Raw genomic sequence first — 72,089 nt, forward strand, 5'->3', positions numbered from 1 at the left:
AGCAATCTTTAGGGTTTTACTTGTGTGCAATTATAATTTAAAAATTTTGTACCCATATTAGCTTGTTTTCATTAAATCGACAGTGAGTCCTTGAGGAGGTTGCTAGTTCGAGTGCCATGTTCTCCTCTCACAGAGTGCAGACCCAAATTTCCTTATTTGTTTTGTGGTAGGCTCCTAACCGGCTGGGAGAATTCTAGGGTTGAAAGGTCATATCCCACAGCCATACTTCTGGACCGTATGCTGTTTACCTGATAATACCGGGTCCACATGGAGTTAGCATGTCATACTTTTTATTGCAGCACCTTCTTCACAACCCACTATGGTTTCCCATCCTGAGAAGTACTAAGGCAGGTCACAGCTGGAGGATAGAAGGTGAGTCATAGAACAAGAAACAATGCAAGATGAGGTAAGTTTGAATAAAAGGAGTCAGTGAGCCTAAAAAGACTATTGGACACCCATGTAACCAATACTCTTTGGCAAGACGTAGAATATTTCCACCACCCTAGAAAGTTTTTCTATGTGCCTTGCTGTCCTGAGGCAACCACCATTCTGATTTCTATTCCCATAAATTAGTTTTGCCTGTTTTTGAACTTCACATAAATGGAATCATGTGATATGTATTCTTTTGTTCCTGGTTTCTTTCAGTTTCAGAAGTGCATTCCTTTTTATTGCTGAGTAGTATTACATTTGTAACTATACCAACATTTATTAATACTTTCTCTTGCTGATGGACCAATTGCTTCCACTTTTTTGCTATTATAATTAAAGCTGCAATAAACATTCTTGTTAATAGAAGACCACTAGGCAGCCTCCATTATCTCAAAGGGCCCTATGTAGTGAGCACCTCCCCCCCACACAAACACACCCCTTTTAGCACAGTAGAGCAATATGTAGTCCTCTGACAGGAATGCACACAAATACCTGCCAGTTTCTCTCCATTCAAGCATATAGAATTGCATTTCTATATCCCTTTGAATTTCAATATGGCCATGTGATTTGCTTAGGCCAATAAAATGTAAGAGGAATTGATATATGTCACTTCTCGGCAGTCTTTAAGAGCCAGGGAGGAATTTTCTGTTTTCCTCTTTCCCTCTGCTTTGGCTGCTCCATTGGTCTTTCTCCCAGAGTAAGGACAGCTTGAAGCAGACCCACAGTGGACATGTAGTATGCCAAAAATCAAATCTTTGTTGTTTTAAGCCAATAGTATATTTGGTACTATTTGTTATAGCAACATAACATAGTACATCCTGACTGATATAAGCTTCAATTTCCTCATTTGTTAAATGGGGATATAAGTAAAATTTACTTCCTTAGGATGTTGTGAAGTTTAAATAAATAATACATGTTTTTTTAAAAACAAAAAATTGGCACTCTGCCAGACACACACTACTTCTAGATCAATGAGAGCTATGAGAATGGAAAATGGCAAAGAATTGCCCAAGATCATCCAGATTTTTAATGACAGAACCAGTTTCTTTCCTTCCAATGAATCACCTGGAGAGTCTATAAAAGAGCGAATTATCTATTCAGATATACAGATTCTGGCTTCTACATACAGTCATTTTCACCAATGTCCTTATTCACACTGGAGTGATCATAATTCCCTCTGATTCGTCTTCTACTTAACTTGCTTGTCATTTCTCAATAACATCTGGTCTAACCAGAGGAAATATAACCTATTGATCTAGGTTTTCCTTTCTCCCAACTGGAGTAGCATTTCTTTATCAAGCATCGTCTAAAATTCTTTGTTCTGCCCCATTTTAACTGATGCAAGAATGTGCAGTTAATGGAAATCACCACTGTGCAGTTAACGGATAGCACCATTGTGCATCGTGGTACACAATGAATAGTACATCATCTTTTGGTTTCTGACATTACGCAATTATTACTACTTACCAAACCAAAAAGAGTGGTTCACAAGTTTAGGGTTGGACAGAACATGAGGAAAACATAATCAACAAATGCAGTATTACTGAGTCCCTGTTGTTCTTAAGGCTTTACGTTTGGTGTTACATTGAATGTTTGAAAGTGGTGTGTTTGTGACCTTTCTCTTTCCATTAAGGTTCCAGTATACCACAAAGTAGGGCAATATCTGTTCACAAGGATCTTATAATTTCATTAGGAGAATAATATATTCATTAGGAGGATTGTTAATTAGGTAAGTTAGCAATACAAGGCAGAAGGTAAACCTCAAATTCAGTATTTTCATGGAATCCCCATTTTCCTAGATTTAATATTACAAAGCAACTTTTGAAAGTCGTAGGGTACCTCAGTCTAGAACAGTACCTGACTCTGTTCTTCAATAAATCTATTTTTGAGTGAATTCATGAGTGATGCTGCCCTCAGCCAATAGTTTCATTCCAGCATTATCCCAACTGAGCAAATGTTTAAATATTTTATCTCATTTTGCCCATCCTATTTTATAAAAAGGAGTGAGAATGAGGTCCCAATGATGAATGTAATTTTTATACTTGTTATACAACAGAATAAAAATGGAAACTGTTTGTATTTTCCAAAACACAGAATCACAAAAGTGGTGTAGCCATAACCTCATCAGGATCACTGGTCTGTGAAGGGGAAAATTTTAAATGTACACAAAATACTTACAAAATGCTGAAAATGTATCACCAAAGTATGTGCCTAAAATGTGAGGTGCAGTTGAATATTTTGAATTTCTCAGCTCTCTAGGAATGAACCTCTTTACCCTTTATAACATGTAAGTGTATTGTTTGACTTTCACCTTCAACTACCATACACATTCGGAGGACTGCAGTATGTTCATGCTAGGGGATGACAGGTGAGTGTCAACAGAAAAGACAAAAGAGGAAGTGCTATGGGCACTCTGAAGAGGCAGAGCACCCTGTGGACGCCAAGGAGACAGACTTGAGCTGAAGCTTGGAGAATGAAGTAAGCATTCGATACACAAAGACGAAGTGGAAGGAGGAGTTGTACCTAAGGAGAAGTGCCTAGAAAGTGTGTAGAGGCAGAATCGACAAAGCTGTGAGCACAGAGGGAGAAGTCTTATAGGTTGGATGGGTGTGAACAAGCACTAACAGATGATCATCTTGGGACAGTAAAACTAGATTTGGTTAGTCTCAGCTTGGACTTTATCCTAAGGGTCATCAGGAACCATTGAAGCTTTCTGGGTCAGTTGGGAAGAGTTCTTTTTGTTTGTTTTTGTTGTGGTTTTTTCAATTGAGATATTTTAGGATTGTAAGGATATGTAGAGAATAAAAGAAACTGTACACAGAGACTCAAGATAGTTAGACAGTTATAGGACTGATGCAAAAGAAATAAGGTTTTTAGCTGTTGAGAGAACAAAGAAAAAGAGAGACAGAGAGCCGGACATGAGCGATGTCAGCAGAGAAGAACTCACAGACATTTGTGCCCTGTTGGATGTGAAGGGTAAGAAATAAACCCAGTATAACTTCAAAGGTTTGAATGTGAGCAGCCCTAGAACAGTACCATTAATGAAATATGAAAATCACAAGTGGAAGCTCAAAGGTGAGAGCATATGATGGAGGAAGTGAAGGGGATAGAAACCACGCGGTATTTCAGTTCAACTCAGTGAACTGAGGCAATAGTGGGATAGTGAGTTAGAGAAAAGTCCACTTTAGAAAGTTAAAGAACAGGCCTATTGTAGTTCAGGGGACCAGATGGAGTTGTCTGTCTTTGGTGCCCCCAGTTACGTTTCTTGAACTCATCCTAGTACGGGGGGCCTAGGATTCTCACCTTCCCATTTCTCCCTGCCCCATGCATCCCCATCTTAGAGGTTTATTTGAGGTACTCCCATAACCTAGCCAGCCTTCTTCCTAGGAGATTAGCCTGCAGCCATTGAATACCAGGCAATTAGAGTGCCCAACCCTCTACAAATAGATCTCCCAGACAGTGTCTCCTGGCCTGGCCTAGTGTCCTGCTCTGCCCACCACCAACAACCACCAATGAGATGAGGGTTTGAACCATGTTCTTACATCATGATCAAAGAGTTCTCAGGATGGTACACCTGTGCTGACCAGCCAAATTTGGCTCTCAAATGAGCCAAATCCCCCTGGCATATCTCACACTTTAGTTCACAGATCAGTGATTAAGCCATCTTCTGCCTAACCCTCTAAACCAGGGGTGTCCAAACTTTTTTCAACGTTTTTCACCAAGGGCCATAGCGGTAAAATACACAAACAGCCGGGCCACTCACTCGAGGTGAAGTACGTTTTGCCTCACCTGGTTTATTTAAGTAAACTAAATATATTTTTGGAATTTGCTGCTGGCCAATTAACAATGGATCACGGGTCGCAGTTGGCCCGCGGGCCGCAGTTTGGACACCCCTGTTCTAAACTGACAGTAGAGACCAAATAAATGCTGTACGCCAATTGTGTCCAACTAAGGGTATCACATAGACTCAATCCAACAGATGGACTGGGGAAATAAAGGTCTACACGAACACCTCTAGATGTGTGTCAGGGATGGGGCAGATTCCCTGGAGCTGCTTCACTCAGTCCTATCAACAACAGCAATTTCTGGAGAAACAAGACATTGGGGGGCAAGGGGGAAGTGATGGTGGTGTGAGTGTCCCCCATGTAAATGCGCATGCACTGAACTAGCAGGCTTTTCATGGCAATCAAGGTGGATAAGGTCCCACATGGGATCACAAGACCAAAGTCAAAATTGGAAACTGAAAAATGTGAAACACTCAGGCAAAAGTGGAAAAACAGAGTCACCAGGAAGGAAGAAACATCCGAGTTCAGGGAAGGCGGGACTCCGCATGGAAACTTCATGTACTAGCACTGCAAGTCCTGTACATCACACCTTCTGTATCGAACGTAGCCTCCCCATTGAGGAAAGCCCTAAATGCTAATAGTTGACTGAGTGATGATTCCATGGCGCCATCTGGATGCTTGTTAGGGTCAGTTGGAGCCAATAATTGTTCAAATGGTTATATGTTTTTTTATTGATATCACTCTCTCCTCCTTTCAATCTAAATTTCCTTCTCCAAGAGTATCTGCACTTTAAGATTGCTAGAAGAGGGCAATATTTAAACCAAGGAATAAAGTGCACGGTGAAAGCACTGGGAGAAGAAACTTTGGGATGATAAATCTTACAGGTCATATTTTGCTGTCCTGAAAAGGCTTTCCTCCCCTTGATATACCACTTATATATCACCAGACTTCTCAAAATACCCCTGGTAAGACTATTGGAGAACTGCATGTTCAGCATTACCTAATTTCCTCATAAATCTCTTGCCTTTTAATCAGCTAAGTGGCTATCTGCTGAATTTCCCTGATTTATTGATATCTTTTGAGGGCTGAGGATATGTCCAAATACTAAGTGATTAAATGTGGATGGAAATGGCACATCACCATAATAATGATAAAAAAGGGAATCGTGACTAAGCATACATAAGGCCTTACAGAGACAAACGTAGACAGCTTCTTAAAAGAGCAGGCTCCAGAGCTGCAAAGAAAACCGCAGTCAAACTAGTTTTTACATGAAAACCTTCCCAGTTTCTCTCACTAGAGATGCTTTCGCATTCGCTCAGCAGTTTCACAAGAACCACAGCCCCCTCAGAATTTACTGTTTCAGAAGCAGTGGGGAACTTCAGGCTGCCAGCTAAACTGGAAGGAATCCTGGATTCCACTTTCACCTTAGCCACCAACTCTATGTGACCTTGCAAAGGATGTTTCCACTTTTCTGAGGCCTCCATTCTTCAACTGTTAATCAAAGACAATCCCTGCTGAGGACAATCGCTGTAATATCCTCGTATAAGACAAAACACTTTAACAGGACATTATGGAAGCGCTCTAAAATGAAAGATTATTGTTTAAGTCACAGGACTTTGTTATAATTGTTAAAGCGCCACCTGCTGGAAACACCACTGATAATACATACCAATTCTCTGAGATGCTGGTATCAGAAAGGTGAGAAACATTAGTTACCTGTCCACAAAAGTGAAACTAGTTTCAAAATGGAAGCCGTGAAAATGGCACCAGCAAAGCCCTCTCTTCTTGCAATGTCACCACAGTCCAATTGCATAATTTATTAGCTCCATACAACACTAGGGAACAATCTAGCAACTATTAAACTATTCAGCAGAGTTGCTTTTTTAATGGCATATCTACAAAAAATATTGAAAAATCAATATTGTTCTAATGGGCTGAAAAATAATTTATAGGAGGTTCTCAATTTAAGAATGTGTTGTGTTTCAAACCCTTATGTATAAGCTAGATGTTTAGAAACACAGTACACAGGCTGGTTAAAGTCCAATCTTCACGAACTTATTTAAACCAGGATGCACAGCCTTGCAGAACGATTATTTAATTGCTGGATGTCATTCGCAGTATTGCTTCTCTGGAACACTGAATTCTGAGTTGTAATTTGAGATGCCCAGATTGGAACGCCTTTGCCCCTCTTCAGAGGGAACAGGCAGGAGAAACCCTGGGATGAAGTGGGGTGGGTGGAAAGAGCAGAGCAGGGCAGGAAATTTACTACCTTTATGTATCTGCATAAAAGGCCCTACTGTAGGTCAATGTCCCCTTAAATGTCCTGAACTGAGACCAAAGACAAAATATATTTAATAAACACCCAACAAATGAGATAAAGGACAAGAAAGATGAAAAAAAGCTGTTGATGACATGGAAGAGCTCAACCTGTGGTGAGGAGGTAAACAGAAGCACTTCGGTAAGTGCTACAAGGAATATATGAACAAGCGCCCCGGGTGTCTCAAGGAGAGGGACTCAGCTGAGCTGGCCCGAGAAAGACCTCATAAAAGAGATGACATGTGAACTCAGCCTTGACAGACATGTGGGATGTTGTCACCTGAGATTCCGTACTCCATCACCATCCCTATATATACAGCTTTATTCTCAAGCAAGGTATTTTAAGAAATAATCAGTGTATTAATCAAACTGGAAGTCTTCCCCAAAATGCCAAACATTTCAACATAACCTTTTTTCACTCGCTGACAATTGTTATTGGTAGGAAGTGAAAAATCAAGCATCTGTTTTAACTGGTATCATACAAATCTCATGGACATAACAAAAATTTGGTAAAAAGTAGTGTACAGAGAATGAAAGGTTATTTCACTCCAAAAAAAGAAAAACATTAAGATAATTCAGAATTTGAAAATGTTTATTCCAGCAAATGATCTGTGAGCTCACTCTGAATTGCCCTCCATTCTGGAGTAGCCCCAAATGGATAGGTTGGTTTCACCTTACAGAAGACATGATTCTGAAAAGCTGGATGTGGAGAAGTCTTGAATATTAAGTCATTTAAAATCCACAAGGGGAACTGGTTAATCAAAGAAAGCACACAGTGGATGCATTCCCATGAAATCAAAATCTTTTAATAATATGAACATTTACCCTCAATTTCTTTATTATATTTTATTAATACCAAAACAAACGAACAAAAAAGTTTACATACAGAGTTTTTGTAAAGTGGCATACTGGTAATTGAAATGATGCTACTCATTAACATTTGGTATTGAAGAAGTATCATAAAAATCTCATGGACATAACAAATATTTGGTAAAAAGTAGTGTAGCAGCCTTTTTTTAACAACAGAGAGAGGGTTCCTACGTTTCCTGCACTCCACTTTAATGCTGCCATGGTACTCACATTTGTATCTCAGGATTTCTCTAGTGCGGCCCCACCCATTTTCCTGACATATGCACTGTCACCAGATCTCACTGGTAGCCTGTGGACAATGACAACTCAGAAGGACCAAACCCAGAAGCCTCCAGCTGAGGAAACCTCCTCTCAGACCACCCTGGACTGCCCCTTCTCCTGGCCACCCCGTCAGGCCTGGACAGCCCATTTTCAGGCTGTTTCAGGCCCTGTCCTGAGGCTGGCTCCTGCCTGGGTATCTGCCCCATCCCGCTTTCCCACCTTTCAGAGGCCCCAGAATGGGGCCCACGCCTTGTCTGTCTGACATTAACAGGTATTGGTCCTCAAACACACAGAAGCACAATCTTAGTATTTGTACTTTTGATACATTATTTTGTATTACTTTGTAAAATCTAACCACTGGATCCAGTCCAATGCTATGGAGTGTTTGCTCCGAGACTGATCATTTTCCAAGGGTCCCCTCAGCAGTCAGCAGGCTCTGCTTTATCCCAGTGACGTTTCCCAGGAAGCTTCAGGTGTGCGTGGGCACTTTCTCCAACTACAAGACCGCAGAATGGGTCTCCTGGAGGTTCTCCTCAAGCTTCAGTCCCAGATTGTCGATTCCAATGCTGGTGACTGGTGGCACGTTGCTCTCGGCCGGCTCTGCCGTACGCATCGGGGTGGAACAGTACAGAATAAACCCCACCATGATGATAGTGAAGGACAGGATGTAGAGTCCCGAAAACTAGGAGAGAACAACTGTGGGTTACACATCTCTGTGCCTGCCTTTTGCCAACTGTGCTTTTAGAGTTACCCTCTCATGACCTTTTTCTGAAAGTTGCCTAAGGAGACACTACCGCCCAAACCCCAACCCTGTGTGTATCCTGCTGAACGCCTGGGCTCTGACAATGTCACCTGGCACATCAGCCTACTGGCTCCTTGCATCTCTAAGAAATGGAACTTTTGCCTTTTTCTGTGATAATCTAGCTGCACCCCACCTTGCACCTAGTCCCACTTAATGAAGAGAATAAGAGGTCAGCAGGGATACCATGAGAGAGCCCAACTCAGGCCCATGGCACAGGTTACAATATTGGTATAAAACAGAGGGACACAGGACCAAGGAAAAAATGTCAGCATACAGATGTGATAACTTGTCAATCCCTCATACATGCTATTCCAATCAAATTCATTTCATTCAAATTTAATAAATTATCTTGTCTCTGTAGGCAAGTGTTACATAGTTTTATGAAAGTGAATCAGGCTCTCCTATTAAATGTTCACTGTTACCTCTGGGAAAATCTATATAACTTAATTTAAAACATGTCTTATTTGGTTTGGTGGCTTTAGAAGGAAAAAAATGTTGTCCCTCTTACAAAGACAGGTGATTAAATTGAGGCACTTTATTAGAAGGGAGAGACTCAGAGAGTGAGGTAAGTATCCTGATTAGAGACTCTCACCTTTTTTCTTTTTTTCAAATTCTACCCTTTGCATCTGGATCTATAAAGGAAGTTTCTGTGGCTACTCTGTTTAATAGGTGTTTATTCAAGATCAATTCCGAAGGAAGCAGAGTCTGACACAGAAGAGTGTAGAAATTTTTAAACCTATTTTTCAAGTGCTTGTTTCAAAAAAGCAGAGCCAAAGTTATTTTAGATACTATAATTTTAAAAATTGGTGATATATTGGACTTAACGATTCTGTCTTTAAAAACTGCTTTTAAAATGCTAGGTACCTTTTTTATGCTCTGATTAGTTTTCTACCTGTTATTTACTTTGAATAAAGATCGCAGCAGACCTTCTTTTTGCTCTATACATCTTGAAATGACCTTTGACCAAAAGCATAAATCTGACATGTTAAGAGAGTGAACTGCTAGATATGGAGGGACAAGGAAACATAAAGCAAAAGAACTAGAAAAGAATTTATAGTTTGTATGCTCCAATTTTAAGAATAGTTTAAAGTCATGTGAACAAAAAATGACACAGAGAAGGGCTTTTTCATATTAAAGTTAGAGCAGTTAAAAAGCAAATATTTACATTAAGGGAGTTTATAATAGTTTGATAGTAACAAGTGTACTTTTGCCTTGAAGTTTTTATTTCTTAACACTTACTTCCTCCTTGGGCGTTATTTTACTTACGAGGGGAAAGTAAAAGTTAAACTACTAAAGCTAAATCAGTATTTTTGGGTTTTGTTTTTTTTTAAAAAAGCACCGGTGAGCGGGGCCATATGTAATTACACTGCTGAGCTCTGGGGCTTTCTTTGGGTACGGTACCTATCAACTGGCCTTGAACTGCAGAGTGGAAACACTGTCATACGCTAGCAGTGGCCATGTGAAATGCAAGCACAGCATCACAGAACAACTGACTTTTAAGGCTGACTTTGTAGCTCTTGGCAATTCTGTTCTCACTGGGGAAAAAAACAAAAACAAAATCTAGCTCTGTCAGGATCACTTCTCTGATTCACTTTGACATTTTTTACTTTTTAATGATGCTACTGAAAAGCTAAAAACATTCCTTCTGTCTTAGTACGAGAATATCTTAACCGGCAAGTTTGTAATCGCTGGTTCCTGTCACATGTAACCTTGCAAGTCAAAATGGTTTACACACCTTAAGCAGAAATTTCTGAGAGCCCACTAAACTAGGCATTGTGAGAGCACGGCCAATTCCTGGGAGTAGTGTAAATCAGTACCAAAGATGTCTGCCTGGACGCAAAATTTCACAAAGACAAAGAAATGTAGTTGCTGTCCCCTCCGAAAACTAAAGTTATCAAGTAACATCCTATTTGTTCAAATGACTGTGGGGAAAAAGAGCAAGCAGGGTAACATGCATTTACTGAAGGTATACTAAGGAAAGACGGATTTCTAAGGCAGCAGTTCTCGAAATGTGGTCCAAAGACCCTTGAGGGTACCCAAGACCTTTCAGGAAGTCTGTAAGGTCAAAAATTTTATAATAACAATACTAAGATGCTATTTGCCTTTTTCACTTCCATTCTCTTACTAGTTCAAAATGGAATGTTCCAGAGGCTACCTGACATGTGATATCACAGGGCAGAATGAAGAACCAGATGTGAAAATCCAGCTGTTTTCCATTAAGCCATATATTAAAGAGATTTTCAAAACCGTAAATCAATGACATTTCACTAATTTTTTAAGTAGTTTTTTCAAAAAATTATTTTATGCTAACATGAGTTTATTTTCTTAATGCATTAATAAATACTTTTTAAATTCTAATATAAGTTCTAATATAATCAGTGACTTGCAGTCCTCCATTTTTAAGCATTCAAAAGGGCCCTGAGATCAAAAAGAACTGCTGTCCTAAGAGTTTTCAAAATAGCTGTGAAGTACAAAAAAAATTCCACTTATTTGGTTCTCTCTAATATATGAGACTTTAACTTGATAAATATATACGCTTGAGATTCTCATCTTAATAATGAAAATGGGAAGAAAGGTGCAGTGGAAAGGAGACTGAACTATAAGACGCATAACTAAGACATAGTGTTGACATTACCACCAACCAGCTGTTGACTAAGGGTAAGTCATTAATTGCACATAACCACCCTGAGTCTTTGTTTATTTCCCCATCTCTAAAATCAGATCTTTCATTCAGCAATTTCAAGGGAAGGTATATCAGACTCTCCGGAGATGCCATATTTGTTCTCTTGCTTCCCTTGGAGACTCTGATCCATTCACCACCACCCCTCTTGTCTTGGGAATTACATATGTAACAAGAGCTGTTTCTGTTTCTAAGGAGAAGGTTCCACTAGTGAATGCTGTGGTGGTGTGGAGATAGAAAAAGTCTGAAAAACCACCAGAATGAATTACCTTTAAGGTCCCTTCCAGATATAAAGTTATTATCAAAGATAGAATAATTCCATCACTGTGTGCATGATAATACAACTATCTCCTTCCCTTCCAGCAGGTACTGCAGACTTTTTATCTGTATAATAGGGCTTTGCAATATATAAGTGTATCATTGTCAAATCAACACATTGTACATCTTAAACTTACACCACGTTGTACGTCAATTATATCTCCGTAAAGCTTAGGGGGAGAAAAGGAAAACTCATCATGCCTTGTTGAGCTTAGATGTTTTCTCAAAGTCAACAGCAGCTCTGGGATTCCTTATCACCAGGCAACATGCATTAGCATTTCCAAGCACTAGTGTTGGTGAACCATACCAAAGAGGAAATCCACTGCATCTCGCCATTTAGAAAAACCCTAGAAGAGCAATTCTCATTTGGGCCTATTTTCTAATTCAGAAGCAGTAACAAAAGGAGTGAGGACTGTCCAATGAAATTTGTGCCAAACGGATGAGAAGGTTTGATTTTGGGATCTAAAATCTTGAAGAAACCTGCTACGTCTTTTGGACTAAGCAAGTGTTCTTATTTGAACATGATTTCTACTTGCTTACCTTATAGCCAAAGAGAAAGAGTCCAAAGAAAAGGCTGTAGAGGTCAGCAGTCAGGATGCCCAGGTTGACAGAAGTAGCACTAGTAACTTTAATTACCAATGGCATGAAGCTGTACAGGCAAAACATACAGAGGGCAAATGCCACAAACAGCAGGACTGTGGAAAAAAAAGGAATATCTATTATTTTAGGAAGAAATCAGAAGGCAAAGGTGCTTAAGGCATGGCTGTTATATAAAATACCCTGATCCTTTAGCATATTATCTATAAAACCCCTTATTAACATCAGCATTGCAAATGAGACATACAAAACTCTCAGAAAAAAATAATAGTGCGATGTAGGTAACCGGGTGTTGGATAGTCAAGCAGACAGCTGCTTCACAAGAAGTCTGAAGACTCGAGATACAAATCCAATTGAGAGCTAGTGTGACCAAGGTCAGTCTTCTTCAGCATTCCTAGTAAAGAAAGCCTATTGCGGAAGGTAAAGATTAAGCATTAACTTCTATGGAGGCTCATTTACAAGTTCTCAGAGAAAACTCAATCTAAGCCACGACAGCTCTCTGTGTATTACTCTGATTTTGCAAAAATGCTTAAGTACTATTGAAATGATGTATTTATTTCTTGATGTGTGTTTTTGTCAGTTAGAGGAAAGGATATTGGCTAAAAAGAATTCTTATTTATGTACATACCAATTTTCCAGTCCCAGCGAATGCTAGCAATATCCTTGTATTCCACAAGCAATCTAAGATTAAAACAAGAGGTCACAGAGAGATCCACATATTAATTTTCAACATTTTATAAGCATTTTAGTTTCTATACTTCAGATAAGGTGAGGAATTATATTGACTTTTGAGTTTTTCTTAAAGTATAAAATTAACTATCTTTTTAATAAAAATTCCAAAGATTAAAACCAAAGGAATCCATAAATATATGTCCGACTCCCTTAGATGCATTCTTCAGTAGTTGTCATCTATAGGAGGAAAACATGACATTATGTTTTCCCTTTGAATAGAAGTTAATATTTTTTGGAAATAATTGTAAAAGAAAGCCTTTACTAGTAATGCCTCTACCACACACGTATAAGAAAATGAGGCATAATTCTTGACATTTCAAAAATCCTTTTTTAATATAAATTTACCAAGTTACTCATTTCAAATGTGAATTTGGGCCAAATAAACAATGAAAATTAGTAGTTAGAAAGTAATCATTTTTTATATATTTGCTTATTTTGTTTTTAAGGAAAAGTTTAGACTTACAGCTGTATGCCGCTGATAATTGTTCCAAATAATCCCACCATTCCTAAAAACTCTTGTCTGCTCAGCTTCTTCACGATGTATTCTTCACATACATTAGAAATGGCATAGAGGGAAGCCCCAAGAAGGACCAAGATGTCACCAATGAGTATATCATTACCTACGGGAAGACAAGCCACAAAAAGGAATACATTGTCAATAGGGAAACCTCTCTAGCTTACTTCAAGGGGTTTATCTGGCTCGAGTTCATTTAAGGTTAAGAGTTTACGGCAGGAGAAACCTGATTTCTAGAAGTTTAAAGATTCTATATCTTCTCACTATCTGGCACAATTCTGCTGTGATTTTTCATATTTTGACTCCTCAAGAGACTAACAGACTGGAAGATGGTCATATATGCCATAATGTAAGGCCTCAGAAAATCATTCTGTGACATGAGAAATTAATGGAATGTTATCGAAGGGAATTGAAAACTATAGGCAAGAAAGCTAGGTAAGCAAGGTAATTTCTCTCTTAAAGCAGATATTGAAGTCACCTGCAAATTGGGTGAATTCATTGACCCTATCAAAATTTGATATATCAATTATCTAAATTTTGATCTAAAGAATATCAAAGTGTTTTCATCTACAGAGTGACTGAAAAAGAGGTCAATCAGCCAGTGGACACAAAGTCTCTGTTTGATTAAAACGAAAAACAAACAAACAAAACAAAACAAAACAAACAAACAAACAAACAAACAAAAACACACAAGAATCTATAGTGGGTTTTCCAGTAACCAATCTAAATGTATGGGCCAAAAGAAAATTATTGCAAATCTATAAAGAAACATCTTTCATGAGACAAAACAAAACTTATGACAAATAGGAACAAGAACTATGGGCAAGTAGGAGCATAAAGAGTGCTTTATAGAAATGGTTACAATACCAGAAGCAAGTAAATCTGAAAATAAAATTGAAAAGATGGTTAACAAGGTCATGTTTTCTGCCTTTTAACTATGTCTTTGAAAAATAAAAGTGAAAACCTAAGCACAAGTTTTTTTCTGTGACTGAACCAGAAACAAGTAACAGTCTTACCTGAATTGTCTTCCCTCCCTGCTAATATGTCGGCACCAACCATAGTTCCTACACCCAACAAACAGACAGCCACAGCAATGAAGTGGATCACTCTGTATCTTGCATAAAGAATAAACCACGAGAGAGCCATCAACACGGGAATCCCAAAGCAATCCAAAAGCTGCATGGAAGAAGAAACAAACAGCTTAAACATCTCTCATTTGCTAAAACCTGCTAATTGTGTAATAACAGAAGTTAGCATTTATTGAGCATTTATATTGCCAGCCCTGTACTAAATGCTTTACCTGGATTAACTCATTTAATCCTCACAGCAATCCTATGAGATCGGAACTGCAAAGCCCATTTTACACATGAGGAAAACAAAGGCACAGTGAGGTTAAATAAGTTACCCAAAGTCACATCGTTAAAAGTGAGACAGACAATTGCTGAACCCAGGAATTCTGCCCAAGGGCCCATGCAATTTACCTCTACACTCCCCCCTCTGTTTATCCCTAAATGCAAAACGCAAACTTTCCTTCCTGCATGTTCCCATTCATTCAGTCAACAAATATTTAAGCACTTGGCATTTGGGAGACACTGAGGAGCTGGAATATAGAGGAGATAAGAGAGACACAAGCCCTGCCCTCAGGAGCATATGAAAGGCTAGCAGGACATAGAATAAACAATCACACAACTAGATATTTAACTGGAATCAGCCTAAGAGCTACAGAAGAATACTGGTTATTATGAGAAAGCGAGCAGACACCATCTCCTTGACGAAGTGTCATCCAACCCCACCCACTGTGTGAGACAGACAATTGCTCATAGCCAATGCTCTTGCTCGTCTTCATTATATGCTCCTCCATCACCTATTGATCCTGGGTCCAGAAAATACTTGCCATACTCCCAGTACTGCCAGTCTGAAAGGCAGGGGGATTAAGGGTGCTGAAACTATAGCAAATCCAAAATCATTTGTAAGATAAAAGAAAAACAGAGATTTCCTTCATTCAATTTGTCTCAAATTTCATAAAGTGCATTCAAGGATAAAATATATTCCTTATATTAATAATACTCCTGAATCTGCTGTTTGATTGCTCACCCTCTTCTTTTTTAAGCCTTGTTCCTGATTCTCTCTGTATCTGTTTAATCTTGGACAAGGCAAGCCCCCAAATCTCCAGCAGCCTGTCTGATACTATCCACAGTTGTTTACCGACTGCCTTTCACTGCAATGTCATTACTAGAGTCCCACACACCGAGTGCAGGAACGGGCACCTTGCCTTATTTATTCCAGCTGCAGAACTCTAATCTCCTAAGTGCTTTATCAAGCCTGCCTGAATAACAAAGCATTAAACAATGCAAATGATAATAGCCTGTCCCGGAAGACACAAACAGGATCCAGCAATAATGACTTAACAAAGTCGAAACTATATTCCTTCAATAAAAAAACGTGGAAAGACTCCCTGTCCTCAAATTGTGTCTTAAAAGGAAATGAAATTTGCTCTCTTTTTTAACGATTTTTGGTGGGCAATGAATGGCCATATAAGAGAGCTGCCTATGTCGTGGTAAGAGTTCCAGAGCCACTGACCAGCTGTGTGGTCTCCGGCCAGTAACCCTGAGTCAAAATATGAAATAAAGAGATCAGACCAAATGATCTCACAAGTCCCTTCCAACTCTAAAATTCTACAACTTCTTATCTGACATCTATCACATTCAGTCATTTATCTATATTGATTCTCCTTTCAAAATGTATTCTTATTGTGTTTCCCCGAAAATAAGGCCTAGCCAGACTATCAGCTCTAATGCATCTTTTGGAGCAAAAATTAATATATGTAAGACCCAGTCTTATTTTACTATAAGACCGGGTTTTACATAACATAACATAACATAACATAACATAACATAACATAACATAACATAACATAACATAACATAAATATAGCATAGCATAGCATAGCAAAGCATAGCATAGCATAACACTGGGTCTTATATTAATTTTTGCTCCAAAAGACGCATTAGAGCTGATTGTCTGGCTAGGTCTTATTTTCGGGGAAACACGGTAGTGACAGACGTCTTTGATGCTTTCAGTCCCAAGAGTCTCCCTATTTAATTTAATCTTTAAAAATTATTGTTGGAGGTTCGTAAATAAAGTAGATATTCAAGGCAGGTTAGACATCTTGGGTAGAAATGGTAGTCAAAGGCAAAACTTATATCACTGTTCTTTTATTAGGTTTATTTTTACGGACTCAAAGAAAAATGTTCCTATAAAGCATTACTTTTCAACTCAGTGGAGTTGAGGAAAGCCGATTCAGTCGTTTTAATGTTAGCCAGCTATGGGATATATCATAACGCTGACTCACCTTTTCTAACAACAAAATGTTTTATAAGTGGAGGTGAAAGTGACATAGACCCCATTGCCAGGTTTAGACTTCACAGTTGAGTGAATAACTTTTCATGCATTGCTTTTCTTACTATATAAAATAGAGATATTCTCATTTAATCTGCAAATTTTAGGAATGTAGAAAAATTTTCTGTAGCACGAAGGTACTTCACATGCCATGTTTGAGCAACACATAAAACAGAACTCTCGTCAACATCACAGCATCAATTGTCAACTAAATATGCTTATTTTGGTAGAAACTGTTCTAATTTGCTATAGCATTTGCAGTTTGGGAACTGATTAACTTGTGTATATTTTCACTAATTCCAGGAAACCTTACTCATTAGCACATATGCTCCACTGGAAAACAGCACCCAGCTGTGTTTAGGTTTTCTTCAAGTGAACAGATTTTCAATAAAATTGGCTTAACACATATGAATTCAGATTCTTCTCTTAAAGCTGTAAAATCCATAATGATCAGAGGGCTCCCTCTTACCTGGACACTGGTGAGAGTCGTGTACTGGTACGCTCTGACAATCAGGTAATTGGCTTCCACGTCTGCTAGTCCCAGCAGGATGTACTTCCACCATTTTCTTTTCAAGATGTAGAAAAGGTTATCACTGCCTGGTTGAAAGAAATCTGGGTTAGTATATGTCACTTGAAAATGATGTTATGCGTGTTAACGTCGGGTTTACTGTGTATTTTGGATGTGGCTCCTCTTGATTTCCATTACTCATAACCCAAATTCCTGCAACAGTTCAGCAGAGTCAGTTAGATTTTTCTAGTATGAGACCCAAGCTAATAATAATACTCACTTGAGTTGTTGGGAGGCTTCAAATGAGTTAATGATCAATCTAAACGAGTTAATAAGCAGTTAAGATGATGCCTGGCGCAAAAATGTTTGTCAGAAGCTAGTTTTTCCCATTTTTATGTAGCTAGTGAGAAATAATCATTTTATTATTCTAAAATAACTTAGCCAGCCAGTGATAAAGACGTTAATTCCTTGCCAATTGCTTGTCTTTCTTTCTCTCACAACACAGACTGGATCTACATGTAATTGATGCCCCATTTAGCGTTCTCCACTTAGCTGGAAATATATGTTTTGGGGAATGAGGTTCTTGACTTTGTTTTTAATAGCGTCTCTTAATTTATCAACCACAGGGGGTAAAAAATAAAACCTAACTTATAATGACATTTACACTTTTTTTTTTGACAACTTCTACTGTTACAGTTTGGTGCTACTTATTTTAATCAACAATTTCAGAGATTATGTGAAAATCTCTAATCACTACTTTCATAGAATTCAGAGGTGTCACACTTTTCTAATAGCTTTTATAAAAACAGCAATAGCTTCCTGTTTTTATTTTTGCCTCATATTTTATGTTTTTAATGTCTAGAAGCCAAAAATTTTTATGAAGATAATTTATTGACAAGGTTAAGTCCCACATTTGACATACCTGATTGAAATGCCAACATTGCTGTATAAATTAGAAACAGCAAGCAATAGTTGATAAAGCTCTGAAGCATGGGGGTGTTCACTTTGTATTTTTCTGCCAGATACTGGCTGGTGATGGCGGTTCCACATATACACAAGGACAACATCTGACCCAGGGCAATTGTTTTCAAAATATTCCTAGAAAATAAAGAAGGAAATCAGAATATTTGCAAGTAATCTATACCTTTGGCACAAATGCACAACACACACTATATTTAGTGCTCAACAAAAAGGGACATACTAATTATTCCAGGTAGTTCTTTATTTCATTGTATTGCTTACTTCATATGCACAATGTCATGCAGTCTCAGCTCCCGCCCCCCACACGAGAACGCAGGATATGGTGAGGCCAAAAAGGAACAACAATGGAGCCGTATATAGGGGAGTCATACCACTACATTCTCGCTGGCGGCTGGGTTGGAGACACAGGCAGCAGGATCCACATGATGTACAATCTGCCATCCGCTTCTCTGCCAACCAACCAACCCCTTGCTAACTACAATCCGTGGTGCTAACTGCAATCTACTGTGCTAACTGCAATCCACCGCTTGCCAGCCACCATCCACTACTAGCGTAGCCACAGCAGTTATATTAGTGGCCAATGGCTCACTGGTTACAGCTGACGGCCAACCAGCCACAGCTGATGGCCATCCAGTCACAGTTGATGGCCACTTACTACCCGAGCCAGCACCTTTCCACGTGAGGCCGAGAGCCTGGAAACTGCACTCCTGGCTCTGTCCCCACACACAAAAATTAAAGTGTTGGATTTCAAGAGACTGCATTTTTATTCTCTTGTACATTCTGATTTCCCCTCATTACGATTTCATTGACTATCCACTGAGAGATCATTGATTACTTAGCTATGTCATATATTATTTGAAGTGAATGTTGTTGTTTTTTTTGTGTGTGTGTGTGTGTGTGTGTGTGGTTTTTAAAAACTCAAATTTAACTTTAGTTTTAAAGTCTTCCTAGTCATTAAGTGTTTAACATGTTCTCATCCTTGCATTCTCCCAGAGTCCTGATTTCTTCAACTAGAAGCAGTGGTTTTCAGAGTTACCTGCATGTCAGAATCACAGAGCTTTTAAAAATGCCAACATCAGGTTGCACCGGGGACCAATGACACCATCGTCTCTGGGGGCAGATCACCAGTCCTCTGTGATGTTGAGAATTCCCAGGTGATTCCAATGTGCAGCCAAGCTTGTGAATCAGTGCTCTAGAAGCTGGCACTTTGTGTCACAGAAGAATAAGACCCAGACTCTGTCCTTTGGCATATTAAAAGAGATGCACCTTAACAACCAACTACAAACTGGCAGACAGCAAACTACAAAACAACAGTCTTGTAACAATGGTGCAAACAAAGTACTGAGAGAGCACACAGGTGCTACTGATTAATTCTGAGTAAGGGAGTAGTTGGGAAAGGCTTCATGGAAAAGGTGATTTTTCAGGCAGGTTTGGAAGTGTATAAAAGATTTCTAGAGGAAGAAGTAACTAGAACCAAATGCAGAGAGGCACACATGCAGGGGTGAGCTCAGGAATCATCAAATAGCCCTGTGTGCCTGGGGCATAAGGGCTATAGCAGAGAGTGGTGGGCAAGAAGCTTGGAATAGTAAGTTGAGGCCACATGGTGAAAAGCTTTGAATGGCACACTGAGAAGTGAGGTCTTTATGCCATAGATGGCTGGGAGCCATGAAGGTTTCTAAACAGAAGGGTTTATAAAAATAAGTCTGATGGTTACAAGAGAAAGGAATAATGAGAAAGGAATCTAGGCAGAGAAGACAGTTTGAAGGCTAACATAATGACCCCGGCCAAAGTGAAATCTGAACTAAAGCCATGCCAGCATGAATGGAAAGTAGAGAATGATGTGAAAGACTCCACAGAGCCTAGTCACCCATTAAATTTCAGGAGGAGGTGTTGAAAATGATCTCTGGGTTTCTAGACTAGGTGAACGAATGGATATGAGGCTGCTGACCAAGACAGGGAATACAGGAAAAGATGCAGGTTTGAGCAAGGGGGTGATTAGTGAGTTCAATTTGAGAGCAGTAAAAATTGAGGTGGCTGAAACATCAAAGGGAAGAACAGTAATAAGTGTGTGATAGATGGACTCTAAGACAGCCCCTAATGAATCTCTGCCTCCTAGTATTTTTATTCCATGTAATCGCCACCTCTTGAATGTGTGGGTAGGATCTGTGACTTGCTTCTAACAATAAGAATACAATAAAAGTAATGGGATGCGTTTCCATGAATATATTACATAAGGTTATAACTTCCGTCTTGCTAGCCAACTCTCTCTATTGAGTCCCTTCCTTGCTGGCTCTGATGAAACAAGCTGCCATATAGAGAGGCCCACATGGCAAGGAACTGAAGGTGGCCTCTGGGCAAAGACCAGCAGGGAACTGAGGACCTCAGTTCAGCAGACCACAAGGAAATGAATCCTGCCAACATCACCATGAGCTTGGAAGCAGATCCCTCCCCAGTCGAGGCTTCAGATGAGATCCCAGTCCTGGCCGACACCCTAAGTTATACCTTGTTAAGAAACCCGGAAGCAAAGGGCAGAGCTAAGCCATGCCCAGATGCCTGATCCATTAAAACTGTGGGATAATATATGTGTGTTGTTTTAAGCCACTAAGTTTGTAGTAATATGTTACATAGTAGTAGATAACAACTACAAGGCTGAAATTCTGAACTTAAGAAAGTTAGACCGTATCTGTTTTGCTATCCACTACATATCCAGTACCTGGTACTTTGCTGTCAATCAATAGATATTTGTTGAATGAATGTAAATGTATAAAGAAATTCCCATATATGCCCAAATATATGGTAAGTCCAAGTATAAAACTCTTCCCCACTTTTCCAATGAAGTGCCATAGTCAGAGAAAGACAAATTATGTGAGTGTCATGAAACAGAAGCTAAGAGTTGAAAAGCATTTTAAGATGGAGGAGATCAAAAACTGCAGAGAAGAAGCGGCATTATAACTAAAGAGACACAGTTGGACTGGCAAGCCAGAAGTTGCTAGGTATCTTTGAAGGAAAGATTTGTGTTAGCGGCAATGCCTAAAGTCCAATTCCAGTGGGCTGAGTGAGTAGAAGATGAGTAAACAAATGAACCAAACATAAATAGCTCTTTTTTAAATGACGAAAGGAGAAGGATGGGGAAAGAGTTTGGAGAGTAAGCAGTAGTATTGAAGAGAGATTTTTTATTATTATTATCTTGTTAAAGCATCAAGGAAACTTAAAGACGTTTGGGAAATGAGCAGAAGGCAGTAAGAGTGAAAACTTGAAGACTGACAGTTCCTGGAAGGTTCAAGGACCAGGACTGAAAACACTGCAACTTTTATTTAAAATGTTCTCTCCATAAATACTTATTTCTAGAGTTGTTCTAAACAAAGTAGAAAATACCAAAACAGGAGAATACCCGGGATATCTAGTTTAAGAGTTTACAATGTACTCTTTTCTCTGGAATATTTGTTTCAGTAATATGCAACTAACCTCAAACGATCCTTTCACAAGGGCAGAAAAAGAAAGGGGAAGTTTGCTGGGTGAGACAACACTAAATACACTCGTAGGGCACCTGCCACGTGCCCAGCTATGAAGAGACAAAAGTGAATAGGCTCTGTGTGCCTCGGAGGCGTAGACACCACTGAGGATGGTAAGTAGTCATGTAAACTAGTAGTTATGGCACAGTTAGGCAAGTGTCAATATGGGCTAACAAAAAAAGAAAAAAAGAAGATTTCAAGAATTCACCTGACAGGCACAGTACAGAAATGCATTCCAAGCACAAGTCATAGCATATACCAAGGCACAGAACCTTTAAACAATACAGCACATTCACATATTTCAAGTGGGTTGGGCTAGCTGCAGCACAGAATATAGATAGGAGAGGAAAACAGGAGCAGATGAGGGTGGAAAAGTCAACAGAAGGCAGATGAAGAAGGGCCTTATATGTCATGTTCTAATGCTGGTACCTTTTCTTGCTGGTAGTAAGATCATTGGTATCTTCTCAATAGGAGGGAGTAAAGTGATTAGAAAGGCAGGAATGGAGCATCTCTGGGTCCCTAGATATGTCATAGCATATACATCAGAGCAAATAGCACCCAAAACTTACCTTTAATTCCTAACATGGACACCAATTAAAGAGGATAGTTGACAGAGTCAGAGGAATCTAGAATAATATTGAGTTTACTGGGTCAAACAACTGGGTAGATAGCAATGTGGTTAATCAAGAAAACAGGAGGAAAAGGCTCATTTTGGAAGGGAAAATAACTCCATTTTGGACATGCTGGATTTTGTTTAATTATGAAACAGTCAAGAGGAAATGTCTAGTACAGAGTCTGAAGCTGGGAAAAAGGGTTGGGTTAGAGAAATAAATTTGTGAATCATAAGCATAAAGGTGGTAGCTGAAGTTGGGATGTAAATGAGATCACTATAACATATGCCTAAAAACTGAAAAGAAAGAGGATTAAAAAAGAAACACTCTGGGAAACAGCAACATTTAAGGGGCTGGAGGAAGGAGAGGAATTACAGACGGAGATGAAGAGGCATGGCACAGAGGCTGGGAGAGAACATGGAAGGAAGAACACTCTAGAAGCAAGAGAAAATGGCCTTCCAAGGAGGAAGGGCTGGGCTCTACAGTTTGGACTGCAGTGAACTCCTCCTCACTGCTCTTCTGCTCTACTCTCACTTTCCACAATTGTCTATATCTATATTGTAGGAAGAGTCGGTGTTCTGAATGTTAATATGATGGGATCATCCCCAAGTCTAAAACCTTTCAGTACTTCCCCTTTGCCCTTAGACGAAAGCCAAACTTTAAAATGGCCTACAAGGCAACTTACTATCTGACCCCTGCCTAGCTCTCCACCTCATCTTGGACTATTCTCTCACAGCTTTAATTTTTAATTTTTTAAATTTCTTATATAATAAAGTATAATGCACAATCAACAGGTATATCCACCAGGCACCTTAAGAAATAAAATATTGGCAACATCAACATGTCTTTATGCTGTGTTTTCCCCAATCTCTTAGCCTTCCTGAGGTAACTACTTTCCAGAACTTGACATGTATCATTCCACGCATTTCCATATATTTTGATATTTATGTAAGTATCCCTAAGCTACAAACAGCATTGTTTTTAAATTTTATATAAACAGTATTATATGTATACTTTTGCAACTGGCTGTTTTCACCAACCTTGTTTGAGACAGTCATCAATATTGATACATTCGTTCTAATTCATTCCTTTCTACTATGCAATTACATCACACTCTATCCACTCTCTTGTTGATATTTAGGTTTTATTCTAATTTATTTTTGCTCTTATAAACAATGCCTCTACAAACATTCTTGATTATGTCACCTGATGTACATATCTAAGAGTTTTTCTGGTTTTTAGCAAACTCATGCAAATGGGTTACTGCTGTGCTAAAATATGCATATAGTCTCTTCAGCACTCAGGATGGCCTGCTGGGGACTACCTAAGGCATCTGCTGGAAGCAGTGAACACAGAGTACCTACAAATACAATGACTTTTTATTTGTGCCATGAAGTTTAAAGGACTCATCTGCTTTGGAGATAGAGTGGAACTGGTGATCTTAGGGCATAAGCATCTTCAACTTTACTTGTTTAGCTAGATGGCTCTTCAAACAGTTCTATCACTTCGTGAAGTTTACTGTTACTCTCAAAAGGAAGAAGTTGAGAACCTCCAACCTTCAAGGGGGAGGAACGATATCAGGAACTGGCCAGAGGCAAAGACATTTTATTAGGCTAGTGAAGGAAATGTTTGCCCAGGTGAGCAGAGTGAAGGACTTGCTCCCACAGAGGCAGTAAGTAGTCGTTAGGGGATACTCTCCCAATCACAGGCTGCTGAGGCAAACTGGATGCAGTGTATTACCTCTTTCTCCTGGGCGTACTCCTGAAGAAGGCACTGATTCTGGATTAGGCTGCCTGATCCTAGACAAAATAAATTCACCACTTGGTCCGATAGACGAGGAGTCTCCAGAGCCAAAGCCAAGGAGTGGAAAAGTACATTCATTTTGGGGGGACAAGTGTCATTGTCCCCAGACACATACTTCCCGTAGGAAATCTGTGGTGAAGGCTGCCTAGCCAAGGACATGGTTCCCAGTTTGCTGTATCTCATTGTTTAATGGCAGCACACATTCTCAACACAATCCTCACAACAACCCTGAGAAAAGTAGTGTTACTATACTCCTGTTACAGATGGGGAACATGAGACTCAGAGTGGCTCCATGATTCACCAACAGTCACAATTAGTAAAAGGCAAAGGAAGTCAGTGCTCTTAGTTATTAAAAGACTAGATCAGGGAGTTCAAATTTGCTTAAAGAAAAGGATCTAGGGAAATTTCTCTTTTTCCTGGAAGAAGGTCTCAGAATTGCAGAACTTTGGCGCCGATGCCCACATTTTTAAGATGAATAAACTGTGGGCCAAAAGAGGGAAGTGTTTTGCCTAAGCTCATACAGAAGCAGAGTTGATGCCCAAATTTTCTGACCATTAAAACATCTTCTGGCTCCCTAATGGGACATGGTCTTAGGATAGTAAGTGAGATCATTCCTCAGAGTTGGTATCTTCTTACCTTCTGTATCTTTCTCCTCATTCTCCTCTCCCCATTGCCCCCTCTCTCTCCCCACTGTACCCTCCTTCGCTTCGCCATTATGATTTTATAACAAAGCTTATATTAAAAAAAACCCTCTTCAGAGGATCCTTGCACCTCAACTTGCTATCAGGAAAGGAGTCTAGCCTGATTTCTCTACTACCAGTATAAACAATTAGAGGGGAGCTGGCTGTCCAGCATATAGGCTGCCAAAAAGCTAATCAAGTGGCCGATAACCTAATCAAATTCAGAACATTTGTCACAGCCCATAATGGACTTGAAAGCAATTATAAATTTGAAACAAGTGAGAATAAGAAGTGAGGAAGCACTAAGCCCTGCTCACAAACTGACAAAATTCCTCCAGTAAACTCACATTTGCATTCTAAAACAACACAATTAAGCAAGCTGTCCTCCAACTATGAAATATAACCATCTTCTAAAAAAAGGAGAGTCACAAATTGAGTATGGAGATTTAAAGTTACAGGAATGCACTTCTCTTGGCTCGAAATCACAATGACCTAATCTATAATGGAAGAGCAAGAAAGAGAGAGAGAGAGAGAGAGAGAGAGAGAGAGAGAGAGAGAGAGAGGCACAGAGGCTGAAGGGGATGGAAGTTGAACAAAAGGAGAGAGAAGATAAAGAGTCAGACCTTGCTAGGCAAAATAAGTCAGAGAGAAAAAGTCAAGAACCATACGATTTCACTGATATCTGGTATAAAAAACTGAAAACAACAAAGGAACAAGCGAAGCAAATGAAGAAACAAAAACTCATAGACACAGACAATAGCTTAGTGGTTACCAGAGGGTAAGGGGGGAGAGGAGATTCTAGATGAGGGAAAAAGGAATTAAATATATGGTGATGAAAGGAGAACTGACTCTGGATAGTGAACACACACTGTGACATATAGATGATGTATTACAGAATTGTATACCTGAAATCTATGTAACTTTACTAACAATTGTCTCCCCAATAAACTTTAATAAAAAAGAAAAGAAAAAGTCAGACCTGTAGGGAGAGATACCAAAGGCCTCTAAAAAATTTTTCTTACTTATGGCTTCACATGTAAGCATTGGCACTTCAACACAAGATCGTAGTTCATATGAATTATAAACTTAACCCATAACAAAATCTGTCCCTCTCTAAAGGAAGCTGCCAGAAGCAATGTGCATCTAACCATGGGATATATCCTGTCATGGTTTTTCAAACGGAACCTCCATTGAAGTGAACTTCAATGACAGGATATGGTCCAACTCCAAGACTTGTTTCCCAAGGCAGCTACACGCTGTGGGAGCCAGGCCACCACAAAGCTGAGCAAACAGAGTTATGGAGCATTTGGGGCAGAAGCAGGAAAATAGGTAGAAGATAAACTAAGGAAGGTCACTGCCTGCTACACAACTATTTGAATATATTGTATGAATTTAAGAATTTAAGGATTGAAAAAAGAGAAGATTTGATTATTGGGGGATTTCTGATCAAGACGGCAGAGTAGAAATGCTGTGCTTGTCTCCTCTCACGACCACATCAAAATTAAAACTAAACTACAGAAAAACCATCACTGAGAACCACCTGACGTCTAGCTGAACAGAATTCCTACAACTATGGACATACAGAAACCACCTCAAGACTGGTAGGAGGGGTGGAGACACAGAACAGGCTGGTCCTACACCTGTGTGTGGAGATTAAAAATCAGGAAGGTTCCCTCAGCTGCGGAGATGCCCCCCTGAAGAGCGAGACATCCCAACCCCACACCAGGTTCCCAAGCTCAGGTTTCCAGTGCAGGGGAGAGAAGTACCCACAATTTCAGGCAGTGAAAACCAGAAGAGATTGTGGCTGAGTAAGAAAGAGGGTGGCTGCATTCCCAGGCACTCCTCTTAAAGGGACCACACACAGACTTACTTGCTGACAGACTCACTCGCTCTGAGCTCCAGCACTGGGGCAGCAGCTCGAGAAGCACCAGGGTCATACGGGGAGAAACTGAATTTTGGGGCTTCAGGATGAGGGCTGGAGGGGCAGCTCTCTGCCAGACAGAAGTGCTGGCAGAAGCCACCGTTCCTTTGTTGAGTCCTTCCCCCTCCCAGGGTTCAGATGCAGGCAGCGGCCATATCTGAGTCTCTAACACTGTTTGCTGGTGATTCCCTGAGATCCCGCCCCACCCAATTTGCGAGACCACCCAAACTGCTTTCAGTGGCTTTACACAAAAACAGCCTGTCATGACTTGTGCTGCAGACTTTCCTAAAATCTCTCAAATGTTCACAAACCACAAAAATGCAGCATCTGGCCTAGGCATGCCACATACCTCTTGTTGAGCAGCCCCAAGACCAGCATTGGTGGCAGCCGGCCTCGGTTTGAGGCCTGGCCTCTCCCAGGCACCTCCAACTCGAGCATGGGTGGCGCCAATCTGAGGATTGCTTTGTGGCTCATTCCAGGTGACTCCGGGCAGGGAACTAGCTGCGGCTGAACTTGGTATGCAGGAGGGCCACTCCCAGGAGGTCACAGGACAGCTCACCTAGTGGCCAGCTTTGGACAGCACTGGAGCACCAATTGGCTGCCTCCAAGGACAACACACTCAAAGAGCAGACTGCGCAGGCACCAAAGTCCTGCCAAAGTGAACCCTGTGTCTTCCCCTGCACAACAGCTCTTCCACTGTAGTCACAGCCAGTCCTCACAACCAATCAACCCACTGATGTGCAAACAGCAACTAAGGCTCAACTACAACAGGAGGGCACACATGAACCACACAATGGACACACCTGCTGCACCTGACTCAGGTGACCAGGGAGACTGCACCACTGGGCCCCACAGGACACCTACTAGATAAGGCCACTCTATGAAGACCAGAAGACATAGCAGCCCTTCTTAATACGGAGAAACAAACTCAGGGAGGCAGCCAAAATGGGGAGACAAAGAAATATTTCCCAAATGAAAGCACAGAACAAAGCTCCCGAAAAAAGAACTAAATAAAATGGAGATAAGCAACCTACCAGATGCAGAGTTCAAAACACTGGTTATAAGGATGCTCAGTGATCTCAGTGAGAACTTCAACAAACAGATAGGAAACATAAGAATGGAGACAGAAAACACAAAAAAAGAACCAATTAGAAATGAAGAATACTATAACTGAAATAAAGACTACATTAGAGGGAATCAATAGATTAGGTGAAGCAGAGGATGGAATCAGTGAGTTAGAAAACAAGAAGCAAAAAGAATAAAGAATATCAAAAAAAAATGAGGATAATTTAAGGGGTCTCTGGTACAACATCCAGAATACCAACATTTGCATCAGAGGGGTACCAAAGGGAGAAGAGACAGAGCAAGGAATTGAAAACCTGTTTGAAAAAATAATGACAGAAAACTCCCTGACCTGGTGAAAAAAATAAACATACAAGCCTGGGAAGCACAGAGAGTCCCAAACAAGATGAACCCAGAGACCCACATCAAGACACATCATAATTAAAATGCTAAAGCTTAAAGACAAAGAGAGAATCTTAAAAGCAGCAAGAGAATAGCAGTTACCTATAAGGGAGCTCCCATAAGGCTGTCAGCTTATTTCTCAACAGAAACTTTACTGGCCAGAAGAGATTGGCACGAAATATTCAAAGTGATGAAAAGCAAGGACCTACAACCAAGATTACTCTGCCCAGCAAAGTTATCATTCAGAATCAAATAGAATTTAGATAGAGTTTCCTGGACAAGAAAAAGCTGACTGAGTTATAACCATCAAACCAGTATTGCAAGAAATGTTAAAGGAATCTCTTTAAGAAAAAGAAGAAAAAATAAAAAATATGAATAGTGAAATGGCAATAACTACATATCTACCAACAATTATTTTCAATGTAAATGGATTAAATGCTCCAATCAAAAGACAGGGTGGCTGAATGGATAAGAAAACAAGATTACTTACTTGCTGCCTACAAGAACTCACATCAATCAAAATACACAAAACAAAGAGATGGAAAAAAATATTTTATGAAAATGGAAACAAAAAATAGAAAGAAAGAAAGCTGGAGTAACAATACTTATACCACACAAAATAGACTTTAAAACAAAGGCTATATCAAGAGATAAAAGAAGGACCCAGTAATTCCACTTCTAGGTATTTATCCGAAGAAACCCAAAACACTACTTCAAAGGGACATATGCATCGATATGTTCATTGCAGTATTATTAACAAGGCTAAGATATGAAAGCAACCTGTGTTTCCATAAGTGGATGAATGGACAAAGAGGCAGTCCATATAAACAGTGGACTATCACTCACCCATAAAAAAGAATGAAATCTTGCCATCTACAACAATATGGATGGTCCTAGAGGTTATAATGCTGAGTGGACTAAGTCAGACAGAGAAAAACAAATGTCATATGATTTCACTTTTATGTGGAATCTAAAGAACAAAATGGACAAACAAAACAGAAACAAACTCAGAGATACAACTTGAGGGTTGCCAATGGGAGGAGTTGGGGGAATGGGTGGAAAATGGGAAGGGATTAAGAAATATAAATTGGTAGTTACAAAATAGTCATGGGAATATAAAGTACAGCATAAGAAATATAGTCACTAATATTGTAATAACTATGTATGGTGTCAGGTGAGTACTAGATTTATTGGGGTGATCACCTCATAAGTTATATAATGTCTAATCACGATTTGTACACCTGAAACTAATATAATATTGTATATATACTGTAATTGAAAAACACTATTTAAAAAAATAAACTATTGGGGAAAAAAAGTAAAGATTTTAAGGCATTTTATTTCACCTCTTCTTTCTTCCAGAAAACCTAAATAAAGTACGTATGTTAACATCCCTTCCATTCCAAAACACATACTCATGCACATGCTTTCTAATGACCCTATATCTTCGCTTATTCATTTATTCAGTTAGTAAGCTATTCAGTCACACATTTACAAAAGTTTGTTGTGTGCCTAATATGTGACAAGCAAAAGAAATTTAGATTTTAAACAACCTCTATATTTCCCAGGTCCTGACCCTCTTCTTCCCTGACCAGTTTAGGGGGCTCATGCTGTGTGCCCTGAAAAAATACCCTATCACTCTCTTCTAGCACCTGCCACACTGCTTGTGGATCTTCTTCCCCCAAGATTCTGAGTTCCAAAAGGAGACAGAGACATTGTATCCTCCATGATTAACACAGTGCCTAGTACATATTAGTGCTTAAAGGATATTTGCCATTGTGGAACATGCTAAGGAGCTTGCTGTCTAGTTGAGGAGATAGACCTCATGACAGAGGACCACAATAAAATGGGAAAGTGTGAAAACAGAATTGTGTATGTGGCCAAAGGGAAGAAAGGCTCAAACTTCCTGGAGAATGTTCACAGAGGATGAGACTCTTGATCACAGACCAGAAATGTGAATAACGTCCAGAAAGATTCAGGAATGAAAGGAAGTCTGTAACATGGGTTTCTGCCTACTTCAAACACTAGTTTTACATAAAATATATATAAGACACAATCATGGGATTGATTCATTTGTTTAGCTCTTTTTCATTTTCAACATCAAATTCGATGGGTAATCCTCTACCTGGGTGTATATTAAAAAGTCATTGGGGGCTTTAAAAACAAATGACACCAAGACTCTAGACCAAACCAGCTGAATCAGATTCTCAAAAGGTGGGGTCCAAATGTCAGGGGGCTATTTTAAAAGCCCCCAAGATAAGCCTAACATGCAATAAGGATGGCAAACAACTGAATTAGTCTCTCCCTTTTATTTGAAGAAAAAGAGTCCCAAATGACCAATAAAATACATCAGCTGAATGCAAATCACACATTTTTCTTCATGTTATATCTCAATAAATCTGTGCTGCTCTTAGATTGTCAGCTAATGGAAGGATTCAGTATTAGAGCTAAAAGGTTTCCATGGAGCATAGCTTCTTTGGGAAGATTTTAAAATCCATTACATCTGCCACTTGTGAATACCTGGTACAGAATAGTAACATCTAGCATTTCTATAAAAATCCTATTACAAATATGAAAAGAAAAAGTGAATTTTTTATGTTATGCAATTTCAATTGAAAGTAAAACAGCCATGTGTGGCTCCAGGTGACTACACACTGGACAGCGTAGCCATGGACCAGCAATGTGCAATCGAAGTTACTGCCATGATGGAAATGTTTCAGAAGTGGCTATTGAGCTCTTGACATGTAGCTAGTAGTGTGAATGAGGAACTAAATTTTTCACTTTATTTCACTGTAATTCAGTTTAATTTAAATAGCCACATGCGGCTGGTGGCTATACTACTAAAGAGCAGAGCTCTAGACCAGTGCTTCCCAAATCTTAATGTGATATGAATCACCCGAGAATCTTCTTAACGTGCACGTTCTGATTCAGTAGGTTTGAAGAGAAGCCTGAGATTCTGCATTTCAGAAAAGCTCTCAGGTGATGCTTGTGCTGCTGGTCCATGGACCACACTTGGAGTAGTAAAGCTCTAAAGCAGTGCTTCCAATTCTTAGGTCTCTCAACTCTAAGAATCCATGCAACTGGTGACAATAATCCATGAGCTGTTCAGGAGCTGCTTTTGACATTTCAGAAAGTTTAACGGTACTTCTGACCATTGCTGGGAAGAATGCAAAATGATGCAATCCTTAGAGGGGGAGGAGGACAATTTCTAAATTTTACTTCTAGGAATCTACCCCAAAGATACGGTTGCAAAAGTACAGAAGGTGTACACGTACATACAGGCTACTCATTGCTGCACTATATATAATAGCAAAAGACGAAAGAAGAAAACCTAAATGTTTAACAACAGGGAGCTAGCTGAATAAACACTAAGGAAGTACTGTGCAGCTATAGAAAGCAAGGCAAATATTTCCATACACTGCTATAAAATGACTGCCAGGATATACTAAAAAAAAGAAAAAAGAAGGAAATGTGGCAGAAAATGGGAGGGGATGCTAACATTTACTATATTTGTTAATATTTTTATATGGAAAGATAAAACAAAAACTTTTTTTAAAGTTGCCTATGGGTCATGAACGAGAGCAAAGTAAAAGGTATATATATACATATATACCTTGTTTTGAATATACCTTGTTTTATAGATTTGTCTAAGGAGCCCTGTAAATATTTTACATAATTATAAAACAAGAATTATAGTTTTAAAAAGCCACATCTAAAATAAAAAAACAAAATTTTGGGGTGGCAGGGTTGCTCAGGCGGTTGGAGCGCCGTGCTCCTAATGCCAAGGTCGCCAGTTGGATTCCCACATGGGCCAGGGAGCTGCGTCCCCCACAACTAGACTGAGAACAACGGCTTGAATGAGAGTTGGGGGAGGGGAAGAAGGAGAGGAGAGGGAGAAAAATTATCTATAAAAAGAAAATTTTTTCATAGACTTAAGGATGTTTTAAGTTAGGGGCAAACCAAATAGAAAGGAATCATTTCAAGTGATTTTAAAACACACTAATTTGACAGTACATTTCTAATAGAATATACCATAGGAACAATAAGAAATGTAAAATATCTCAAATTGTTTGGAGGTGGTGTCAGTATTACTTCAAGACTGTGTATGTATATTGTGAAAAAAAGCAAATAAAAAATTATGTTGATGCATTAATTTTTGGTACAGGAAAAAAATGAAGGTGTAAGATTAAACAGGTTAAGTTAAAACCCTATACTTCTGAACTTTATTGAAAGTTAGAATTAACTCATAAGGCATTAAATATATGTGTGTGTGTGTGTGTATACACACATATATGTGTATTATATATTTCCTACCTCTGTCCACTGAAAAGCCCTGAAACAATGACCAACCAACAGTCATGAACACTCCTAGTGCCTAGAATATGGCAACTAAATAATATTTCATACTAAAAAGAACTAGGGCTCCTTAGAGAGTGGCTGATTTCAGACCTAGGACAAAAAATGCACAAAATAAGGCTGGAACACCAGGTCACACCAAGTGGCACGAAAGCTATCAAAGACTAGAGCTGTCATGACAAAAAGAAAGAAATTCTGAGCATCAATAAGAACAATTGCAATGAAATACCTCCAATATGTTTAAATCCATGACTTAATAGCAATACTTAAATTTAAAAAAAAAAAATAAACTGATTGGTTATCTTTGGAGGATATGAGGGAACCAACCTACAATGGCAAATAAAGGGTGGAAAAGCAAACATTTATCCTGCCCTTCCTATACAAAGTATACCTCAAGGTAATGAGTTTATGACAAGGAGTTTGTCTTTGTAGAAATATATGAATAATAAATAAAAATGAAATGACAGAAATAGATATCATTTTACAACCCTTAATAAAATAATGAATCTAGGATAAACCTCAATGGCTCCTAATGTAACAAAGAGAGAGACAAGCAAACATCATGTAACTTATGGTGGCGGTGTATACTATCTAGCATGAAATACTCTTGCCAAAAAAAAGAAATAAGACCACAGGATTTTTAACAGGGTTCCATGGACCAAGTCCATGAAAATATTCTGGGGAATCTATGAACTTGGATGGGAACAAAATACATCCTGATTTTCAGTAACATTTAACTACAGTCTAACATTCCCTTCAGTTATGAACATAGGCAAAAAACTGTAGCCGTACTAGCAGTACCTGTGAGTTTGCTGCCAAAGAATTCACAGACGTTTTCATATCGTACAACAATTGTTGCTGAAATTTCAAAATAATCATGTACATTCATCACTACTCCAAAATCACAGTAAGCACCCATTGTGAGATCTTGCTATTTCATGAGATATATATTAATATACGTGCTATTTTTCTCTAAAAGTTTTAGTACTTACACATGTTTTTTAGGACCGGTTGTGGGGCAGAGGGAGATGCTGAGAATGACGTAGGCTTTGAGCCTGCATACATGGATGGATAGCGGTATTTCATAGATACTGTGCATTACCATCACAAGGTACATCATGTTTGCTGTCTCTCTCTTTGTTATATTAGGGGGGGAAGCACATATATTAACATATATCACAATGTGTTTTTAATAGTTTAATACCTAAGCAGATGTAATTGGTTTCCATTATAATCCCATGCATTTTACTTTAATAAAATAATAAAAACATATTCTGAGAAGAAAATACTGTAAACCCACCAGAAAGATACAATCAGCAAAGCCCTCTTAGAATGTGGAAAACTCTCCATGACAAATGAACTGTTTCTTCAACAATAAACTACAAGAAAAAGAGAAAGCCCACAGAAGAAAGAGATGTACATGAAACAAACCATTGAAATGTATGGGCCTTACGTGCATCTTGATTTTGTCAACAAAAAATCCAAACCTATAGAAAAACTTAAAGAATGTATCTGAACCAATAACTGAGGACGTGCCTAGAAGCAAGCTCTAAACAGACTGAGAAAATGCTCCTGAGAATGGCAATTTGGCAGTTATTTTTATACATTTAGAATCAAAGGGGAAAATCTAAGGAAGGTTACATGTTATCCACTTGTGGTAGATTAAGGAGGTGGGAGAAAGCAAGGAGAGAAAATCGCTAGGATTGGATAAAAAGTAAAATGGAAAGACACATCTTCTACATTGGTGGGTACAGGATAGTTAACATTTAACACTTACAGTAAGTAGAGATACATGGGGCAACTAGATAACAATGAGAAGTTTTATGGTCTCAAAACTAAGGAAGCTATAAGCCTGGGATGTGACTACCCACCATGATCTGCCCAGTTACGAATTTACGATCAGATCATCCTATGTGATTACTTTCAGTCACTGAGTTGGTCAGGTCTGCCATGGAGCCCCTGAACTTGTCACATTTGCTATGCAGCCCCTTTTTCATTCATAATTTGAGTAAATTAGAAAAAAATGTAATAATTGGAAAAATTTGAACACGGACTAAAGAGTTGATATTAAGGAAGTATTGTTAATTTTTAGATGGAGTAATGGTATTATGACTATGTTTTTTAAGTCCTTATCTTTCAGAGATTAATACTGAAATATCTATGCATGAAATTATATGATGCCTGAGCCTTACTTTAAGATAATCCAGGCCGGCTGAAGTGGAGAGGTATCAAGATGAATTGATAATTATTGAAACTGAGGACAGGTACATCACAGTAGGTAAGAGTCTCTACTCTTATTTGAACATTCCCAAAATAAAAAGGTTTTTTTAAAGCCTAATAGAAACCCTACATTTACCCATGATAAGGCTGCTCAGACAAACTAAAAACTCACATTTATTTACTTGCACTTATAATGATACCAATCCAGTGTAGTAACACTCATTTTCTCTTGCTAATCAGAAGTCTTAGTGTCTAATTAGTTAAAAGAGAGAAAAAAAATAAATTCAGTTTTACTTAACAACTGCAAGTAGAGGGGTTTCAAAATGTTTCAAAATATATAATTCTTGGCAGAAAACTAATAAAAGGGGTTTATAATGGAAGTCGATGATCTAATATAAAATGTCTCACGCTGTATTCTACTTAGTATATGTGTTAGGCTCCCCAGGTAGGTTGTATGCTCAAAAAAAGCAAAAATAATGTGAAACTCATCTTTGTTCACCCAATATGTGAATCAATATAGGCTGGCTGAATTGCTGCAAAGGTGAAAAAAAATGCCACCAGAGAAAGTGGCCTTCAGAAAGGCCTATAGCAGGGGGAACTATAATGAACCACAAAAAAAAAAATCATTCCACAGTGTAACTTGGAAATGTGTCAACCTAAATACCACCAGAAAACATTCAACTTTAAAATGAAAATGTAAAATTAGTTGCAAAGCACATTGAAATAGGACTTGAAAGAGTGACAGGAGTCTACGGTGCCCGGGGAATATAAATTCTAGGAAAAGGAAACCCGCCAAGTTTTTCCAGTCCTATACATGAGCAAGAGTCCCCAGACGAATCAACAGCTTAGTCTTAACTGGTTGGAAGGCAGATACCAAGAGTAGAAGAAAGGGTGTCGTGAAGGAGGTGGGGACATGTAATTTCTTTCGTCCTTGTTCTAGATTCAACAAGCAACTTCAGATCTTATATTTCCTAAGTAGATTTTTCTGTTGGGATGGTGTGACCAGCTGTCAAATTTAACAATTCTCATTATAAATTAATACATTTATTTTCAAGTATAAACATGAGTTTGAATAGCAAGAGCCACTTTATCTAGAGCCTGGTCACCCCAAAATGCACTGACCGTGATATTCCAGGCACATAGAACTGAAAAATTCCACCTAAGAACAGGATTCCAGGGGTTCAGATGTCAGCCTTATCTACAATGCTAGAAGCATGTTCATAAAGTTTTGCCAAAACCACGGTCTGATATTTAATGAAATAATGAGGCAAGCTTTCCCAAAACTTGCCCCATAAATTATAACATCCATTTCATTTTCTATTTACGATTACTATACAGAATAATGGAACAGGACACCTAAAATTAGCAAACTGTTTTTCCTCTACTTTTCTTCACAATATGTCATATTGAACTTAGACTAGAAGGGAGGGAAAGGTAACCAATTTTGCGGTGCTCTATAAAAATGCAACAGAAGTTTAAAGAGCGAACTTAGTGTGGGTCTAGATCCAGCAAGTAACCCACCAGACTGCATTGTCACTTTAGTTGTAACTCAAGACATTTTCAACCAAAATGAACTTCAACCTCTAGGCCTTCCCAGCTCTGCTAGTTCCTGGAACTGTTTCATTTTATTTGGACTCTGCAGGCACAGGAGAGGGCCTAGAGCCAAAGGATACTTGCGGAGGGGTAAGAAGTCAGTGACTAGAGTGATGGATGGATCAAATTGCCTGATTGACTGAACCTTACAATTAACAGAGAATTGGAGTGGGATTATAGGACATTTTGTTTTGTTCTGTTTTCTTCTTTATCCGTTTTGTATATACCAAGTTTTCTAACAGCGAGAAATCTATTTTTACATTTTCTGTTCTTTCTTAAAAGAACCAGGAAAGTGAAGGGACCAGAAAGAAATACAAATAATAACTTTAGAAGACTTTCTGATGCATCATGTTGAATCCTTGTGCTAATTTAGATTCATAGCTCACCTTCTCTATTTTGTTTCTCCCCCAACCTCCTTATGTCCTGTGAGTCTCTATTGACAATTCGAGGTTTCCAAACTGCTGACTTCAAGTTCCCTGGACTTGCCAATGGGGCATCGATCATCATCAAGTATTATTTATTTATTACATTCATGCTAATGGACCCCATCAGAATACCTTACTTTATGTTTTTATAGTACCACTCAATTTACAAAACTTTTCTATATCCTATCTGATTTGATTTTTGATCATTTGACAGTGCTGTGGGGGTACAGGCAAAGGAACTGAGGCTGAGAGAGGTGAAACGAGTCACTTAACTGATGTTATTCAAAAGTGGCAGAATTAGGTACAAAATACAAACTCCCTGGCACTAAGTAAAGCACATTTGTTAGCCCACTATGCTCCCCGCCACACATGATTCTGTTAGAATAATTTCAAAATAGAGGTTCCATCTCTTTTTTTTTTTCCTCTAACTAAATATTTGATGAAAATGGATGAAGCTACAAAAATACAGGTTGGATGATTTTAACGCTATCTCCTTTTATAAATGCCTGATCTTTTATGTGATCATTCAATATAACTTTAATGTTATATTTCCCATATATTTACAATAGGTAATATAGTCCGTAATAGCTACAGACTCAGTTATTATAGAATTAAACCAATTATCATAGAATTATAAATATTTTACGTTTTTACCTAGAATTTTCTGTGCAAATATATCCTAACATAATAAATACTACTGAAGTATGCAATACCTGGCAACTTTAATCATCACGATATCATCCCACAGCCAGGAAGAGAGAAAGCTTATCAATATCAGATCCTCTAGAAAATCAGAGTTAAGCAGAAAATCAAATGGATGCGAACTCAAGGGGCCCGCACTCTATGTCTTGATTGGCGACCGAAACCTTAAAACACACACACACAGAAAAGTGTGGAAAAAGAAGATCCACTTGAGGTATTTGAAAGTAACTGCACCTATGGACTGGACTGGACTGGGAAACCACAGCCTTGTCAAAGGGAGCTGATCTACACCCAGGATGACCAGATCAAGTTTATACCTCTGTCTTTTTCCAGGAGAGGGGGTATTCTTTGCAGTAGTACACCACTGCAAGACTTCTGCCTAGAGACCAGAACATGTGGTAATTCTTGCCTGCTTCAACAACCCACAGTAACCTTTTCTACCATCTTCTTTTTTTTTTTTTTTTTAAGGAGGACGCAGCTCATATTGGCCCACGCGGGGATCGAACAGGCAACCTTGGTGCTACCAGCACCACGCTCTAACCAGCTGAACTAACCAGCCACCATATTACTATCTTCTTAATGGTACCCAGTTCAACTCAGCAAATAATTTTTTAGTACTTAGTAGGTTCCTGACACTATGTCAGTCTCTGGGAATATAGAGAAATAATAGAGCCCCTGAGCTCACAATATAGAAGTGAAGAAAAACACTAAAAAAAACAATTAGGATGGGACCTAACCTAATGTCAGATTTCACAGAAGGCTTTACTCATGAAGTGATATTTCATCTGAGACCTGAAGAATGAAGACCTGAAGTTGTTCAGGGTCAAAGAAAGGGCATAAGAAGTGCTGTGTTGTCCCAACAAATGGAACAGCACTGTGAATTCTCCTACGTGACTAAAGGGTGGGGATACAGCCTATCCAGGAATCAGCAGCTACCAGAGCTCTTTCAAATCTGTGGAACAACTGGAAAAACGTCTAGCAATTCTTGACTGATTATTTCAGACACTGACCACGTGCAAAAGGTTGTGGGTTAGGTGAGTTGAGAAAAGGTTTCCTTGACATTTTATGAATTATTGCTTACATTTTTACCAGTACCCAGGTAGTCATTGAACTCTAAAGCTGTTTTGTTTTGTTTTGTTTATTGGAACCATTTTCAGATTCTATCACCAAATGTAATAGGCAGAATAATGGCTCCCCAAATATGTCCATGCCCTAGTCCCTCGGAACCTGTGAATAGGTCACCTTACCTGGTGTGATATTGTGATATATTAAGAAATACATATTTTGCTCTTGGTTCCCAGTCAATCAGAAGAATAAAGGTAACAAGCTGGGACTTGAGACTAATGTCCGAAAGGGGGTTGGGGAAGCAGGAGGGTAATCTTGTGGGACTGAGCGCTTAACCTGTAGGGTCTGTGATAACTCCAGGTAATTCGTGTCATAACTAAGTCATAGGATACCCACTTTGTGCCTGGAGAGTTGGAGAATCAGTTAATGTGAGGAAAAAAACCCACATGTTTGTTGTCAGAAGTATTAAGTATAGGAAAACAGTTATTTCCTTTTACATGGCAAAAGGGAATTTGCAAATGTGATTATGGTTAAATATCTTGAAATGGGGAAGATTATCCTGGATTATCTTTATCCATGGAGGCTCAATCTCAACACGAGTCTTTAGAGAACCTTTCCAAACTGTTGTCAGAGGGAGATGTGACCACAAAAGACGAGTCAGAGAGACACAATGTTACCAGCTTTGAAGGTGGAGGAAGGAGCTGTGAGCTAGAAGCTGAAAAAGGCAAGGAAATCCATTCCCTGCTAGAGCCTCCAGAAAAGAACACAACCCTGCTGACACCTTGATTTTAGCCCAGTGAGAACTGTAAAATAATAAATTTGTGTTGTTTTAAGCCACTAAGTTTGTGTTAATTTGTTATGACAGCAATAGGAAACTAATACAGTAAGTCAATGATGCTTATGATACTTTAAAGCAATACTTGACTCATAAAGCTCTGTTTACATTCATCTCAGTGAATTTCCTTAGTAATGAGATAATCGCATCAAATAAGCATAGTCTATTAAACAACTGCAGACAAAGCTGATCAGGAGCCATTCTGGATTAAAGCACTCTCATTTTCCAGGGAGAAAATAAAACCATGACATCAAGCAGAAACTACAGAATTAATTTTAGACAAACCAATAGAAGTAAAAATTGTAAATCCTGTTATTTCTTCTTATATATTATGTCTTGCACGACTCTTAGATAGTCACAAATACAGGGAAAACATATTAATACTCACCTTCTCTACAATAAAAGGGAGGCAAGTGACAGTCATTGAACTAAACCCTTATGTATATTAATTTATTGGATTTTTCATACAACCTTAAAATGTAGCTATCATTTTGCCAAAGTTCAAGTTTTTTAACCAAGTTCATATGGTAAATAAATAGTAGCACTGGACTAAAATCCAAATAAAACTTTAAAGCCATTCTTTCCATTCTACTATGCATAGAAAATGAAATAATTTTGGGGAAAAAGATTGTAACAATGGTGCCTCTTCCAGAATGATGACCTCTCAATTTCTATGTCATTTGGGTTATAACTCTCTTTCCCTATTTTCCACATTCTGCCTGTAGTGTTTCATATGTCTGTTGCATTTGCTTTACTAGATTATGAATGTAGAAACTGTGTCATGGATATTTTTGTGCCCCCACCCCCCACATATACATATCTACATAATATCTAGCATTGTTACTATTATTATTGTGGTTACTATTTCTATTATTATTACTGTTACTATTATTACTAACAACCATAATAATAATAATACCTACATTTATTGTGTGCACACTATGTACCAAGCCTGTTCTAACAATTTCACAATTTCATGGTCCTAATTCATTTAATCCTCCCAACAATCCTATGAGGTAGGTACTACTGTTACTGCTCCTTAAAGATAAAGAAACTTGAGGCACAGAGATGTTCAATACCTTCCCAATATCCCACAGGCAGCAAATGACAGAACCTGGAGAGCCACCCACGCAGTGTGGCTCATATCACTGCTATATTGGAAATGCACTACTTTCACCTATTGGCAACTCAAAAAGCCTTTCTTGTTATCCTAACAAAAGTGAGGTGATTTAATAAAGATAACTGTGTGCCAGGTGCCATACTAAGTGCTTATATATATGTTGTTTCATTTAAATCTCACAAAAACTCTCATGAGACAGGGATTATGAGTACAATTGTACCCGTGAGAAACTAGTTTCAGATATTCAGAGAAGTTAAGTAACGTGCCCAAGGTCAGAAAATTAGTAAGTCTGTATTTTTCCCATTCTACATACTGCCTCCCTAATAATAACAAAAGTGAAATATGTAACATTGAGGATTATACCATGCAGGGAGGGCAATTGATACAAATTATCCTGCATCTCTAACAGTGGGCATCGATTACCACAACCCGTTTGATTATATGTTCTACAATTATTTCAATAAGGAATGTTCTAATGAAAATAAGAGAGACGACAGAAAATCTATTTATATCCTCCCTCTGTCCTCCAATTTTGATTTGCTGACACGAGAAAGAGTGAAACACATTTTCAAATCACCTATTCTCTTTGGATTGGTATCAGAGGAACTTGAGTCCTACAGTCTAGATGAGGGTTGGGGCAACACTAAAGTGTGGGCAACATGTGGAGGGCATGGCCTTAGCTCTGGGATCCTCGTTGCCCCCAGGCTCCTCTGTGAGAATTCTAAGAGGGGCACCAATGTGAACACATCCAAAATCCAGGAAAGGAGCTCCAGGAGGGCTGACAAAGTGGGTGGGTGCAGGGATGGGGACAGGGGAGATTCTTGAACGGATGGGATTAGTACTGGGTAATGAGTACACTGCTGTTTCAAGAGTCTGGATGGTGAGTTTATGACCCAGTGACAGATACACAGCCCTCCCTCTCTACCCATCCCAGTCTGGCACAGAGTAACCCTGCTCTCAACAAGCACACAAGAAGCCATGCCCATAAAATGTTACAGTCCCAATACTGCCTGCCCACTGAGGCTGAATAGGAAGTTTTGAAGGACTATTTTTTTAACTGTTATACAATCTAAATGAACCTTGTGGATTCTCAAAACAAAAATAGTTTCTAAAACTTGAGGGTTTGCATTTTTTGTTGTTGTTCATTTTGTGTGGTTTAAGCTACAAAATGTAACCCTCTGCAACTGGTCTACAGTTAAAAGTATGAAATCAACAGCAAAAGCAAAGAACAAGTAGAGAATCCTGGTATGGTTTGGGTTCCTGGCTCCAGCTGCCTCCTCCATCTGTGGGTTGCCATTTAACCCTCTTTGAATTCTGCAAAGTAATAAATCCTGTTTTTTACCTATGCCAATGGTGAAATGGATTTCTCTGCTAGCAACCAAACTAAACACATTCATCAAACACCAAACAGGTACCAGAAGAAAACAGGAGTCTGAGCCTGATCTAGAATGTTCCTGGGGATTCAGCCGGCAAGGGACACGGAAGCGTAAAGAGATTTCCTGTGAGTCACGTTAGCCTTTCAGCACTCCACTGGCCTCAAACCAGAAAAACTCACTTCCCTCCTTAATCAGGTTTAGCTGCTCCTAATTTAATCCAGCTAACTCAACTACTCTCAAACTTTTCTACTGAACTACCACTATTAGGCAAGGAAAAGTAAATAAGCATTAATGGGGAAACTGATGCAAGCCCCAATTTTTTCAACTCTCAGGTGTTATCTTTAAAATCCATGTAAACTGCATTGTGTATAGAGCAAACTATTTAATATACAAATAATGTGCAAAGGATGGGACTTCCACAGGTAACACAGGTATTTCACAGGTAATATGGGTTTTCACAGAAGTGGAAACACATGAGGCCAATAAACTACACAGAGACCTAACTTCATTAGTTATCAGGCATATGCAAATTAAGAGATACTCTTTTACATTCATTTGGCTGTCAAAAATTTAAAAGTTGAATAACATTAAGTGTTAAAAAGGATGTTTGTTTCACAGGATTGTTAACACTCAGCTGGTGGGTGTGTAAATTGGTACAACCACTTTGGAAAAACAGTTTAGCATTATTTTATGAAATTGAACAGTCACATACCCTACAATCCAGCAGTTCCTGTCCTAGATGTATGTAATGTGCATGTGTGTGGATAAAAGAAGCTCTTACAAGTGATTGATAAGAGACACATAGATGAATGTTTCTAGAAGTCCTGTTCACTATAGCAAAAAACCTGGAAAAAACCCAGAGGCCCATCAACAGAATGAATGAGTAAACTGTGGTATATTCACAGGAAAAAAAAAATCTACAAAGCGAGTGCTTTGTAGCATCAAACAATAATATGGATGAATGTTAGCAATGTGGGCGGAGAGTATATGCAAGGACCGAGCCAGGAGTACAATTTCCAGGCTCTCGCCCTCATGAGAAAAGGTGCTCACTCGGGTAGTAAATGGCCATCAACTGTGACTGGATGGCCATTAGCTGTGGCTAGTTGGCCGTCAGCTGTAACCAGTGAGCCATTGGCCACTAATATAACTGTCGTGACTACGCTAACAGAAAATGGGAGCTAGCAAGAAGACGGTGGCTGAGCTAGCAAGCGCGGATTGTGGATTGTGGGTTGCAGATTGCAGAAAGGCAGATTGCAGTTAGCAAATGAGGTTGGTAGAGAGAAGTGGACGGCAGGTTGCGGATCATGTGGCTCCTGCTTCCTGTGTCTCCAACCCAGCTGCCAGAGAGACTATAGTGAGTGGTATGACTCCCCTATCTATGGCTCTGTGGGTGTTCCTTTTTGGCCTCACCATGTCCTGCGTTCTTATGTAGGGAGCGGGACCAGAGACCCCACATGACACCCTGCATGACAGTAGGAATCCCAGCAGATTATATATAGCATGATATCCTTTTAACAAAAGTAAAAACTGATAACAAAAAAACATGTTTTACAGAAATACAAAGAGGTATAAAATGACGTATATAAAAATGAGAGTAAGGAAATGGTGAAAGGAGGATTCAGGATGGTGACTATCTTTGGTTGGAGAAGAAGGGGGATAAAAGAAGAAATGACCAATAATAGGTAGATGTACATCACCATCACGATTCTAGTTTTAGGGCTGGTGGTGGTTTACAGGAACTTATTACATAAAAAATATTTAGTCATTCATGGGCTAACAATGAAAGTGTGTCAAAGTTAGGGATTATGATTAATCCACTTCTGTGCAACTGGAGTCTAAAAAATAGATTGAATGATACTTCAGGAAGACACATTATATTTATCCTTTGACTTTATGCTCTCTGGCATCTCTGAGGCTACAAATAGAAAGCAAAAATCCGGGGGGCCGGGAAGGGCAGTAAATTGTCCAAGGTTTCTGTTTGCTGCCCAGCTCACAAGAGGCAGGGTAGCACAGTGGTTAAGAACACAGGCTATGGGGTCAGACTGCCTTAGGGGGAGGAGAAACCTGGTTGCATTCCTTATTACTGTGTGACTAATCCTGTTAGGGAAAATACTTAACCTCTCTGTGTCTCAGCTTCCACAAGTGTCCAATGGGGTTGGTAATGATGGTATTATATAACACTTACTGCAGAAAATTATTGTAAGAATTGTATGAGTTAATCCACCCGGAGTCCCTGGAATAGTGAGGTTGTTCTCTGTGCACTAAGTAATCATTACTCAACAAAGATTGGCTTTTATTATGATTTTTATCTCTAGCTTGATACCACTGTGAACATCTTAGGAAATGCTCTTCTAACCTCTTCCAGGCAGGCTTAACGCAGTACTCTGGGAAGCTCTAAATCACACAGCACAATACTAGCCTCAAGCACTCAATAAGGATTTGTTGGACTGAAGAAACTGAGTCAATCTGTTTCTTAAATACTCTGGTTTCCAAGGAATGACTAGAAAGAAGAATAGGACTTATCTGTTCTTTTTCATGGAGTCTATCTCTACATCATTAACATGAATAACCAAGTTTTTGTGACATAATCACTTACCTAATGACTTTAATTAACACAGACTCCTGTAAGCATCCAAAAAAGAAAAAAGTCTCAAAATCTGTGGACTGACAGTTTTCATAATTTGTTAAAATGAAAACCATTTAAATCTTATACAGAGCCTAATTATACTTTCCCTACAAGCAATTCTAAGAAACTGGGTTATCTTAGAATTGGTTAGAAGTCATAATTCAGAAAAAATGCAGGCTTCCAGAGATATGTTCACTAACAAAGAAAAAAATCACATGTGACACTCTGAGAAAAAAGTCAGAAAAATATAATTCACTTCAATGGCCCCTAAGCAGATTACTGCCACCTAAATAGAATAAAGTTCATAATGATGACCTTGAATCATGAAGAAAAGGTTGTATGTTGTTTATTAAAAGACGAGTGGTCTCATATATTTGTTTTAAATACACCATGAAAACCTTTAAATAATGTTTTGTTTTGTTTTTCTTGATAAAATCTCCAGGGTTAGTTGCAAATGGACCTACTAAGTAATTCAATAGGTTGCTGTATCCTACAAAGTTGTTTGATACAAACCAATTGAATGTCGAAAAACTGTTGCCCCAGATTATGAATAAATTGATTAACAGAAATGAGTAATCCATTACATAAATAGTGCCATTCAGTTGGATTTGAAAGTAAATTTTGATACTTTAAAGAGTGAGTTTTAAGTTATCTATAAAATTCACCTGTGTGAAATGGTTCATTTTTTTCTGATGATCCTCAGTAAATAATAAGAAAGTTTTTATAGTTTTTTTTTAAACAAACTTAGCAAAACTTATACACACAAGCAGTTACCTTGGGAGGAAATTTGCTTCTTCCACAGGCATGGCTACCATTCAAACATCTCTGAAAACTCCTCTTCAGAAATATCCTAATCTTATTTCAGTTCTAACTCTTGCATCTTATTTACCAAGTCTGAGTTGTAAACAGGTTTTCACTGTTCCTAAAAATCAACTGCTACCATTTCAGTTCAACACCAGGCACAGAGGCATACAGGCACTAAAGATGAACTACCATCTTTGGCCTTCAGGCTTTCCCCCAGGCTAGTGGTGACCTTTTACTTCACAATATGGCGAACGTAATGAGTTAGGAACAGGTATGGACGAGCACCCAACCCAAGGCATGTCAGAAGAGAGACAGAAAGGAGTCAGGAAAGAAGACTGCCTGACTTGGTGAAGTCTACAAAGAGTCTTTAAGTAGCTTGTATGAGAAGAGGTCAGATAGGAAAAGCATTCGAGGAGGGAACTACAGGTGTAAAGGTGCGGACTGTGATGTGTGCGAGAGAATCAGAGGCTTGTCAGTGTTACTGGAGAGCCAGGTGAGGGATGGACGTTCTGGGAGATGAGCCTGGAGAGGGAAACCGGCCCCTGATAGAGGGCCTTGTAGTTCATGACAAGAAGCTTGCGCTCTCACAAAGGGACAAATATTGCATGATTCCATTCATGAGGGATCTAGACTAGCCAAACTCATAAAGACAGAAAGTAGAATGGTGGCTACCAGGCACTGAGGGGAGAGGAGGATGTAGAATTAGTGTGTAACATGTTATATATATTTTTACCACAATAAAAACCACTAAAAATATCGTTCAGATAAGAGAAGAGGAAAGGAGAAGGGATGGAGGGAAAGAAGGAAGGGAAAAGGAACAACAACCACAGCTTGAGCTCTATCCAATAACCAGTGGCTCCCAGACTAGTTTTAGCTGTAGAACCTTTCCTTCAAACATCTTGCATAAAAGCCCAACTACAAAAGAGACCAGGTTGGTGCCAAAGGCCATCCCAGAAGCCCACCAGCACCTTTGTCCCAACTTGCCCCATAATGGACCCTGAGGAACCTCCAGGCAACCCAAAGAGCAAACCACTGGAGCAGGTAATGAAAGGAAGCGGAAAGGTTTCAGCCTGAACATGACGCAATGAAATTTCTGAAATAGTAAGGTGGGTCTGGTCTTTAGAATCAAATGAATTATCTCAACTCTGCCTCTCACCAGCCACACACCCTTGGGCAAGTTACTTATCTGCTGTCAAAGAGACTAAAAAAACAATTTTTATCAGATTGTCCTAAGGACTGATAAAATGTATGCGGGATGCCTGGTACAGGATGAATTCTAATTTGATGGCAGCTATTGATACTCTTTACTTTTATTTGGCACCACTCTGGTTCCAGTGTAGTGAGATGATTTGGGGTCGGTGGAAACAAGAATCCAAATAAGAGATCACAAAAGCCTGAAGTAGTGACAATCAGGATCGGAGGAGGAAATATTCTGGAAGGGCTATCAAGATGGGGAATGAGCACTGACATCTTCCTTCAAATCAACCAGAAGAAAGGGGCAGAGATGAGCAGAAATAACCCAAAGGTTGTCTAGACCCAGTCTTGGGGGCTGGGAGGCAGAGGATTGGGGGATTATAGCCTGCGGCAGAGAACAGCCAGAAGCCAAGAGAAGGGCCTATTGGAGAAAAGCTTTTAAAGTCCGCTCTTACCTCTCCCCAATATTCCACGGGGACAATTACTGCCTGTCCCTTTAACAACTCCTTGCAATGTTAAAAAGTTAATACAAAGATTTAGTCTGTCCAGCCAGAAATTATTCCTCTACTCACCCCCTCCAAGCTCTTAGGGCTAATGGACTAGAACCTACAGAGAATGCCTCCTCTTTCTTCTTCCAGAGCAAGCAGCCGATGATAAAATCATGCTCATAGAATAGCCTAATGGAAGGGGATGGAACAATAGCAACCAACAGTGGTTCTATGGTGCCCACGGATTGTCCATCCTGGGTGGGGTTCATCCCCTCCTTTCTACTTAAAGTCACCTGGAGGGACTTGGACCCGGACCTGGCCAATGGCTCTTCCCCAGTACATAAGAGGATGTGTCTGAACGTGCTTATCAGTGTTGTCTGTAGAGACTGGGAGCTGGAAATTACCCGAGTGTCCCTGGAATGACAGAATTCCTTGCAGCAGTTAGAAACAAGAGGCTAGATCAGTGGTTCTCAACCAGTGGTGAGTGTGTCCCCTAAAGAGACCTTCGACAATGTCTGGAGAGATTTTTGATGGTCACAACTTGGAGGTGAGGGGTGAGGAGGAAAGTGATACTGGCATCTAGCAGGTAAAGGCCAGGGATACTGCTACATCCTACAATGTACAGGGCAGCCCCCGACAACACAGAATTTTTTGACCCAAAATATCAATAAGACTGAAATTGAGAAACACTGGACTAGATGAACAAAACAACATGACTGGATCATAAACATATAGTGCTGAATGAAAACACATCTCTTTTTAAGAGAGATGTGATCTATTATAAAAATTCCTAGTTGGAATCAGGGACTCATTCAGCCAAATATCTGACATTCATTGTGCATCTACTCAAGGGAGGCACTGTGCTTGGCAGACTCTATGATAGGATTCAGTACTAGACAGGATTCTTCACTTCCTGGGTGGAGTCTAGTAGAAGAGGCAGATGTTAAGTAAATAATGTCACAAATAAAAGCGAGAAGGGAGGAGATATTTTGGAGACTGGTAGGATCTAGAGTTCCTCAATCCCCCACTTAAATAAGCCACAAAAAGTCCTTCGATGTCCATCTCTGCTTAAATAACGCTGCAGAACAATACCCTTCAGCAGGGCTACACACCAGCCTAAGATTGTGCTGCCCACACAGTGGGAGTTGAGGAGATGTTTGCCAAATGAATAGATGAAGCCTGTACAGTTAAACACCACTAAATGACTCCTTCACAAAGTTCTAGGCCTCAACCTTTGAAACAGGAAACTGAACAAAGGAGGAACCAAAGGGCCAGGGCCTGAGCTAGACAATAACAAGTACACATGGAGATGGACCGACTCTCATTCATTCCATCTCAAGCCCATGCCCCTTCAGACCAAGCTACTTGCAGTTCCTTGAGCAAAACACTCCCTGGCACCTCTAAGCCTGGACTGCCCTTCCTCACCTATACCACCTAGAAAACGCTTATTCCTGCGTCACAATCCTGAACACAATTCTCTGTCAAGCTCCCCAGCCCTACCTCACCCTGGTAGACTCGATCTCTGCCCTCCTTTGTGCCATCTGTACTTTGTGCTCACCTCTACAGCCCTCACCATAACTTCTTACCATAATTTGATTATGAGCTCTCTTGGGAACAGGAACCAAATCCTGTTCATCTTTATAGCCCAGAGATTAGTCTATTACCTAGAACATCTTAGATGCTCAAGGTTTGGCGAATGAAAGAATGAATAAATGAACACGTCCTGCATTATGCTATAAAAATAGGATAAAATCTCTGCCCTCAAAAGTTTACCATCTATTCGATAGGAAAGGATAACTATATGAATAATTAAAGATTTTTGCTAGAGATATGAATTTGATAGTCATTATAAGGAATATGCATTTTTAATATATGAATCAGAATAGTGTGTTAGAATGTAAACTGCTAGATGGCATGCAATTAAATAAATCTTCAGGTATTCCTGGAAACCCATATCCTGCTATTGTAGTATTTATCATTTGAGTTGACAGCAATAAATGACAAAAGCCAAATCACAAGCAGAGTCTACTTGGAAACATACAGTACTCGTTCCTATGAATGCTTGACCCATAGTAAGTACGCATAACCTTTTACTGAATGAGTGATCCGATATTCTTGATCATAGAGAAAAGTTACCTCTAGGCTAGTGAGGCAGGTGTATCAGCAGTTGGGGTTACCGAGAATATATCCCTCTCATAATGAAAACAGAACCAGCTCTAGGCCCAAAACTTTCTCCTGTATTTAGTACCCAGTTGCTAAAAGGGCTATTCTTACCCCCTTTTGGTAAAAGGAGCAGAGAAGAGTTGTGTGGTCACAAACTAGCCTATCTCCCATCCATGTGATGATAACACATCCACTCACCAAACTCTCCCCATCTCCCATGGTTCCCTGGCCACGGTTGGAGATTCATATAGCTGAACTCAAATTAGGGAGATGAGTTTTAATACTGAGAATTTAAAATATTGAGTATAAGGAGCCCTGAACACCTGGTAAACTGCACTTTTCTGATTGCTGGGTAAGACAAGGAGAAACTACAACCAGAATCCCAATGTCTGGACGGTGGCCAGAGCTAAGACTGAAACCCTTAAAGAAAAGAGCTCTGCCAACCGAAAAAAAGCTCCAGCCCAAGACCCTCAGAATAAAGATCAATAAAGGGAAGAGTGTGGGGAGTATGGCAGAATGGAAAGGAAACCTCAAGAAACTTTGTCATGATTCATTCATTCATTCATGTGCTAAGGGTTGTGGAAAATACAAAAATGAAAGACGTGATTCCTGCTGTTATGGACTTTGTCCATCAGGAATGTAAAATGCCCACAAATAGTTATCACACAAGAAGAAAAGCAAAGATCCATAAGGGAGGTACAAAAAAAAGTGTGTTCGAAAACAGAAGGAATCTCACACTTAGCAAGCTATTAGATACTCCTGCGTGTAAAACTTACCAGGATTTGGAAAATTAGAACATTAGGAGAAGAAAAAAAAAACAACATTGCTAATCCTTGCTACGTCTTATTAAACTGCTATCTGCCATACGTATTGTCTGTCCCAACATCAGGGCCACTGGCGTCTCCTGGAGCAGCACTACATCTTCCCATCACCGAGGAATGGAAAGCTGAGAGTGGGTGACGACTAACTTGGGCAGAGCAGGTTGCGGACGCTCCTGTGTAGTCAGCCACTTAATCCTCACAACATCCTCACAGGGTAGGTACTGTCATTATCTCCATTTAACAATAAGAAAACTGGGGCAGAGAAGTGAAGTGACTTGCCCAAAGTCACGCAACTGGTAAGTGGCACAGACAGGATTTGAGTTCAGAATCTGTGCCCTTAGCCATTGCATTACACTGCCTCCCAGCTGAGAACCTGTGGTTAAACTTATCAGGACTTATACAGTGCATGACACAAGGTGATTTTTGGTCAACTTTCCCCTATAAACACATCCACCTTTTTAAAACTACACTTATTATACGACACAACTGCATCCACCATTATTGATCTAGTTTTGAAAATGGTACGGCTTTTCAGGACAGTTTTCACAATCTTTAAAGGGAAATTTGCTTGTTAATCTGGGAAAAAAAAAAAATCAAACGCCTGTTTCATGAGAGGGGCCAGTGGCCAGGAGTGGTTAAGGGTGTAGTTAGGGCTGGGGCGGGCAGGCACCACGCCTTATAGTTCATCTCATGGCCTTGAGCAAATTGCTTAGCCTTCTTTATTATTTCTCCATCTGCAAAGCGGGTATAACAACGGTGCTACCTCATAAAATGGTGAGGATTAGATGACACCCTTTTAAAGTGCTAACCACAGTACTTGACGCTGCGAAATGCTCAATAATGTCGCCTTTCCTCATTTAGGTCCTGGGTTATCTGTATTTCAAGAATGCAAGTCCTCCAGTAACCACAGAAATGCCTTCTCTGTCCCAGAGTTACTATCAATCCCTTAAGCACATTACTATTTCCCTCTGAGCACAGTGGTACTGGAAGGAGGTTTCCCTGTACCCCAGCCCTGGAGGTGGCCATGTCGCCTCACTCAGGCCCAGGAAGGAGGCAGAGCGTGGACTACCTCCGGGTGGCACCACAAAACTTAACCCAGATTTCTCACTTGGGTGAACTCATCTGTTAGTGGAGGATCACTGCCAGGGCCCTGTCAGACGGGCTTGGCAGCAAAAGGAATGCGAGTGCCTGCGCCAGGAAGAGGAGCTCACCTACCTGCCAAGCCTGAGGGTGGGCACCCCTCCTTCACAGCATCCTTGGGGACTTCGTCCCCTCCCCGCTGGGAGGCCACTGGGGACCGACCTAACAGTGCCAACAAGGTGAATTTCCGCCCAATCCTCTGAAATACATTCCCACGATTTCTAAGACGGAACCGAGGGAGAAGCAGCAAGCGCTTCACAAAGCCAGGTAAAGAGCAACATCCCTGGTGCACATGTTGAGTCTCCTGAACCAGCTGCAAAGTCGGAGCGGCCGCCTCTCGCTCGCTGCCGGGCCGCGTGTGCTCCGTAGCCACGTGTGAGCTGGATCGGGGTCCGGATCCGGGTCCGGGTCCCGATCCGGGTCCCGATCCGCGGCACCCCGGCGCCCCCGGCGCCCCCGTACCCGCCCCCGCCGCCCCGCGGGCCCGCAGCGCGCTCCTTCCACTCACCAGGTGAAGAGTTTGCCTTTTATCCTGCGCAGCAGGCCGACCACCCTGCTCGCTGCTCCCTGCGCCTGCGGCGGCGGGGCGCCGGGTCCCGTCGGCAAGGCGGCTTCCATGGGGGAGCCTGCAGTCTGCGGCGCCCGGAACCCCCCGAAGTACTGGGGCCCGGAAGACGGGAGGCGGTGCCTGTGAGGCCAGCGGGGGCTCGGCTCTGTCCCTGCGCCCGCGCTCCCGCGCTCGCTCGGTCCTCTAGCTTCTCCGGCGGGCTCCTGCGGCAAATCATTAACCATCAAGCCCCTAGGGCCAGACAATACATTTGCAGATTACAACCTGGCACCTCCGGGGAGCCAGAGGAGAAAGGGCACTTTTTATTTCTCGCCTTGGCAGTCGAGCCTCGGTGTTGGGTGACACCCAATGTGCATTTCAGGTTTTTATGGCTCCTTATTTAAAATCAGCAAAGGAGGTGATAAGAGAGTATGCCAGCGAGTCTTAATTTAAGAAGCAGTGAACTTTGCTAACTACAAAGGACCGGCTGACTCCTCCCTTGACCTCCTGGTCTCCCTCCCTCTGACTACTTCAGAAACTATTTCCCATCTAAAAAGAACTGAAAAGGCTTCAGTTGCGTTTCTTTTCCTCACAAAACATGGGTGAACTCCTAAAAGGATCTTGGAAACATGGTATTTGCGGTGTGTCTCATTCCTTACGGTGTGTTCTGGTTTGCCTTTCCGTATTCACAGCTGTCTCGGAGGTGCCAGTGGAGGGGAGGAGACAACGCCAACCATCCGCGCTCAGCCAGCATGCCTGGGCCTCGGCCACGCCTTTCCACGCTTCTGCAAACAAGGAGGGACTGGCAGCCGGGACTGAAAAGTTCCTGACTCACTGACAGGGTCTGGTAGACCCCCTGCTTCCTGAAAGGAGGATACCAGGAAGACAAAAAAATAGGTTTTCGGGCCACTTGTTTTTCTGACCACTTCCTTCCGTGGGCAAGGTGAGGGAAAGGAGTTGAGGAAGGAGCGAAATAATTGTAAATTCAAACGAGCTGGCAGTTCTGTGAGAAGATTCTAAGAAAGAAAATAGATTGTGAAAAATGAAATGTAACTTTAGGAACCCCAAGTTTAGCAGCTGTAGAAACCCTAAAGTCCACGTGAGATTTTTTTTTTTTTTTTAGTTGTTGAAGTGAGATGGGGAAAAAAACTGAAAATTAAGAACATGGTCATCCATAAAGGTCAACCACATCGTGGAACATTATGAAGACATTAAACAGAATGGAAAAAAGCTATACCAGGCCTTGAAAAGATTTTCCCAAACTATTTTTAAGTGCGAAAAGTAAGATGCAGAGAAGTATGTTCCATATGATCTCATTTTGGTAAAGTGGGCAGCCTATTAAACCTTGTAGGTTGTCAATGTTGAATTTTACCTGAGCCCTGAAAATACTGATGGTTAAGAAACCCCCCACCCTTTTGTGTTTTGGGGAGTGGTATACCCTTCTCCGTGTGACTTAGATAAGACCCAGAGGTGCTCTGTTTGTCACATAGGACAAAGCCAGACAGACCCTTCAAGTTCTCATCCTTTCCCTCATAAATGGTTGGCTGAACTGCCTGTGTCCACTGACCATTGGGAGCAAAATGCTTGTTAATCAAACTAGGTAAATTCCTCTTCCTCTAGGCCTGGGAACTTTCACCCAGCTTGGCCTGAGCCACCATGTAGCCCCTCCTTAATATGTCCCTCCTGAGAATATGCTTGTGTCAGTAAAACATTCTCTGATCTATTATCCAATCAAGCCATCCTTTCATTCCATTCCCTCCAAGAAGGAAAGAGTCCCGCTTCTCCTTGCAATAATCCTTTCCAAAAAAGTCTCTCCTTACCTAAATCAGATGTGGGTTTGTTTGTTTGTTTGTTTGTTTGTTTGTTTGTTTTTTGGATAATATGTGTATGGTTAGTGAGCATGGAGAAAAGTGTAAGATACAAGTCAACAGAAGTAACCTTCAGAAGGTTAAGGAATACAGAAAGAAGAAAAGCAATATTGCACTTACTAAAACACTGCTGCATGTTTGATATAGTCCCTTTTAAGTAAATGAGTGTGCTTTGTATAAATACGTGAGATTAAAAGATGGATTTAGATGTTGTGGTAGACGGAATAATGTCACCCCAAAAATATCCAGTTCCTATTCCCTAGAACCTGAGAATGTTGCTTTATACAGTAGTCCACCCATATTCATGGTTTTGCTTTCACCAGTTTCCCATGGTCACTCACAGTCCAAAAATATTAAATGGAAAATTCCAGAAATAAACAATTCATACATTTTAAACTGTGAATCATCCCCAGCATATTCACACTGTATATGCTACCCATTAGTCAGTTGCATTCTCAGTTATCAGATAGACTATTGTATCACAGTGCTTGTGTTCAAGTAACCCTTATGTTACTTAATAATAGTCCTAAAGTGCAAGAGTAATGATGCTGGCAATTCAGATATGCCAAAGAGAAGCCTTAAAGTGCTTTCTTTAAGTAAAAAGGTATGTATGTATAGGAAAAAACATAGTATATATAGGGTTTGGTACCAACCGTGGTTTCAGGCATCCATTGGGGGGTCTTGGAACATATCCCCATGGATAAGGGGAGAACTGTATAGCAAAAGGGACTTTGCAGGTGTGATTAAATTATAGATCTTGAGTTGGGGAGATTATTCCTAATTATCTGATGGGCCATAATGTAATCACAAGTGTCCTTATAAGAGGGAAGCAGAGGGAGAAAGTGATACAGTAATGGAAGCAGAGACTGGAATGATGCTCTTTGAAGATGGAGCAAGTGCCACAAGCCAAGGAATAAAGGCAGCCACTAGAAGTTCAGAGCCTTGAGAAGGAAGAAGCCCTGCCAACTTTTGCTTAACTGTAGCCCAGTAAAATTGATTTCAGACTTCTGACCTCTAGAACTGTAACAGACTAAATTTGTGTTGTTTTAAGCCACTAAGTTGATGGTAATTTGTTATAGCAGCCATAGGAAACAAATACAGAGATATATATATTATATATAATATATATGTATATATATATATATTATATATATATATATATATATATATATATATATATTTGCTTGTGTTTACATGAGCAACAGGAAGAGTGTGGAAGAATACACACCAGGCTATTAATATTGGTTTAAGCCATGGGAGTGAGTGGTAGAAGGAGGTAGGGAGGAGGGGGATAAGGGAGGAGAAATGGCCTTATACATCTTCACTTTGTGTTCTTACTATGGGCATATACTACTTCTGCAATTTGAAAAATATTTAATTAAGACATTTTTCAATAGGTCATGTTAATCTTAATTCAAAACATGTTAGGCTCAATATATCACCCCACAGGAAAATGGGACCTGGAAATACAGTCTACCACTAATACGGATTCTAAAATTATGAACAAAGTTGTAAGGAGTGTTTTCTAAACAGAAAATCTTCATCAAAAAGTAGTAATGGTAATACTGTTCTAGCTTGCTCCAAAATGAGTTCATCTCCTTACTGGGGATTATTGATCAGTCTACATTATTTTGGTATCAGGATTAATATACATTGAGTGGATCTGTGGACACCAATCCACAAGTTTTTGTCAAAGAAAATTAACTGAAAAAATTATTTAGGTGTTGGAGATTTTTCACATCAAAACCTTCTTACAAGCATCAGAAGACAGCTATCCCTTATTTAGCACCTATAGTGTGCCAGGTATTTTATATACATTTTCAATCCTGTTAAAGTTATCTATTGAATGTATCAAATCACCCCAAATCTTACTGGCTTCAAACAACAATTATTTTATTATCTCTTGTGGTTTCTGTGGGTCAGAAATTTAGGAAGGTCTGGGCCAGGAGGTCTGGCTCAAGGCCTTTCATACAGTTATAGTCGCAAGGTAGCTAAAGCTAGTGTTAACGCAGACTCAAAGGGTCCACTTGCCTGCATGCACTCAGGCCAAATAAGATACGAACAGGAGATTGCAGCAAAGAAAGTAAAGATTTATTTAAGGAATTGGCAGCAAGTCCAGAGACATAGGTGAACTAATGCTCTCAAAAACCGGGCTCCCAGTGGCCTCTAATGGCTAGGTTATATAAGGGAAAATCATTAATCATGGTTACTATGGGAGCTGGCGTCATGGACTCTGCTGATTGGTCAGGCTAAGGCAGCGAGCAGCTGATGATGGCTTCAGGTCCTGGCGTCAGTCAGGACATTGTTCAATTTGGTTTCCAGGGGCTGCCATCCATGGGACCATTCTGCTTTTATGAGTCCAGAGCTGAAACATAACTGCGGCCAAGGTGTTTGTATCTTTGTTTTATTAAAACCTTATGTTAGTTTGAGGTTTAGTTACTATGTCCTGGTCATGGTCGACAGACCTAAAGCTTTGTTCTTAGGTGAATTTGACGCTGACCAGAACTTAATGTCCTGAGGGCTTAACGATTAAAAGGAGTGGACACAGTATATGTACAGGTAGGAGAGTCTGGGGAAAAGAATACAAGTGAGTCACAGTTCTATTAGGCTAAACCAAGTTAGCTTGGATTAAAGCAAAATGCATGCTAAAGACATGAAGTTCACGTGCAGTTACTCTAGAAAGGGGTATAGGGAGGGAGGAGGGGTGTTAGCGGTGACCAGCATCTCTGTCTCCACTTAGTTCCATGTTGTGGTCCAATCTCTTGTTGTGGACTAATTTGGGCTTCCTCACAACCGGGTGACTTTAGAGTAGTTGGTCTGCTTACATGGCAGCTGGTTTCCAACTCCCACCCCCACCCCCATCCAAGCAAGTGTTCTAAGAGAAAAAAAGCCAAAACATAGTTGATGTCCTCCAGCCAATGACCATCATGAATATACATGTAGTTAAACAAGTTGAATTTATTACTCCTTGCAATGAGGAAGAAGAAACCCCGTGGGAGGACCACTGGATGTCTCAGTAAGAGGATTTTAGAAAGAAACTATTATAGGATTTGGGCTTTGGTTGAGTGATTTGAGGGAGGGTCTGAGGAAGCAGGGAATGATTCTCTCTATACTGAATGCTGCCTGATTAGATGCAATTCTTATTGGTATCTCAATATATCTTATCTATACAGAGGGCAGACTAAGGTGAGGCTAAAACTGCAATTGGTAAAGAAGTAGTAGTCACTCATTCTGACCAAGAGGAGAGTTGGTATTTTGTGGGTGGCACAGTGACCTTGTTTTTGTGATTAGATAAAATCATGAACTGGCCTTGCTTTGTCTCCCTTATCATGGTCTCAGAGTAATCTTGTCTGAGGATGGTAATCTGTGAGATTGTTTGTGTTCAATAAGAGACAAAATATGCCCTAGCTATAAGTGCCAGGCAGGCCAGCTTCCAAATGTTAAAGACTGCTTTTTATTTTTTAATTGTAGTATCTCCTTCCATGACCTAGCCTAAGAAGTCACAGAGCACCACCTCCACCATAACCCAAGCCCATCCCGATACAAGGGGAGGGATCATAGACCCTGCTAGGGACTGAATGTTTGTGTCCCTCCAAAATTCATAGGTTGAACTCTAATTCCCACTTTTGGTATTTGGTGGTGGGGACTTTGGGTCATGAGAGTAGAGCCCTCAGAGAGGCCAGAGAACTAGCTCACTCTTTTTTCTGCCATGTTAGGCTACCATGAGCAGTCAGCAGTATGTAACCCAGAAAAGGGCTCTCATCAGAACCCTACTATGCAGGCACCTAGATCTCAGACTTCCAGCTTCGAGAACTGTGAGAAAAGCATGTTTGTTGTTTAAGGCACACAGACTAAGGTATATGTTAAAGAAGCCCAAATAAACTCAGAAAACCACCCCCTCTCAATGGGAATTGTGCAAGAGAGCATAAGGGATGGGACATACTGTTGCAGCTATCTGTGGAAACTACAGTCTGCCACGAATGCTTTCCAAAATGCTAGGCTTAGTAACAATTATTAGCTTATTAGCACTATTTTTAATAGGCTACTAGCACTATAATTTCAGGTGAGTAAACTAAAGCTCAGAAAAATTAAGTAACTTGCCCAAGATCTCCAGAATAGTAACTGAGTGACTGATTATCAGGATCACCAGCCTGCCTCTCTGATTTAACTGACAAGCATGCATGAGCCTCTTTCACAATAGCTCTTTCTCCCTGCTTTGTAAAAATAATTGTAAATAACCATACTTTCAAATATCACAATTGAATTCATAGCAACAGAATAGAATGGTGGTTATCAGACACTGAGGGAAATAGAAAGATATTGATCAAAGAGGACAAACTTTCAGTTACAAGATGAATAAATGCTGGAGATCTAATATATAGCATTGTGACAATAGTTAACAATACTGTGCTATAAATTTGAAATTTGCTAAGAGAGTAGATTTTAAAGGTTCTCACCGCACACCAGAAAAATGGTTACAGTGTGAGGTGATGGATGTGTTAATTACCCTTAATGTGGTAATCATTTTGCAATATATACATATATGAAATCATCACACTGTACACTTTAAAGTCACACAATGTTGTCAATTATATCTCATTAAAGCTGGGAGAAAAAAAACACACATTATTTTAAACAATCCTGTTTGTATCATCTATTAAATACATCTGTTATCATTACACTTGAGACTTAAAGACAAAGCTATCTTGTTCCAGCTAAGCTTTCTTCTTTTCTATTTCAGAGGTGTCTAAGAAACGTGGTGTCAAACTGTCTTCCATTTGAATTACCAAAAGAGTGTACGCAAGTTACCAAAAATGAAAATGTCAGAATTATTTGTCATTAAGCAGAGTGAATCAATAATACTGTGTGCTTAGATGGCAACTTTGAAGAATTCACATTATTACCATAGGACATATTGCAAATCAATCAACCGGTAATGGTTGAATGCAAATTATGTGCAGACCACAGTTCTAGATATGATCTACAGCATCCAAGACATGAAAGATGTTTTACCCTTCCTTCCCTCTTTCCTTCCTTCCTTCCCTTCACAAACACTTTGAGGATACCTATTACATTCAGGCCCCCATGCTAGGTGGTAAGGAGAATGCAATAATAAATAAGACTTGCTACTTGCCCTCAGATTGTTTACAATTCAATAGAGAAGATGTGTACACAACCATAAAGGAACTTATTATCTATTTAAGGAGAGAAAATTTCAAGAAATGAGCTTTTTCCTGGATTATTCCTTAGTCCCAGCCAGCTTCCACTTCACCCTCTCTTTTCTGCCCACGATGCCCAAAGCTTTCTCTTCTCTTTATCTCTTCCAGATGCTATTGCCTGAATCCTTTTTCCTGAGATAACCCAACCTCTAAAATACATAGTTAAGAATCAACAAAAAGGAAATAAACATGAGGTTGAACAAAAAACTAATCAAAAAACGAAGAGAACAAAAAAATCATCGGAAGAAACCTAAAGTTTGTAATTAACCACAGCTATCCCCTATTGTCTAGTTCCGTGATTATAAATACCATCCATAGGCTGATGATGCCCAAATTTTTATCTCCAACATGGTCTTCTCTGTGCTCCGGATTTGTATATCTAACTGCTTATTTGAACTTTCTACTTGGAAATCTTAAAAGCATCTCAAACACAACCCAAACAAAACTGTTTCCCCATTTCCTGCTCGTTTCACATTCACTCCTATCCCAGTATACAGTGCCTCAATTTATCAGTTCTCAAGCTAAGAATCTAGGGATTATATTTGATTCCTCCTTTTCTCTTAGTCTCCCCCATTCAAGCCAATAGCCAATCTCTTATTTCCATTTCCAAAACATATCTTAAATCCACTCAGTTTTCTATATCTTGACCATCCTAAGCCAAACCACCAAAATCTCTAACCTGCACCACTGCAGTAGACTCCTATATCTTCCTACTTATTCTCTTCTTGCCTCTGTTCAATTCATTATCCAAAATGCCTTTGAAATCAGGTTACTTTCCTGCGTATAGGGTTCAATACTGCTTGCTATATTGAGAATAAAATTTGGAGTTGTTCCTCTGGCTTACAATGCCCTTGCGTATCTCTTCAACTTGTATACAGGGTGTTCTTCTTTCTACTCCTGAAACTCCAAGCTTGTCTCATGTCCACTCCATGGAATAATCTACCTCTCGATCTAAGAATACTCTCATGTCCAATGTCACCTATTCAGAGAAGGCTTCCCTTACTAAATTAGTTCATAGTCTCCCAGTCTCTGTCTATCAAATTGATTAGTTAATTATCATAGAAAGTTTTAGGCACTGAATTGTATTCCTCCAAAATTCATATGTTAAAGTTGCCCAGTGCCAAGAAGGCAGCGCTACCACGCTGGTAATCCTGGTAATCCAGGAAGGCAGGGCCACTCTAGTTGGCCCAAAGGGCAAAGCATTAAGCCAAAGAGAATTATTCTCAAGCCTTAAAATGTAATGGTACTTGCCCTGCTAGTTTTCTGACTTGCTTAAGACCTGTGGCCTCTTTCTTCTTTCCCATTTCTTCCTTTTGAAATGAGGAATGTCTGTCCTGTGCCTATCCCACCATTGTTTTTTGGGATAATTTGTCTGGTTTTGCAGGTTCACAGCTGGAGAGGAATTTTGCCTAAGCATGAGTCATATCCCAAGTCTCACCCATACCTAAGATGATATTTAGATGAGAGACAATGCTGAAATGGGTTAAGACTTTTGAAGCTGTTGGGACAGGGTAAATATACATTTGACCCTTGAACAACACAGGGGTTAAGGGTGTCAACCCCCAGTCAAAAATCCGTGTATAACTTTTGACTTTCCAAAAACTTAACTATAGTCAGCCGTGCATATCCACAGATTCGATGAACCTCTGATTGAAACAGCATTTCCAATCCACATTTGGGAATCTGCAATTTGGAAACCGCAGTTAGAAATGCAAAAATAATGTTTTTGATCCACAGTTGGTTGAATCTGCAGATGTGAAAACTGAGGATAAGAAGGGCCAACTGTATTTATGGGGAAAAAATCCATGTATAAGCGTACCTATGCAGTCCAATCCCAGGTTGCTCAAGGGTCAACAGTATTTTGATTGTGAGAAGGACATGAATTTTGAGAAGCCAGAGGTCAGAGTGTTTTGGGCTGAATTGTGTCCCACCAAACTTCAAATATTAAAGTCCTAACTCCAAGTACTTCAGAATGTGACTATATTTAGAGACAGAATCTTTCAAAAGGTAATTTTTAAAATGAAGTAATTAGTATTGGCCATAACCCAGTATAATTGGTGTCTTTGTAAGAAGAATAAATTAGGACATAGTTATAGAGGGACGACCATGTGAGAACACACAGAGAAGATGGCCATCTGACAGTCAAGAAGACAGGCCTCAGAAGAAACCCACCTGCCAACACCTTGATTTTGGAATTCTAGCCTCCAGAACTGTGAGAAAATAGTGGTTGAAGCAACCCAGTTTGGTACCTTGTTATGGCAACCCTAGCAAACTAATTCAGAAATTATCTGAAATTATCTTGTCTTTTTATTTAATTACTTATTTAGTGTTCCGCTGCCCCCAAAGAATGTCCTGCCCTTTAGTAGGAGCAGCCCCATAATGCCTTGATAATCATATTAGAATGCAACAAAAGCGACTAAACCATAAAGCATTCAGATAACCCCCTTTAACAAGATTCATTTTTATCTCTACATACACATCTTCTATGGATTTTAATGGATTAATCTCAGTATTCTTCTCACTACCTTTTATATTTGTTTTCTATTTCATTAATTTTTTTCAATCTGTATTATTTCCTTCCTTCTACACTATTTGGGTTTATCCTTCTTTTTCCTCAACTCCTTACATTGTATGCTAATCCCACTGGTTTTGAGCTGCATCTCACAAACTGATGATAGTTTTGCTATCATTCAGTTCTAAGTATTTTCCAATTTCCATTATGATTTCTTCTTTGCCCCTGAGTTGTTAAGACGTCCATTCATTTCCAAGCATAATAAGATTTTTCAGTTATTTTTCTGCAATTGGTTTCTAACTTAATTGCATGATAATGTAGCCTAGATGATACCAATACTTTGAAATTTGCCAAGACTAGCTACATAGGCAGTTTCATAAATGTTTCATGTGTGTTTAAAATAAAATGTATTCTCTAATGTTTTAGAATGTCTATTAAATCAAGCATAATAATGTTGCTCTTCAAATATTCCAAGACCTACTGACTTTTTGTGTATTTGATCTGTCAATTATTTTTTTTATTAGTTTTAGGTGCACAAAACAAAGTAATAGACGTTTATCATTTATATCCCTCACACTGTGTCAACCCCCCTCCCCCCATCCGTTATCCCTCTGACATCGCACACAGCCAATACATTGCCACTGTCTCTATTCCTAATGCTGTACTCCACTTCTTGTGTATATATATATATATACACAAGTTTATATATATATATATACAAGTTTATATATATATATATGTATATATATATATATATATACACATATAAACTTGTAGTTGACATTCATTATTGTTCAGCTTCAGCTTCAGGTGTACAGTGCAGTGATCAGACATCTACATCTTCCATGAGGTGGTCTCCCTAATGAGACAAGTGTCCATTGGATACCCTACAAAATCTTTACAACATTATTGATTACATTCCCCCAAATTAACTTTCAAAACCCCGTGGCCATCTTGTGGTTATTGACTGTTTTCTAATCCCCTGACCTTCCCCCTTATCTCTAACCCCCTCCCATCCAGCAACCCTCATGTTTTCCTCTATGTTTCCAAAACTGTTTCTGATTAGTTCATTCACTTATTCTTTTCTTTAGATTCCACATATAAGTGAGAGCATATGGTATTTGTCTTTCTCTGTCTGACTTATTTCACTTAACATAATGTTCTCTAGGTCCATCCATGTTGTTGCAAATGGTAAGATTTCTTTCGTCTTTATGGCTGTGTAATACTCCATTGTATAAATGTACCACAGTTTCTTAATCCAGTCGTCTACCGATGGGCATTTTGGTTGTTTCCATGTCTTGGCTATTGTGTATAGTGCTGCAATAAACATAGGGGTGCATAAAGATTTTTGAATTAGAGTTTTGGATTTCTCTAGATAGATACCTAGGAGTGGAATTACTGGATCATAGGGTAGTTCCATTTTCAGATTTTTGAGATATCTCCATACTGTTGTCCATAGTGGCTGCACCAATCTGCAATCCCACCAACAGTGCACAAGCATTCCCTTTTCTCCACATCCTTGCCAGCACTTGTTGTTTGTTGATTTACTGATGATAGCCATTTTGACTGGGGTGAGGTGGTATCTCATTGTGGTTTTTATTTGCGTTTCTCTGATGGTTAGTGAGGTTGAGCATTTCTTCATATGTCTCTTTGCCATCTGTATGTCCTTTAGAAAAATGTCTCTTCATGTCCTCTGCCCATTTTTTAATTGGGTTGTTTGTTTTTTTGGAGTTGAGTTGAGTGAGTTTTTTATAAATTTGTGATATTAACCCCTTATCTTGGCAACTATCTTTTCCCATTCAGTAGGATCCCTTTTTGTTTTATTCATGGTTTCCTTTGCTGTAAAAAAAACCTCTTAGTTTGATGTAATCCCACATGTTTATTTTTTTTCTTACTTCCCTCGCGCGAGGGGATATATCAGTAAAAATCTTACTCCGGGTAATGTCTGTGAAGTTTCTTCCTATATTTTCTTCTAGGAATTTTTTGGTTTTGGATCTTACATTTAAGTCTTTAAGCCATTTTGAATTTATTTTTGTATATGGTGTAAGGAGGTGGTTCAGCTTCATTTTTTTGCATGTGTCTGTCCAGGATTCCCAGCACCATTTATTGAATAAATTGTCTTTACCCCACCATATATTCTTGTTTCCATTGTTGTAGATTAAATGGCGATATAGGCATGGATTTATTTCTGGACTCTCTATTCTGTTCCATTGATCTATGTGTCTGTTTTTATGCCAGTACCATGCTGTTTTCATTACTGTAGCCTTGTAGTATAATTTGATGTCAGGTATCGTTATACCTCCCACTTTGTTCTTATTTCTCAAGATTTCTGAGGCTATCCAGGGTCTTTTATGGTCCCGTAAAAATTTTAGGATTAAATGTTCTATTTCTGTGAAAACCGTCGTTGGTAGTTTAATAGGAATTGCGTTGAATATGTATATTGCTTTAGGCAGTATGGACATTTTAACTATATTAATTCTTCCTATCCATGAACATGGTATGTGTTTCCATCTATTTGTATCTTCTTTCATTTCTTTCTTCAGTGTCTTATAATTTTCTGAGTACAGATCGTTTACTTCTTTGGTTAAATTTATTCCCAGGTATTTTATAGTCTTTGAAGCAATTGTAAATAGGATTGTTTTTTTAATTTCTCCTTCTGATGTTTTATTATTGGTATATACAAATGCAACTGATTTCTGAATATTAATTTTGTTTCCTGCTACTTTACTAGATTCATCTATCAGCTCTAATAGTTTCTTGGTGGAGTCTTTAGGGTTCTCTATATATAGTATCATGTCATCTGCATATAATGACAATTTTACTTCCTCCTTACCGATTTGGATGCCTTTTATTTCTTTTTCTTGTCTGATTGCTATGGCTAGAACTTCCAGCACTATGTTGAATAGAAGTGGAGAAAGTGGGCAACCTTGCCTTGTTCCTGATCTTAAGGGAAATGGTTTTAGCTTTTCCCCATTGAGTATGATGTTAGCTGTGGTTTTATCATATATGGCCTTTATTATGTTGAGATATGATCCCTCTAGTCCCACTTTCTTAAGGGTTTTTATCATAAATGGCTGCTGGATTTTGTCAAATGCTTTTTTTTCATCTATTAATATGATCATGTGATTTTTATTTTTCATTTTGTTAATGTGGTGTATCACATTAATTGATTTGTGGATGTTGAACCACCCTTGCATACCAGGGATGAATCCCACTTGATCATGGTGTATGATCTTTTTAATGTATTGTTGAATTCTATTCGCTAATATTTCGTTGAGGATTTTTGCGTCTATGTTCATTAGAGATATCGGCCTGCAGTTTTCTTTTTTTGTAGTGTCTTTGTCTGATTTGGGGCTCAGGGTGATACTGGCCTCATAAAAAATGTTTGGGAACCCTCCCTCCTTCTGGATTTTTTGGAAGAGCTTGAGGAGAATAGGTGATAATTCTTTTCTGAATGTTTTGTAAAATTCACCAGTAAAGCCATCTGGTCCAGGGCTTTTGATTGTTGGGAGATTGTTGATTACTGATTCAATTTCCCTGGTGGTAATCAGTCTATTCAGGTTTTCTGTTTCTTCTTGAGTTAGCCTTGAGAAGGTTGTATGCTTCTAGAAAATTCTCCATTTCTTCCAGATTGTTAAATTTATTGGCATATAGTTGCTCATAGTAATTTCTTAAAGTTTTTTGTATTTCTGTGGTATCTGTTGTCACTTCTCCTCTTTCATTTCTGGTTTTATTAATTTGGGTCCTCTCTCTCTTTTTTTTTAATGAGTCTGGCTAAAGGTTTGTCGATTTTGTTTATCTTCTCTAAATACCAATTCTTGGATTCATTGATCTTTTGTATTGTTTTTCTGGTTTCTATTTCATTTCTTTCCACTCTGATCTTTATTATCTCCTTCCTTGTACTCCCTTTGGGCTTATTTTGCTGTTCTTTTTCCAGATCCCTTAAGTGTGAAGATAAACTGTTGATTAGTGATTTTTCTTGTTTCTTTAGGTAGGCCTGAAATGCTATGAATTTCCCTCTTAGGACTGCTTTTGCTGCATCCCATAGATTTTGGGTTGTCATGTTTTCATTTTCATTTGTCTCGAGATATCTTTTGATTACTTCCTTGATCTCCTGCTTGACCCATTCATTATTTAGTAACATGTTATTCAGCCTCCATGAATTGGTGTGTCTTCCAGTTTTTTCCCTGTAGTTCATTTCTAATTTCATAGCATTGTGATCAGAGAAGACAACTGGCATGATTTCAATTTTCTTAAATTTATCAAGACTTGTTTTGTGGCCTAACATGTGGTCTATCTTGGAAAATGTTCCATGTGCACTTGAGAAGAATGTGTATTCTGCAGCTTTGGGGTGAAATGGTCTGAAAATATCAATTAAATCCAAGTGGTCCAATGTGTCATTTAAGGCCATTGTTTCCATATTGATTTTCTGTCTGGAAGACCTGTCCCTTGTTGTCAGAGGTGTGTTGAAGTCCCCTACTATGATAGTGTTACTGTTGATCTCTGTCTTTATGTCAGTCAATATCTGTTTTATATATTTAGGTGCTCCTATTTTAAGTGCATAGATGTTTACTAGGGTCATGTCCTCTTGTCAGATTGATCCCTTTATTATTATATAGTGCCCATCTTTGTCTTTTAATATGTTCTTCATTTGAAAGTCTATTTTGTCAGATATAAGTATTGCAACTCCAGCTTTTTTCTCATTTCTATTTGCATGAAATACCTTACTCCAACCCTTCACTTTCAGCCTGTGTGTGTCTTTTGATCTGAGATGAGTCTCTTGTATACAGCATATACAAGGGTCTTGCTTTCTTATTCACTCAGTCAACCTATGTCTCTTGATTGGAGGATTTAATCCATTTACATTTAAAGTGATTATTGATGGGTACATAGTTATTGCCATTTTTTAATTTTGTTGTTAGATTGTTTTCATCTTTCTTCTGTTTACAGAAGTCCTTTTAATATTTTCTGCAATGCTGGCTTGTTGGTAATAAATTCCTTTAGCTTATTCTTTTCTGAGAAGCTCTTTATCTCTCCATCAACTTTAAATGATAGCCTTGCTGGATAAAGCAATCTAGGTTGTAGGCCTTTGTTTTCCATCACTTTGAGTATCTCCTGCCACTCCCTCCTGGCCTGCAATGTTTCTGTAGAAAAGTCATTTTATGTCTTATAGGAGTTCCCTTGTATGTAACCCTCTGTCTTTCTCTTGCTGCTTTTGTATTCTCCCTTTGTCTTTAACCTTTGCCATTTTAACTATAATGTGTCTTGGTGTGGACCTGTTTGGGTTTAACCTGGTTGGAACTCTCTGTACTCCTGGGCTTGTATGTTGGTTTCCTTCACCAGATTAGGGAAGTTTTCGGACATTATTACTTCAAATATGTTCTCAATCCCTTGCTTCCTCTCTTCACCTTCTGGTATTCCTATGATGCGCATGTTGTTGCGCTTGATGTTATCCCAGAGGTCTCTTAAACCATCTTCATTGCTTTTTATTCTTTTTTCTTTTTGTTTTCCGTTTGGGTGATCTCTGCTAACTTGTCTTCTAAGTCACTGATTCAATCCTCTGCTTCATCTAACCTGCTGGTAATTCCTTCAAGTGAGTTGTTTATTTCAGTAATTGTATTCTTTAGTTCTAACTGGTTGTTCATTATGATTTCTCTATCCTTCTTTATGTCATCACTAAGCTCGTTAAACATTCTTATCATCAGTGTTCTGAACTCTGTCTCTGATAGGTTGGTTACCTATATTTCATTTGTTTCCAATTCTGGAGGTTTCTTCTGTTCTTTTATTTGGGACATGTTTCTTTGTTTCCCCATTCTGGCTGACTCTCTGTGTTTGCTTCAATGTATTAGGTAGATCCCCTATAGTTCTTAGTTCTTATGGGTTATCTTATGTAGTATGTGTTCTTTATATTTGACTTGCACCACTTCCTTCTTCTCCTCTGTGTGTGCTCCAAAGGTGACTCTTGTGTTGTGTATATTGTCCTGTTAAAGTTGATCTTTAATTGCTTGAGTAGGTGGGGTTGACTCTTCGGCTGACTAGTTGTGAGAGTTGGCTCCGCCCATAGCCGGATGTTCTGCTATGTGAGGATTGACCACTTAAATGAGGTTTGGCCTCTATGGGCTCTTGTGCCTGTAGAGAATTCCCTCTGGGTGTGTCACTTGTAGGTCAAACCCAGTAATACTCTGGTTTGGTCTGGAGTTGGCCTCTGGGTGTGTTGAATCTTGTGCCTCTTAAGCTGGGCCCTGGTGTAGGGCAATTTCACAACAAAGCAAATCACCAAGCACAACAACAACAACAAAGAAAAAAACAAATACATTCACATATAAAAACAACCGATAACCCACACTCAACACAGGCAAAAATATCAAAGATATAAAAGCAAAACAAAACAAAAAAAAGCAACGCCAGTCTTGGCTTAAGCCCACCAAGTAATCTCCAGGTTGTCCTCAGCTGTACAAAAGAGTCCTCTGTGTATTATGCAGGCAGAGCCAGTCACCTGGTGCCCAGAGTGACCTTGGGACTGCAGATTTAGATGAGTTGGGCTGAGGGATCTGGATGGTAGTTTCTACAAAGTCAGTGCAGTTTCTGCTGTTTTCTGCACATATGTGCACTGAGAGTAGCACCACCAGCCCTGTGCCCATTTCTTCTTCCGTGTGTGTGTGTGTGTGTGTGTGTGTGTGTGTGTGTGTGTGGAGGGCAGAAGATTTCTGAGCTGCTGAAAGCCCAGAGCTGGTCTGCCGCCTACTGCTGATCCCTGGGAGTGTCTCCACAGTTGTAATTGCCCTGCCCTAGGCAGGCCAGAAAAGGTGGTGGCTGGGGGTGGAGGAGTTTCTTCTCTCCCAGCCCAGCAAAAATCACACTCTTCTAAGCCTTTTCCCTGGGTCAGAGCTGCACGCAGGTCTTCCCAGAGCCTGAGCACTAAGGCTCCTCTGCAATCTGACACTACTCCTTAGTTCAAGGGCCAGTTTAAGTCTCTGGAAGGGCAGGGGTAAGATTGGGAGAGTGGGGGGAGGGGCCCAGTTATGGAGTTTGTGTCCTTTGTCCGACCTAGGGCCCAGCTGGAGGTCTCAGCTGAGGTTACTTCCTCAAATGCTGGATATGCTGCCCCCCTCGACAGGAGAGATCAGCTGTGGGACGCAGGGAAAGAGCCCACCTCCTGGCTTTTGTGTTCTCTGTTCTCTTCTGGGATCCCCTGCGTCTGTGCAGCCGCAGATGCGGGCCGCATCTCCACATCTGCGGATGCGGCTGCATCTACACTCCTTTCCCTTCCCTCTTCCCCTGTTTGCCCAATTTGCCCACCTTCAAGTAATCCTTGCACGCGTCTCTTAGCTGTTCTGCGTGATTTGCAGAGAGTCCTTTGATGGGTTATAGATGTCCCGTTTGTGATAATCCGGAGGAGAACTCAAAAAGGTCCGCCTCGCTGCCTCCATTCCTATGATGTCACCCCCCCCAAGCTGTCAATTATTAAAACATTTGGTAAACCAGTGATTCTCAAAATGTGGTTCTGGAACCCTAAATATCAGCAACACTTAGTCTAATTATTATTAGAAGTGGAAATTCCGGGTCTCTACCCTCAGCCTAATGAATCAGAAGCTCTGGAGGCCCAACAATTTGTATTTTAACAAGCTTTCCTTGGGTTCTGATGTATACTAAAGTTTGAGAACCAATGAATTAAACAATCCCTCTCTGGTAAGGACTTTGTCAGTTTCTCCTTATAGATTTGCCAATATTTACTTTTTATATTTTAAATTTTGTTATTAGATATATAATACTTTTAAATTGTGATTTTATCTCTAGTAAATTGGATATTTTATCATTTTGAAATGACACTTTATCTATAGTAATATTTTTTGTGTTAAAGTCAGTTTTTCCTGATAGTAATGTATCAGTATCTTCTCTAGCTTTCTTTCATGTAGTTAGTATTGCCCTCTGTTTTTTTTCCATTCTGCTTTTCAATATGTCTGTATAATAATGATTTTTCTCATCTCTTGATATAGCATATAGCTGGTTTTGTTTTTCAATCTGACAATTTTTTTCTTTTCATTGGAATTTAGTCTATTTACCTATAGAGTGATTACTGGAATATTTGCATTTATTTATACCAAATTATGTTTTCAACTTGTTTCACTTAATGGCACTTTTTTCTCTTTCTTGCCTTCTTTGGATTGACTATATTTTTTCTCCTCTACTTATTTGGAAGTTATATACACTATGCCTATTCTTTTATGTTTGCCCTAGCTATTCTAACATGAAAACTTAACAAATTAATCAGTGTTTATTCTCTTCCCAAACAATATAAGAACGTTAGAATATTTTAACTTGAATATTCCTCCAACCTACATGCTATTGTGTAGCAATTTAATTCTAGCTTGCTTTCTCTTTCCCACAAAGTAGATAAATTTATTATTTTTTCACACAGTCATTGATTTTTTAGGCTTACCTAGGGTCAGATTCATGAGTGAGTATGTGAATTGTACAGTTACATAGGACCCCTGTTCAGAAGGGCCGCATACTTGATTTTATGATCTGCTGTTGCCGTCTTGAAATTCTTAATAAGAGCTTTTGTTTTAGTAGAGATCACAAATCATAAAGGAAGACAGCTAACTTCTCAGGCCAGGTCTCAAAGAGTGACATCACCCTGGTGAAGCAAGAATAGTTCAGGTCTAGACCCTCAGCTCTGCTGATCCAGAAGTCCAATCTGGTAAAAAACAAACAAACAAACAAACAAAAACAGGCCACCCAACCCTGAGATGATATCACAGAGGCAGATCTCATTCTAATTTTTTCAGTCTGGGTCCAGTTGTAAAAAGCAGTAACTAGGAGCTAGTTTAAACATAAAATTATATAAATTAGAGAATTAGGTGCTTACAAAAGAGCAACTGGAATGTCTGGAGAAGCGAACTCTAGTCTGGTCTCCAGGGATGACTTCTAGAAAGAACAGCACCGTAGAACTAGTGCTCCAGAGAAGTCACAGCCTCTGCAACAGTCAGGAAGGTGGACTCAGAGGCTGCCTCTAGGACACACTGTGGAAACCACAAAGGAGCAGGAAGTCTCTGCTGCCACACAGAGACGGTGAGCTCTATTCGTGCCTGTCAGATGCCCAATGCTGCGCCTCTTCCTACCAGCAAAGCTAGAAATTAGACAGTGAAGAAAAAACCAATACCCCCCCATGACTGTACTTGGTACTGGAAAATATTAGAAATGGCAGACAGAGAGCCTTTGCCTCATTCCCACCTCTAAATCATAACAAATGCATCTAATTTATGGAAACTATATCATAACAATAATCACAAATACAAGAGAGTCTTAAAAGTGCAGATTGTCACTTTTCAGATTCTGAAGTATAAGAAGGCAAAGTGGGAAGCACTGGGAATTAGGTTTGAGTTATGAATTATGTTCCCCATAATTCAGTCCTTTCACTACTCAATAGCCATACGTAAATTTCTAAACAATGGAAAGAGCAAAGACAACCTATACTTGCCTAATATGTTGCAGTTATCCTTCCTAATAAGAAGACATGCACAATCTCTCACAAGAAGCGTATATCCAAATTCTTAAGAATCACTGCCTCCATCTCTGGGTGATGTTCATTCCTGGCTTTGCTCAGTCCCAGTCCTGCCATCATATTGTATAACCAGTAGGCTAAATTATGAAGTTAACCACCACCAACACACACTGCACAGATAAGGAGAAAGCAAGAGGGAAAAATGAGGGAAATTGGTTCAAGCATATAAATATTACACCCAAGACAAAAACTTGAGTACACATATATAGCTGGGAGGCGATCCCACAAAGGAGGAATGAAAGAGTGTGGTGAGGGAGACAGGAAAGGAGGAAAGACTATTAATAAAGGGTCCGTTATTGAGCTGGTTACTCTTAGGGCAACTGGAGCTGATTCCACTGGGAATCCTCTGAGGAAGAGATCAAATGCCACTCGAGTTGTCCCTCTGAAGGATGTTTACTTCACAACTCAAGTCCCTCAGGGCAGACAGTGGCCCCTGGGCATGAACACCTTTCCGTTTCTGGCCTGCCCTGTGCATGGGCAGAGCACACTCAGAGAAAGCCCTGAGCAAGCAAACAGAGAAACGCTTGAAGTGAGACACTGTCAGCATGCAAAAGAAGTGTCCACTGGGGGAACTGTTCAAAATAACTGCAGCTGAAACCAGAGACAGCACCAAAGGTGGCTGCTACAATATGTAACACAGAAAGGAGAAAAAAAAAATCTGGGTTGCTACGATAGGTCTCATTTCTGTTTCTGGTCATAAAACCATAGTTGCTATTTATAACTTTCTTCTTCATTACTCATTCCATGTTCCCTTTGTCCTCAGTTAGCACCTCAACTGGTTTGGGTCTTACCTGGTAGGATGATCCAAACTAATAACCAGTAAAATGCAGTTGTCAAGAGCCTGGCTCTGGAATTATGTTTTCTGGGTTTGAAGCCCAACTCTGCCACTTAATTCTGTGACCTTGGTCAAGTTATTTAATCTCTCTGTGTCTTGGTATATTCACCTGTAAAACAAAGATAATGAAAAGGTCTCCATCATAGGGCTATTGTGACAAATAGCTGAGTTGATATATGTGAAATGCTTAGAATAGTATATGACACATTCAATGTAAGTACAAGCTGCTGTTTATTTCCTAAGAAATCCTGCCCATATGAAGTTGCTTAGTTTTCCATTAACTTTTATCACTGGCTTGGCATATAAGAAGGCAACACAGAGGATCCCTGAGATTAAAGAAAAACTCTTTTTTTGTCCCTTGTATTGCTAGCAGCAACCCTATATCTCCTTGATTATAAAGATCGATCATCTCAGTAAGCGTAGTGACCCTTT

At 39.5% G+C, this 72,089-nt stretch overlaps 1 protein-coding gene across 2 annotated transcripts; it reads right to left on the bottom strand.

Annotated features, from left to right (window-relative positions):
- Positions 1–7,455: 7,455 nt before the first annotated feature.
- Positions 7,456–52,336, bottom strand: SLC35F2 (solute carrier family 35 member F2). 2 transcript variants are annotated; one of them, XM_033119181.1, is made up of 9 exons: positions 52,318–52,336; positions 51,620–51,882; positions 18,134–18,309; positions 17,173–17,300; positions 14,321–14,480; positions 13,254–13,410; positions 12,687–12,739; positions 12,002–12,156; positions 7,456–8,343 (listed from the first exon to the last, which is right to left on the bottom strand). In XM_033119181.1, exons 2-9 carry the CDS (start codon positions 51,727–51,729, stop codon positions 8,158–8,160), a joined length of 1,125 nt encoding a protein of 374 aa, XP_032975072.1. In that variant the 5' UTR covers positions 51,730–51,882; positions 52,318–52,336; the 3' UTR covers positions 7,456–8,157. The 2 variants fall into 2 exon arrangements, with proteins under 2 accessions (XP_032975072.1, XP_032975071.1); XM_033119180.1 differs by having other exon boundaries at positions 51,620–51,910; positions 52,318–52,334.
- Between the last annotated feature and the right edge of the window lie 19,753 nt (positions 52,337–72,089).

Source organism: Rhinolophus ferrumequinum, chromosome 11, assembly GCF_004115265.2.
Source record: "Rhinolophus ferrumequinum isolate MPI-CBG mRhiFer1 chromosome 11, mRhiFer1_v1.p, whole genome shotgun sequence".
Taxonomy (NCBI): Eukaryota; Metazoa; Chordata; class Mammalia; order Chiroptera; family Rhinolophidae; genus Rhinolophus; species Rhinolophus ferrumequinum.

Coding starts and splice junctions, on each gene's coding strand:
- SLC35F2 (XM_033119180.1), bottom strand. CDS start 51,903: ATGGTTAATGATTTGCCGCAGGAGCCCGCCGGAGAAGCTAGAGGACCG. Junction 18,310..51,619: donor AAAGGCAAACTCTTCACCTG/GTGAGTGGAAGG, acceptor TTTATTTTCTAG/GAATATTTTGAAAACAATTG. Junction 12,157..12,686: donor TCGCTGGGACTGGAAAATTG/GTATGTACATAA, acceptor TTTTTTCCACAG/TCCTGCTGTTTGTGGCATTT.